This window comes from Bos grunniens, chromosome 6 (genome assembly GCF_055505025.1).
Source record: "Bos grunniens cultivar Pamir isolate PY7600 chromosome 6, Bosgru_T2T1.0, whole genome shotgun sequence".
Lineage (NCBI taxonomy): Eukaryota > Metazoa > Chordata > Mammalia > Artiodactyla > Bovidae > Bos > Bos grunniens.
The window spans coordinates 45,712,126-45,784,214 of NC_141170.1; the positions used below are offsets into that span (position 1 = coordinate 45,712,126).

The 72,089-nt window shown below is 40.2% G+C and overlaps 1 protein-coding gene across 4 annotated transcripts; it reads right to left on the bottom strand.

Annotated features, from left to right (window-relative positions):
• Positions 1-930: 930 nt before the first annotated feature.
• LOC147370630 (RE1-silencing transcription factor-like) lies at positions 931-26,979 on the bottom strand. Of its 4 annotated transcripts, none has more exons than XM_086405604.1 (4): positions 26,644-26,979; positions 18,360-19,263; positions 13,089-13,172; positions 931-6,567 (listed from the first exon to the last, which is right to left on the bottom strand). In XM_086405604.1, the coding sequence occupies exons 2-4, from the start codon at positions 19,252-19,254 to the stop codon at positions 4,532-4,534; spliced, it is 3,015 nt and encodes a 1,004-aa protein (XP_086261730.1). In that variant the 5' UTR covers positions 19,255-19,263; positions 26,644-26,979; the 3' UTR covers positions 931-4,531. The 4 variants fall into 4 exon arrangements, with proteins under 4 accessions (XP_086261730.1, XP_086261732.1, XP_086261729.1 ...); XM_086405606.1 differs by lacking the exon at positions 26,644-26,979 and adding an exon at positions 25,641-25,780; XM_086405603.1 differs by lacking the exon at positions 26,644-26,979 and having other exon boundaries at positions 18,360-19,269.
• Positions 26,980-72,089: the final 45,110 nt, after the last annotated feature.

Genomic DNA, 72,089 nt, shown 5'->3' on the forward strand with positions numbered 1-72,089 from the left:
AGTGAACCTCTGAGAAAGGAATAGCAAAGGACAGGAGAAACACACTTGTAACCAAATACACTGATAACTTAAAGGTAACAAACTAAGTCACATATCAGTAACATTTATATATTCATGATAAATTCCCCATATATCCTTGCATCATGCAGAAAACTTTGTATTCCTGTTATTAATTCAACCATGCCAATATAATAAATGCTTGAAAATTCATTTTTCTTTTTGCTGATAAAGTCTTACAGGAGAAAGGTGAACTGCTCATCAATTCAACAAGAAAAATCCATTCTTTTCTGATTCATGATCTTATAGGTCATCTGATGAATCAAGACAAAATGCAATCCAGTTGTTCTGATGTTTCTCCAACTTGTTCTCCCTCTTCTCTAAAGGCCACAGAAATATCTAAGCCTTCAACATACAGCACAACTGTATATTTCTACTAACAAAGGAAACAGAATCTTACTAGAATATGGCTTATCTGTTTTTCATGGGTTTCATATTCTCAGATTTCCACTGAATACAGTAAAATCCTTAGACTAGTGAACATTCAATGTAACTTCTAATTTTCTCTTCAGTACATCTTTTCCCAATCATGAGTCAAAATTAGTATCAGGCTTGCAACTGTGATGGGGCATGTACATTAAAACTATAAAAGGGACCTATAGTTGGAAAGAAATTACTATGGAAAATCTCCTATACATCGTCTGCAGGTTTTTTTCTCCCTGACCTTCAGCTCCACCTCCCAGAAAACAAATTATAGAAAGGCTTGAAAGTACTACCCACTGGGACTGTTAGCCCAAAGGACAATGTCTGCCACAATCTTTCTACTTACCATGAGTTATTGTTACCTTGGGTAAAAGATTTTGAAAATTATTAATACACTTATAATTTCAGCCAAATAAATTTGACTTGATATACCAATAATAAACAAAGCCATAAAATGTTTTAAAACTTTATTTCAATGTAACTATACTTACAGAAATACGCATATTGGTTAATAGAATGCAATTTAACTTATCCTACACAATTTGAACCAAAAAACTTGGTACATGGTTTGCTTTAAAAAAGAAAGAAAAAGGATTTGCAGTCTGGTTTATTTTTTATCTATTACAAATGTATATAAAAGATCTTCCATCAAATGCTGCTGAAGTAAACAGCATGAACCTTGAGAAATTAAACTTTGGTTTGTCTCTGAAAAATAACATGTATTGCACTGTAAAAATTAATAAAGTTGGTGCAACAAACATTGTTGTAACGTCTCAATGCCAGTTCATAAAGTTCAATAACTAATGGATGTTGATGAAAATGGGGAGAGTCTATGTATACATGTGAAAATATAAAAGCCATTCAATCTAGTCTGATTTAAAACTAGAAGTCCAGTTCACCTGCTGAGGTCAACAAGGAAACTCTGCACAGTAGCTATTTTTCTGATTTGTGCAAAAAAGAAAATGAAGTTTCTTCCCAAGCTTTTCAGTCTAGAACTGAAACTACAGGAAAGGTATTCTGTCCATTGTCAATATTCATGGGATGATATGCGATGACTCAAGCTTAAATCTGAATTAGCACTTACATGCAAAACAGTCCCCAAAGTTAAAGACCAATTGACTTCAGAAGTGACTTCACAAGTCACTTCGAAAGTCACAATAAAGTTACAATGGCCCTTCTTGGAAGACTAGAGTAAAATACCCAGCCATAGTTGTAAGAAATCTTTCAAAAAATGCAGCCCTTTGTGAATGACACCTCAATTAAAAAAAAAAAAAAAAGAGGGGGGTAGCCCCACAGAAGCAGCTCTGGAAAGAGAAAAAATATATAACTTAATATATCTTAAAAACCAATGTGAATATAGGTTCAGAAGATAGTTAAAAGAGATATTTTTATAAGGCTACCTAGGATTAGGCTTATAACATATTCTAGTCTTTCAACTTTTGCTCTAGGACTAAATATCAACTTACAAATAACATGTTCACCTTTCATTCCTTTATTAAAAGGGAAAATTCTAGCTTCAATCCTATCCAGTGGAGGGGAAACTGAGAAAACAAAAAGACTCAAAACAGTTCCACGTAAATATCACATTTTTTAAATGGAAGAACTTCCAACTAGACCAGAAGTTCTTATTACTAATACACTTTTCATTGAAACAATTTTTAATAAGTACAAATACATGGCATTAAGTTTCAGAACCTAATATAGGCCTGACAATCAAGTCCTTGTTTTCTGGAAGAAAGGCCTCAAGTCCACTCAATTTCCAGTAACAATGTTTTCACAGATCACTTTAATAAAGGGTTTTAATTTCCTTCATATGTTCACTTTTGGCATTCTAGCCTTAAAATCTAGATAAGAAAATTAACCAAATTCCCCAGAAGTCAAATTTTTTTTTGAAGTATCAAAGAATCCACAATACCTCTTTCCCAAACTGATTCCCAGTTGGCAATTTGTACTTAACATGAATTTTTTCACATATATTGTTAAAGGTAACATACAAAATGTACCCATGAACATTAAAAATAGTTGTCAGAAAGGTTTAACTAGCCTTATAATTTAAGTTTTAAAACATAAATATTTGCAGCTTGATCTTTCGTTGACAATGATTGTCGGAGCTTAGAATTCAACATCATTTACAAATCCCTATCATGCATACAAAACACACACCAGTAACACACAACTTACTCATGTCTTGAGAGAGTCTTCTGCTTCTTTATATCTTTGGCCTCCCAGTCAATTCCAAGTTCAAATGTCTTTTATCAAACTTTAATCTATGATTTTTTATCAAGTTTCCCACCAATACTTCAATATTTTCCTTATCTTTCACGTTGCATTGTCAAACTCTGAAACCTTTCTCAGACATCAGACAAAAGAAAACAAATGAAATATAAAATGGTAATTTTAGAAAAGAATATGGGAGGGTTGAAATTATTCAAGGCTCCCTATTGGGATCATACTTTACTGGACTACAATGAGTAACTGCTATCAATAAGAAAAATCCTTTGCTGGATTCTTTCATACTCTTCGGTGACTGGCCAAAGAATCTACCAACAAAGTTTGGGAGTATATACTCTTCCATACAAAGTACCCTCATAGGAACACCAGAATAGCTACAACTCATTTGAGGCCTCACCTATAGAAAAAGGCAGTCACAGGAACAGCCAGGACACCCACTAGTTGGTGGAGATCCCTGAGAAAGTGTGATTTTTAAAAATCTGGACTGAACTTCAGTTTCACCAGCCTTTTCTACTGTATTCACAGGAAGTAGCAGCTGGTCTACCATACTACTTTTCTCATCCTAGATTTTCTGTATAACTGCTATGGCTTTGGAATCTCACAAACTCATATTGTGTGTAACTTGAAGGAGTAATTATCCCTCCTAGTTCCAGATTTGCAGTTTCCAAATAAAAATTACAGCCCTTTATTCAGCGGAGTAGACATAAACAACAACCATCTACCAATGAGGTTTTCCTCTAAGATACGATTTAACACTGCACTTTTAGGAAGTAGATGTACTAAGACACGTCAAAGGTTTACTTATGGTTGATACTTGAGATAAATATCCATTCAATATAGACCTAGTGGTTTATTTATTGTAAAGTTCAAACTGAGAGCTATGATTTCACTACATCCACTTAAAATAAATAACATTTGAAATGCAGACTCTGGCATATATATGAATTGAACCTACATATTTCATTTGCTCAGAAATTTGTACACAATAATATTCTGCAAGACAATTGCAGCAAAGGGGAAAAAAAGCCTGCCCTTTGCAAACAAGAATAAAAGCATCCCTCCAAAGAGGAAAAAATAAAATGCCATATATGTATAAAGTGTTATTGTTCAACACAAATGCTAGTTCTAGGGAAAAAAATGTAACTGCATAGATTTAAAAAGTGCAATCTTAAGCCATTAAAGCACCAAAACAAAAAAAACACACCAAAATCAGTGTTTTTTTTTTTTTTAGGACAATTAACATATACACAAATAAGAAATACCTATTGATCAAAAATCAGGAAGTAAATACCTGAACCGATAGAACATCTACTGTTGGCAGAATTTCTCTTCAAATTCAATGTATTTTCTCATCTTTAACACAATTTTAAAGTGCTAACTTCAAATAAAGCAGGCAAATTCTTCAAGTAATTTGCCATTTAAGTAAGCCAATTTTTATAGGGCTAAACAAGGAATGAAGAATAAACTAAAGTGAACAGGAAGACAGACATGAGAAAAAACTGACAAGTTATTGCTGAACAAATTGATAGAATGCTCTAATACCACCTTGGCATCCTTGGTTCAGTTAAAGGCAAAAGATAAAAATATTTTTAAAAAGCTAACAGGTTTAGATGACCGCTGGTTTAGTATACTAATTCCCTTGGATTTGCTAAAATGTGTACATCAGTAGGTACACGGAGTCCAAGAAAAAGAGTGGGACTTAAAAATCAAGATTGGACAGTAATTAATTTTAAAAACAAAAGGCTGTCTACTACTCCAAATGAATATAAAATGTCAGAGACCTTATACACTAAGAACTGAAGCCTTGACCAGAGTTTCACTACTCCTGCCCTTGAGCTGCCTTTTCAAGGAAGTATACATTAACCAAATGGCGATTGAGGTGTTTGCTGTAATCCTTTTCCTTTCGAAAAGAACGATCACAGAAGATACAAACGAAATCTCCCTCGGCCACTTTGACAGCCAAGGCATCCTTTCCATCTTTCCCACTGGTCTCTTGTGGAACTGGCCGAGCACCGTTCAATCCAGAATCGTCACTGTCCTCTGATGTGTTGTCACTTAGGTCACTTCCATCATGACTGTGGATGCCTTCGTCTTCATCCATTTCCTGAGACTCATTTACTGCCACGGTGACAGGAGGTGAGGCCACAGCAGTTGTGGACACGGCTTCATGTTTTTCTAGCGGTAGAGCAGGAAGTGGTGGTGAAACTGGTTCTTCAACTGCCGAGTCTCTGCTGGGGAAATTCTCTGCTTTCTTCTCATCAGTGTCCATCTCCATTTCACAGAGCATAGCTTCAGCTTGATGTTTATCCTCTGAAGTTTCACCCTCTGGCATATTCAAGTTTTCTTCAGAGGATGAAGTGTTGGCAGATTCCTTGATAACAGCAGCAACACCAGCCAGACTCTTACCTGCCTCTTCTGCTTCCACTTTTTGAAGAGGGGCTTCTTCATTTCCTTCGCCTGCAGGGAACAAATTTTGGTCTTTCGATTCCTCCCCCTTTAAGCTTTCCTTTGGCAGGGGTGGTGATGGTGGGAAGAGATCCTGTGCACTGGCACTTTCTTTTAGAAGCTGCTTGTCTTTAACAGGCACTAAGCCAACCTCAATAAGGACTTGCTCCTTCCGTGCCATTTCACTCAGCATGGTGGACTTTTCCTTTCTATTATCTTTGCGAGGAGACCTTCTGGGGATCGGCTCCATGGGAGGAGGAGGCTCTGTCTCAACAGGCCCCTTCTGAACAACCTCGATCTCAGCATCCCCCACAGGGGGAGGCGGGGGAGGAGGCTCTACCTGAACAGATCCCACCTGAGCAGGCTCTGGGGGAGGAGGAGGAAGAGGAGGAGAAGGCTCCATCTCAACAGGGGTCACCTCAACAGGCTCCATGGGAGGAGATGGCTCCATGGGAGGAGATGGCTCCATGGGAACAGGCCCCTTCTGGACAACCTCGACCTCACCACACCCCACGGGAGGGGGAGGGGGAGGAGAAGGAGGCGGCAGCGGCTCCGTCTGAACACACCCCACCTGAGCAGACTCCATCTGAGTGGGCCGCCTCTGAGCAGGCTGGCTGCTTTTCTTACATGATTTACTTCTCACAGTTTTCTTCTTTGTACTGTTTTTCACGCAAATGTTTTGCTTTTTATTCTCCTCTACTTTGCTGTCACCCTTTGGCACTTCCTGGCTATTTTTGGATTTGCTTTCTGCCTTCCTTTTCTTTTTTGTCACAGGTTCCTCATCATTAACAGGCTCTTGTAAGGGATGGGCTTCAGCTTCCACCTTCCTTTTGCTTTTCTTGCTTTTGCAGCTTTTTTCTGAACAGTTTCCCGGGGACACATCCACTTCTTTACCTTCCATGGCTGATTTGCGCGTTCTGGTGGTCACTTGGCTTGAGGCATTACTACAAGGCTTTTTCTCTTTTGAAACATTATCTTTCTTCTCCGCTTTTACAGACCTCTCATTTTTCTTCCCAGTCACATCCCCTTTTCCTTTTGTCTGCTCTGTTTCTGGTTTCTCACTGGTGAGTTTGTTATCAGGCAAGTCAGCCTCTCGCTTCTTGGTTTTCTTTAGTTTCACCTTTGAGACATCCATGGTTTTATTAGGACAAGTAGGATGCTTAGATTTGAAATGATACTGCAGATTACACTTCTTGGAAGCTGCGTAGTCACATACAGGGCAGTTGAACTGCCGTGGATTAACATGTAGCTCCACGTGTTTTTTGAAGTTACTTCTGTCTGCTGTTTTGTAGTCACAGTGTGGGCAGTTAAGAGGTTTAGGCCCATTGTGAACCTGTCTTGCGTGGCGGGTTACTTCATGTTGATTAGAGGCCACATAACTGCACTGGTCACACTTAAATGGCTTCTCACCTGAAGGCAGACAAGAGATGTTACAGAAGGCACACATTAAGAAATGAATTCAAGATTTTTTCAAATATGTTCATCAAGAAGTGGAAATAGATATAGAGATATACATATATAAATAAACAAAACCACCAAAACTATTTCATGAAGACTTTATCATGCAATTTATATTTACCATATTTATTTGTATATCTTTGCTCTATCCTTTGATTCTCATACCAAATGGAAGAATAATTATCTCAATCATCTTTCAAAAATTCATTAACTAACGCTCTCAGTCACTAGTAAAGAACACAGATTCATCAAGAAGTACACAACAATTACTGGCAAACTAATCTGGGCTTTTTTTTTTTTTTTTTTGGCTACCCCTTGGGGCTTAGGTTCTTAATGTTAATTCTAGGACAAGGGCACTCAAAGAGATAAGGTAATTTTAAAGTTTTTATCTTTAGTTAAACATATAATGGAATAGTACACAAAATTCCCATACATTCATTTAAGATAAACCTTGGAATTTCAAGTATTTTACACTCTCTGCCACACTCCCAGACCTTCCACGTGAAACTTTTAAAACAATGCCTTGGCCTCAGGGAGCAAAACATGTTTTCTTTCGATTTAACCCTTTGTCCTTTATGGCAAGAGCTGAGTCAAACTTTTCCAGTGCCAGAGCTGCTATTCTACAGAAAAAGTTTAACAAGCAACATCTTTTCTTAATTCTCTCCCACCTTCTTCTAGACTGGGCAAAGGAACTAGGTAAATGAAAAGGGGCATACAAATAGATATGGCATATTAAATAAGAACAAGAAGTCATAACCACAGGCACATACAAGACCAGAAGCCTCCCACCCACCCCCAAATTAAAGGCGTAAGATTTAACTCATTCTACCTGAATACATACCCATCTAGATCACAGTCTAGCAAATATTACCAAACGGTATCCAAACCCCACTGGTCCAATGGAATGCATAGCAGAAAAATGGAAATTGACATTTATGAAAATTCATCTCTCGAACATTCTCAAATTCACACCAAATCTTTTTTCATAAAGCAAAACTATTCAGATATTAATAAAACCACATAGATGCTAAGCTTTACCTGATTAAAAAGATGTGTGACGACAGATCACAAAAACTTGTTCAGTTTACGACTACGTTCCCATTGTCAGTGACCACATATTAGTCTACCAACAGATTTCTAAAACACGATGCATTACTCTCTACTTGGTCCTATCTTGTCCTTTCCATTAAATGACTTAAATGGAGACAAACATCTACTTAACATATATAGACACAGAATGGGGAAAAGAAATGTGACATAACTGTTAAGAACTTGTTCTACAATAAGAATACCTGGGGGGATCAAATATGGGGCTCTGCAACTTATCATGAGGTCTTTAGCAAGGTACTGAAAACTCTCTAAGGCTCAATTTCCTCATTTGTAAAGTACTCTTTAAGTGTTGTAAGCTATAAATAATCCAATCCAGTTCGAGCACTTAGTATAGGACAGATGGCCAAATAGTCAAAACACATTGCCTGTAATTCATGACTTTTGGAATAAACTGGTCTAAGTTATAGAATGGCTAAACAAAAGGGAAGATTTCATGTGCTTATCTTGCCTTACTGTATAAATTCTGCCTTTGAGTATACAAAGAGTTGATGAATGGAGTTGATCCCTTTAGGAAAATATTTGAGCTCATAAAAGAATTATAATGAAAATGTCATTTTATGGATTTCCATGGTGGCTCAGTGGTAAAGAATCTGCCTGCCAATGCAGGAGACACAGGTTTGATCCCTGATCCAGGAAGATTCCACATGTTGAGAAGCAACTAAGCCTGTGTGCCACAAATACTGAGCCCGTGCCCTAGGGCCCAAGAGGCTCAACTACTGAGCCTATGTGCCACAACTACTGAAGCCTGTGCACTCGAGAACCTGTGCTCCCCAACAAGAGACACCACGACAGTGAGCCCCCCAAGAGAAGCCCCAGCTCACCGCAACTTGAGAAAAGCCTGCACAGCAATGAAGACCCAGCAGAGCCATAAATAAACAAATGTCATTTTATAAACCCTAATGAATGAGGGTATTTACACAGCCTGCATCAAGTAAGGTGTAAGCCTCCATGTGTGAAACAGTCAGGGAATGGGAGTTCCTAGGATTCTGTTTAAAACTATGATGACATCATTTAACCACTTCCTTCACTCCACCCCCATTTTTGCTTTATTGTCATTAAATCTTTATTGTATTGAAAAATCAATTCATCAAGTTCAGTTTATTAATACCTAGCTGAATGAACATTCTTTTGCCCTGTACCAACAGTTTTAACTTAATTCCCTTTCCCAGTTCTAGGAATATTTACTCATTTTTAATTTTACTTTTATGAATGTGTCATATGTCTATTTTATTCTTCCTAAAGTACAGATATAAGGCACATTCTTATGAAAAAGAGCCCAGGAAGAGTATAAAGGGAATTTCTAATTAAACAGTAATAGGGGCATACTGGAGAAGGCAATGGCACCTCACTCCAGTACTCTTGCCTGGAAAATCCCATGGACGGAGGAGCCTGGAAGGCTGCAGTCCAGGGGGTTGCTGCGGGTCAGACACGACTGAGCGACTTGACTTTCACTTTTCACTTTCATGCATTGGAGAGGGAAATGGCAACCCACTCCAGTGTTCTTGCCTGGAGAATCCCAGGGATGGGGGAGCCTGGTGGGCTGCCGTCTATGGGGTCACACAGAGTCGGACACGACTGAAGCGACTTAGCAGCAGCAGCAGCAGCAGGGGCATACTACTCAGCAATAAACAAAAAGTTCTGGTAATGCAGCATGGAATGAATCTCAAAAACATTTTACAGAAGTAAAAAAAAATTAACAGAAATCAGAGTTATCAGTTGAGGGGAAATAGGGGAGTACTGATTGGAAAGAATAAAGAGGGAACTTTTCTAAGGGTAGTAGAAACATTTGGTGTCTTCACCTAGATGGCAGTCAAATAAGAGAAAACATATATAAAGTCACTGACCTGTAAACCTAAGATGTGTGCATTTTCAAGTGTGTAAATTAGACTTAATAAAATACTGTTTAAAAATTTTCAAAATGAACTCCTATGCTAGGAGAATGGGGGAACTATCCAGGGTGATACATACAAAAATATAGTGGCAAACATAAGTTCAATGTATCAGGATCTCTAAACTATTTAAGTGAGGATGCTTCAAAACCATCACTTGTAAACACAAATAAAACACAGAATAACAGCTGATTAGGTTAGTGTGTCTATATATTTCACCACACCATTACTCTGATCCCTTCTGACTTTGGCCTCAGAAGACCTACCTGAATGGAAGTGCTCCAAGGAAATAATCAATGTGGTTTTGTTTCATTAACTAATTTGTCATTTTAGCTAAAATGTACCAACTCAACGGAGCCTAATCTCTTCCAGAAATTAATCTAAGCACACACTTCTGTTCCCTAAAAGATGAACAGGGAAGTGAATGCCCAAGCTGACCTGTAAAGATCAGACTCCAGACCACAAAGAAAGCACCCAAGATGTTTACTCCATGCAACCCAGTTAGGAAGGCTACCTTCCCAATTTGACCACATTTAGCCTCAATGATTTGCAATATAGGATCCACTGGAAATAATTCAGCACACTCATACACAAAACAAACTAGCCATGTTTGTTTCCTGTTAGTGACTCACAAATTATTGGCATCCAATAAAAGACAGTGGCTTTGCTATCTCCATACTTTGTGTTTCTAATTTCATTATTCTGTAGCTTCTTGAGCCATTTGCTGAGCCATAATATTCTGTAAACACTGCTGATGACTAAAACTGAGAGTGTGAAAATATGAAGCCAAACCCTGGCTCTTCTAAATTGGAGGAATGACAAATTAACCTTAGATAAAACATTTATCTTCTCAAAACCAGTGTCCTAATCTATAAACTGGGATTTAAGTATTCTAGAGGTACTAAGATTTGAGATAACAAGTTTCAATTTTTCAGCACCCAGCATGCATACAATAAATAGTTAACCGCTACTCATTATTAACACTTTAAAAATATTTGCTATATTACAATGGCAACTAGTAAAAATCAACTTTAAAATATAGCAAAAGATAACAGTAATCAATGCAAAATCATTCAGGCAATCATTATTGTTTGGTGTAAAACAGAGATACAGATTTATACAGTGACAACAGTATCACTGATTCAATGAAAAACATACAAGTGTGTTGTCATTCTGATCCAGTGACACTAATATAAGGTCAACCAGATATTTCAAGTGAGACACAATTCAAGCATTTAGACTTAATTACCAGTGTACATGTTATACAAGGCACAGGGGAAAAGGAAAAACTAAAGATACCATGAGAAAGCTAAGTTAAGACAAATCCAGAAGAGAGGACATTCCACAGAAAAAATGGTTGTATTGCTTCAAGGCTTTAATGGGGACAATAACAGAACTTATTATCACAAGTGGAGAAGGAAATGGCAACCCACTCCAGTTTTCTTGCCTGGAGAATTCCATGGATGGAGGGGCCTGGTGAGCTGTGGTCTATAGGGTTGCATAGACAAGACAGTTATGAAAATGGAAATGATCTAAGTCATGAAAAACTCTTTTTTTAAAGGCTACAGCACAAATATTAGTAGGATATGATGGCCTATCCTCAACAAAGCATCCATGTTATCCGAAGAAAGTGAAACCACGAAGCACCCAAAAGTAATACTAAAAACAGGTTTCTGGTTAAGTGACTCAACTCAATAGTTAAGAAGATTGAGAAGGAGCATTCAAAGTATAAAACTTGACAAGCATGTAAGGTCAAGAAGGGCCAGTAAACATGCTGTGATCCCTCACAGCTGCTCAAATTAGAATTCATACTGTAATCGAGTCTTAATCACTGACCTAAAACAGAAATACCCAACAGAAATAAAATGCAAGCAACAGAGGTAACTTTAAGTTGTCTAGCAGTCACATTACAAAGGCTAAAAACAAAACAAAACAAAAAAACAAGTAACAATAATTTTACTTACTTAACCCACTATATTCAGCATCATGCCAAAATGTAATCAATATTTTAAAAAGATTATTTTATATGATTTTCTTCATACTGTTTAAACTCAGGTATGCACCTCAATTCAAACCAGCCACATTTCACTAGCTCAGTAACCACATATGGACAGTGGCTATCCAATTAGACACCACAAACTATTATCCTAAGGTAAGGGGAGTTGGGTCTATATACACTTCGGTACACAGCAAAATTTTAGCAGAATTCCCCCATAGGGCTATATATTCTAAATTTAAGAGAATATGCTGATCAGATGTGCTTGTTCACCAAGGGTCAGTGTGACTAAAACGAATTATCCACTCAAGACCACTATGCTAATATTGACCTAACTTTGCTGTCTATCTACGTTTTAAATAATGGGGACCAATTCTGGTTGGTGTTCTTGATAATTTCAGTCACTGGAAGGGATATAAATCTTCAACTTGCTATAGACCTATATTTTATCTATTATAAGTTAATAAATTGGAATCATGGTTATCTACCATTCTTTAAAGTTTGGCTCTTTATAAACCAGCCCTCAGAAGCCCTGTCAACTCCCAGAGAACAAATCCAAATTTCAGAAACTGAGCAGCTATAAGAAGGAATCCCTGGAACCTGGTAACCACACAGTATGAAACTTGGTGTTATGCTCTGTTGGAGGCTAAGGGAGGCAAGGGCAGCTGGGTGGGAGTATGAGAAAGCAGAGGCAGTTCAAAAAGGATTAACCAGCCTTGGCCTATGTTCAACTTTTATTACATCATGGAACTTAAGTTTTGACCTCATGCGAAGAGTTGACTCATTGGAAAAGACTCTGATGCTGGGAGGGATTGGGGGCAGGAGAAGGGGATGACAGAGGATGAGATGGCTGGATGGCATCACTGACTTGATGGACTTGAGTCTGAGTGAACTCCGGGAGTTGGTGATGGACAGGGAGGCCTGGTGTGCTGCGATTCATGGGGTCGCAAAGAGTCGGACACGACTGAGCGACTGAACTGAACTGAACTGAACTGAACTGAACTGAAGGACCCTCCGCCTGGACAAAGTACACACATACATCTACATTCAGTTTTAGACATTCCACCTATGGACTCCCTGGTTAGAAATCTCCATTTAATACAGCTCTACCCTAGCAGACCACTAATTTTTAATTCTGATTTCAGAATTATGCTATAAATAAACATTTAGGATCCAGTTCCTAGTCTAGAAGAACTTTCTTATAATGGCAGTTTACTAAAAACAATAGATGGAAGATTGGGACTGACATATATATATGAATTACTATGAGAAAACAGATAACTAATGAGGACCTACTGTTTATAGCACAGGGAACTCTATTCAATGATCTGTGGTGACCTAGATGGGAAAGAAGTCTAAAAAAAATGGATATGTATACTGTATAACTGATTCACTTTGCCGTACAGTGGAAACTAACACAACATTGTAAAGCACTACAATAAAAAAAACTTTTTTTTAAGTTCCCATTTCTTACCAACCTGAATGAGTACGCATATGTCTGGTTAAATGAGTCTTCTGAGAACTTGAGTAAGGACAAAGTTCACATTTATACGGACGTTCACCTAGAAAAATATAATGATTAGTGTTCAAATATGATAAAATAATGCAAATACCGTTCTCAACCATATACATATCATGCAGTACTGAGGATTTTTTTCTCCTGTTCCTGGCAAAATGATCAATTTTTATCATGTATTAGAAAGATCATTTAAAATACACATAACTACATTATATCAGCTTTGCTAATAAAAAGTATCATTGGCTTTCTGAATTCTCACAGCCCTTTTAATTTTCACAGTAATGCTACATGTTATTACATTAAATATTAAGAACTGAAAAACTATCTTGGAGCAGGTTATCAGCAACATCTTAAAAATAGAATTATCCTTAAAAAAATTCACTACATTGTAAATCAACTATATTTCAATGATATTCTTTTAAAAATCTACCCAAATTTTCTGATGCTATGACTTGGGTAATTTTTTTGGTCTTTATAAATGATAAAACTACTATTTGAAATTGTTAGCTTTAAGCAATAACATTTTTGAGTGAGGAAGCTATTGTTTCAAGCTAAAATTTTCAAGTGGTAGCCAGAACTTTTATAAAATAAGTCAGTGTTAAAGCAAATTATAATCATTAAGCGACAGGGACTGAGAGTAACTGAAGATGACAGGCCAGTAATTTACTAAAGAATTAAAAGACTCAAAGGCAGGAAATATGTATTTTTTGTACACACATTATCAACCACAAAACATGTATCTTTTAAAAAGCTTGATAGGGACTTTCCTGTTTAGGACTCTACACCTCCAATGCAGAGGGCACGGTTTGGATTCCTGGATGGGGAACAAAGATCCTACATGCCATGGGGTGCAGCCGGAAAAATTAAAAAATAAATAAAAATAAAAGCAGCTGTCTCTCAGGACACAATGGAACATTACATTAAAAAAAAAAAAAAAAAAGGCTTGATAATTTGTTTTCACCTGTTCTTTGGCCACAAGATAATAATTATGACTCTGGAGAAGCTTCTTTTTCTGTAAAAGTATCTTTGAAAGTGAAAGTGAAGTCGCTCAGTCGTGTCAGACTCTTTGCGACCCTGTGGACTCTGGCCTACCAGGCTTCCTCCGTCCACGGGATTCTCCAGGCAAGAATACTGGAGTGGGTTGCCATTTCCTTCTCCAGGGGATCTTCCCAACCCAGGGATCGAACCCGGGTCTCCAGCATTGGAGGCCGACGCTTTAACCTCTGAGCCACAATTTAAATCAAGAAAATATATGCAGAGCATTTAATGCAGTGCCTAACACACAAAGCCCTCAATAAACGTCAGTTATTATTTTGTAAGTTATAGTAATAGATGTGTCTAAAAAAATGGGATAAGGAAAAGACAAGTACAAAAAAATAGAAAGCACTGATGAGTGTTAAATGTATTTTTAATAACTATTCAGTTGTTATTAGCCAGTAGCTATAGATTAGTTGTAAATACATCATAGCAACAAAATGCATACTTTGACACAGAAGAATTTTAAGACAGCTTATAAAATGTTGGATATATTTCTGTAAAGAAAACATATAAATGGCCAATAAAGACATGAAAAGATGCACAATATCATCAGCCATTAGAAAAATTCAGATCAAAACCACAGACATGAAGACATCACACCCAAAGGATGGCTACAATCAAAATGACAGATGTTAAAATATATTTGTTAGGAGAATTATTTGTGGAGAATTCAGAACTTCAGTACAGTATGGGTGGGACTGTAAAACAGTGCAGCCACTTTGGAAAACAATTTGTCAGTTACTCAAATGATTACACATAATTACCATATAGTCTAGTGATTTCATTCCTAGATGTATACTTAACCAAGAGGAATAAAAATATTACATCTACACAAAAACATATACATATTCATAACAGCATTATTCATAACAGCCCAAACTTGGAAATAACCCAAATATTCATTAACTGATGAATGGATGAATAAAATATTACTTATCCATACAACAGAGTATTATTTGGCAATAAAAGGAAAACAAGTACTGTACATATGACATGAATAAACCTTGAAAATATACTAAGTAAAAGAAGGTAGCTACCAAAGATCACACATGATTCCATTTATATTAAATACTCAGAATAGTTCAATCCACAGTGATTTGTATGGTTTATCAATTGTATATTAGTAAAGCTGTTATCAAAAAAAGTGAACGGAAGAAAAATTTAATACCCTTTCAGATTTACATGAAGGATCAACTAAGGATAATTCACTTTTAAAATTCTTCATAACAAATAGATTGCTTCAATCTGTGTAACTCATCAAACCAGACACAAATACTCTAGAAATGCTAGTAATTTTTCAGGCATACATAAGGCAAAAATATAATCTTTTAAAGTAGAATTTGTGTAATTCAATAAAAATTAATTTTTAAAAAAGTAGAAACTGTGAACTAGCTAAATATCAAACCCACAAAGTGAAAAATCTTTTGAGTTAAGATTCAAATAAAAACCCTCAGCCGCTTACCATGATAATTACCTATAAAAAAGAGATTCAGAACTTTGAATCTTAGCTGCATGTGACCCTGGGAACATCACTTCAGGCCTTTGGTAAATAAACACCCTGCTTCCTCAGCAAATTTTTCTGAAGATTAGCAGAGTAAAAGCACCTAACCCTTAGCACTCAGTAAAGGAACTTAAGAGACCCACTAAGTGAACCTGAAAAGGTTCCCTAAGTGAGAAGTAAGAAACAAGTGATTCCTGTGGATCATTTCTATATTTCTGCTCATTAGCACTAGATAAATTAATTTTTCCATAAATACAATTTTCATGCATGCATTTAAAACCAGAGGTACTCTCAGAATTTACATAATCAAAACAGTATCCTTCTATTTATACACCAACAAATTATTTTGAAATTTTTTTTTTAAACACCACAAATAAACATAATGGGGTGTGGTGGGGAAGGAAGCTTTTTAAAAGTATTAAGACACACTAAGTTTAACACTAAAAATGCAAAATGAGATATGTGTACCTATGGAAGTCATGATATTATTGTGGAAATATGAACCTTACCTTAAGATGAGGGAAAGTTATTCAATAGATGATGAAGTATATAAAATACAGCCATTAAAATTAGTCACCATTTCATGATATGCAACAATGTTAAATCACTATGTTGTATACCTCAAACTAATACGGTATGCTAATTATAACTCAATAAAAATAAAATTTCGAAACATTAAAAAAATTAGGCACCTAGACTATAATTAAATGACAAAAAACCACTGTAACAAAAAATGTTTGAACTCCTCTGGTGGTCCAGTGGTTAAGAAGCCACTTGTCAATGCAGGGGACACAGGTCTGATCCCTGGTCTGGAAGATCCCACATATCACGAGGCAATTAAGCCCCCGTACCACAACTACTGAAGCCCATGAGCCAAGAGCCCATGCTCTGCCAGCAGAGAAGCCACTACAATGAGAAATCTGCAACTAGAGAGTAGCCCCTAAAGTTCTAGCACAGCAAGGAGAACCCAATGCAGCCAGAAATAAATTAAATAATTTTTTTTTAAGTTTCAAAAAATTCACATAAAAAATTGGAAATTTATACTGAAAGTAAAATTTTTCCAGATCTCTGCATCTTTCTCGTTTTTTATGTTCTTAAATCAGCTAACTTAGATTTATCATTGGAAACATTTTTAGATTTGGGGGAAATTTTTAAAATTTTTAAGTGACTCAACAATTTTGAAAGTGTTAAAATATAACTGACACTAATAAAATCAAAATTCAGTACAACAAAGACACTGGTAATATTCTTTATGATGACTTGTATGGTGGTTAGGTTAAGTGCTAAATCACTTCAGTCGAGTCTGACTCTAGTCTACCAGGCTCCCTCTGTCCATAGGATTCTCCAGGCAAGAATGTTGGAGCTGGTTACCATGCCCTCCTCCAGGGGATCTTCCCAACCCAGGGATCGAACCTGGGTCTCTTATGTCTCCTGTGCTGGCAGGTGGGTTCTTTACCACTAGCACCACCTGGGAAGCCTGGTTATGAGTACAGATTTGTAAATATTCACCATTGCCAATAATACCTTTTTAAAAAAATTCATAAATGTGTACATGTAAAACTCATGCATTTTACCATGTCAGTTACTACCTGAAAGCTCTACAGATTAAGGCCAATCCTAAATTAGGCCCCAAGGTTTCACAAAATTATTAAAAGAACATGAAGTATTTATGGCAGAAGTATATTTGGTATTTGTTGGTGAGGTTAGTTTAGTCTAATAGTTTGTTTAATTTAAACAGTTAAGTGATTAATGGTGTAGGATTCCCAAGAAACTCTCCTTTCCTATGCCATGTAATTTTGAAATGTTTGTACTTTTTTTTTAATTTTTGAAACAAGATGGTTTTAAAGCCTGGAGACAATTAATTACAGGTTAAAACAAATTCCAAGGAGACTGCAAAGTATTTTACTTGACCAGATTTTAAATTACACAGAAGCCATCTGTTGGAGCTTAGAAATCTTGCTGCAAATGTGTTTCTTGTAATGGAATTTTATCTGCAAGCTGTCTTGTTTATGCCTACCACTTCAACATCAATTCCTCTCCTCACTAGGACTCACTTTTAGCACGGGGTTCAGTCCTACAGAGTGACAACTACTGCAAATGCGATCTGATGCGAACAGCATTCCACAGCCCTTTTCTCTGCTGATGGGAGGAGCAGAGTACTAGGTTACCTTATCTATGTTGTTCAGACCAGTAATCAGTCCTCAAAGGTACCAATTCACACCAAGAAAATGTAATGCAATTATCAATAGTTACAAACAATGCTTTTAAAAAATAAGACCCCTTAATTACACAGATTTGAAAGTCAATTTAAAAGTGATTAAGGGGAGTAGGGGAGAAATGCCAGCAACCACTGAGAAGGGCTTCCTTTTGAGATGAAGATGTGCTGAAATTGATTGTGGTGCTGGCTGCATAATTCTGTGAACATACTAAAGCCAATGCATTTTAACAGTAAATGGATGAACTGTGTTGAAGTGGAGTATATCTCAATAAAGCTGTTATTTGATGTACAAGTTGATATATGAGGTATGATTGCCAAATGTGATAAAATGATGATTTTAACTGTTGCGTATAGGTGATGGGTACCTGTGGGTGCAGTGAGGCATTCTCTTTACTTCTGAGATGTTTAAAATTTTTCACATTTTCCATTTTGGGGGGTACAGTACACTTAATAAATGAGAAAGGTACTCTTACCTGTATGAGTTCGAACATGCTGAACATAATTGTTTTTTCTGTCTGAAAAATAGTTGCATTTTCCACATGTGTAAACTTTCCTTGGAAAATGGTTTCTCAGGTGTTTCCTCCAGTGATATTCACTCACTGTGGTGTACGTGCATATGATACACTTGTAGACTCGCTCATTGTCCCCGGCTCGGGTGTGATGTTTCAGGTGAGCAGTATAGTGATCATAGCGATTGGTATTGTAGCCACAGCGGTCACAGCGGATGGGGCCCTTGGAGAAATCGCCCTCTTCCCCAGTAGAAGAGCCGGATTCCCTGGCTTTTGCTTGCTTCTCGGCACTTTCCTCCACAAAAAATTTCTTGGCGCTGTGAACTCGGATGTGATGCACAAACTGCTCTTCAGATTCTGCTTCATACTGGCATGGTTTACAGCGGAAGGGTTTGGTCTTCAAGTTCTTGCACTTGTCCTCTGCTACGGGTGTTTCCTGAGGAACGTCTTTATTTGAGCTGTACGTTTCTGAGGCAGCTGCTACCTCAAACACAGGCCGTGGCTGCACAACATTGAGTTCCAAACTTTCCAGTTCCATGTTCTCCAGCCCACTGGGTTCGCCTTTCACCTCAGGAGACTCCTCAAGTCCTTCTCCATCACTATCTGAGAAGTTGCTATCCCCAACAGGCATCAATTCTGCCATCTGCCTTTCTTCGCCAACCAGGTAATCACAGCAGCCGCCATTTACTTCCCCAGTTAAGGCCACGTTTGCCAACATGATGAGCTGAGGCGCAGCCAGTTCAGCTCGAGAGAGATCAGGCAAGTCATACATGTCGTTTGGCAAGGCCATGCCCATGGTGCCACTGCCGGTGAACAGCCCTCCTCCTCCGGAAGACTGCCCCATTACCTGGGTGGCCATATCTGTGCTCTGCATTCAAAACAAAACACACAAAAGCACCAGTTTAAGCACAACTTTTACTGGTCTAAAACAAAACATCACTGTAATTCTTTGTAACTTAAAAAAATACATTTCCCCATATAATTTTTAAACCCAATCAGCTTCATTAACTATTGAAAATAAGTCTTTAAAATAGCTTTGTAATTCCAAATTCTCTTTATTGCAGTCATCAAAAAAATTTCTATGACCCCTATAGGAAATTCTATCAAGTGTTTGACACATGGCATGTCTTCCCTCAAGCACTTTTACTTTCTGGTGGAAAAATTAAGTAACCTTCATTTTTAGAGCTACTTAAAATTATATTTTAAATTCTATACATGAATAGTAAACTGCTGTCCTCTTAACTCCTGCTTCAACAGTTTACTGGTCTAAATCAGAAAGGGGAAAAAGATCCAAAAGCCAACTGTGCACAGATTAAAGTATGGTCTGCAAAGTAGAAGCCTGTAATAATTGCTCCGAGAATTAAATCTCATATGAACTCAACTATCTTCAAAAGAATAAATTACCATTGGCCCTTGAACAACAAGGGGCTAGGAGCACTAACTCCCTGGTGTAATCTAAAATCGGAGTGAAACTTCTGACTTCACAAAAACTTAACTACCAATGGCCTAATGTTGACCAGAAGCCTACTGATGACAGTTAACACTTACTTGGTATGTTATATATATTACATACTGTATTATTACAATATAGTAAGCTAGAGAAAAGAAGACGTTAATAAAATCAGAAGGAGGGCCAGGCCAGGCGGGGCTGAGCAAGAACAGGAGACCCAACCCCGACACCCATGATCGTGATCTTCCAGGTGATACTTGAGACTCTCTGCACCTTCATTTATGGAGCACCTTCCAAGGCCAGGCCTTGGGATGCAGCCCCACAATGATCAGCTCAGTCTCTGCCTTTGTAGGCTAACAGTCTAGTGGCTATACATCATCCTGGTAAGCCCGAACTCACCAAAATTGTGACAAAGGAGCTGGCAAGAACAGGGAGCTAGTCTTGAGGTTCTGGGAGTACTGAATCCTGCTTATCTATGAAATGCAGTTAACACCTCAGCAGGACCTATTTCCCCAAATACAGGATGACCCTTCTGTTATTTACATATGTAAAAAATTGAGACTTGAGAAAAAAAAGCTCTCGAAGGTGCCACTGATGGCTAGTTAATAAACCCTACAGCGACTGCCAACCAGTCCATCCTAAAGGAGATCAGTCCTGGGTGTTCATTGGAAGGACTGATGCTGAAGCTGAAACTCCAATACTTTGGCCACCTCATGCGAAGAGTTGACTCATTTGCTGGGAGGGATTGGGGGGCAGGAGGAAAAGGGGACAACAGAGGATGAGATGGCTGGATGGCATCACCGACTCAATGGACATGAGTTTGGATAAACTCTGAGAGTTGGTGATGGACAGGGAGGCCTGGCGTGCTGTGATTCATGGGGTCGCAAAGAGTAGGACACAACTGAGCGACTAAACTGAACAGTGACTGTCAATCCATTTCAGATACTTGTGGCAGCAAACAAAGCCGTTCACCTCTCCAAAATGGGAAAAATGAAAACAAGAACTTTACCTACTGAAATTATTTTCAATCTTTCCCCAAATAACAGTATTTCACAGGCCTTGAAAAATTTTGGTATCACAGCAAATGACACTTCAATTCTAACTGCTTTTATTGAAGAGGGAGAAAAACATATAAACCAGGAAGATGTAATATCCCAGATAGAAAGTCATCAAGTTTCTCTAAAAAATCTCCTTGAAATAACAAATATTACAGAAATAAAAGATACTTTCTTGGGATATTATTGAATGTTATCACTTGCAGAATGTCAACAAAAGATGTTTTGTGAGATGACAAGAAACAGTAAAAATTTTCCAGCATCAAAAAAAGGGAAATTGTAAGAAAAAATATATTTATAGTAATGTATTCACTGATATCATAAGTTTATGCACACGTATGTAAGGTACCCATATTGTCTTATACAATTAAAAATGTTGTTGTTAAACATTACTAATGCTAGACATCAAAAATAAAAACAGTATGAAATTCATGTTTATTTATGGATATAACATTTATACACTGATAACAAAGAAGCAACAATATGACTGCTTTATGATAACTTAATGTGATCAATATGATTGCATCCTGATAGTCTAACACGTGCAAATGAATGAATCTTTATAAAAATGTTATAGCATACATTACTACAGTCATATTCGTTCCACAGTATTGGAAATGTCACATTAAAAAAAAACTACTTACCTGTAACAACAGGCTGATACAGTTTTGCCAACTAGGAGAAAGGCATACTATGTGGTAGTGTAATTTTTTGAAAGCACAGTTAAAAAAACAGCAGGAAAACAGATAGTTAATTTTATATTGAATATCAATCATGTTATATTAATGTAAGGGTAGGCTATCCACTTCAATACGAGTCTTGCACACTGTCCTACGGAATGAACACTTAGGTGATAAAGATGATGACATAGTAACATCTCAGGACTCTTGCCATAAAGTTACTAGATTTTTCATAAGACACACACAACTGATAAGTTTATTAACTGTACAACATGACGTTTATTTTCTGTTCATTAAGTGGAAGTGGAGCATCACAAAGGTTTTCAACCTATTAGTCTTCATTCACATTGAGCAGTCTGAGAGGAGGAAGGGTTGGTTTCGCTAAGGAGTGAAAGAGGTGAAGGAGGAAGTGGAGAAGGCAGGACAGTCAGACTCATGCAGCTTGATGGAAATGCATCCCAAATTTTGTTTGACTTTTTTCCTTTTTCATTTCTCCCAAAATGTTCCTATATGGTATCAATCTTTACATGGTATGCTTTAGTTTCACTGTATCATAGAATGCTTCATGTTGTAAAAATGCACTCATCTCCATCAAATTATCTTAATTCCTCTGATTTGAATTTCTCCAAGACCCCTGTCTTAAAACTCTTCATCCTACTTTTTTTTTTTGCTGTGAGATCCAGAATCTCATTCATATTTCCTTGATTGGCTCTGTTGTAAATCCTGTGAAGTCTTGCACAACATCTGGACAGTTTTCTCTAACAGGAATTTACTATCTGGTGCTTGATGGTTTCACAGCTTTTCCTATAAAAACAGCATCTTCAATGGTGTAATCCTTTCAGACTTTCATGATGTTCTATCAGGGTTCTCCACCCACAGGATTGACAACCTTTCCCATCTTTTTCATAGAGTATCATGTCTAATGAGCTTAAAGACTCCCTGATCCACAGGCAGAATTAGAGACAATTCTTTCTTAGGGAAAGTAGACCACTTTCCCTAAGGGTGTTAGCCAAAGTCCAATTCTTCTGCATGAATTCATCCTGTGTGGAATATTTTAGAAATTTAAATACAAGTTGAAGAAATGGGGAGATGCGATCAGAGACATATTTTCTGTATTTCACTGACTCAGTTCTTTGAGCAAAAGCAGCTAAACGTGCCCAAGCAAAATTTGAACCTGAAAACGGCAGTTCCTATGATGGGAAGTAGACTCGTAGGCAGCTTGAGGGTGGAGTAAAAAGAACAGACTCACTTTGCTGATTGTTCATTATGTATTTTCACTGGATGAGTAAAATCCTAGTTTTAACAGAGGTGGCTCTCTATTTTGTGTGGAGGGGATACAACTCTGATCTAGGTGTAAGTAAGGACCACAAAAGCCATTTCTTTGGAATTAAAACTTCAGAGAAGAAGAAACGTTGCCAGTGGACAATGAAAACAAAAGGTGGGTCATTATTTAAAAACCTAAAAGAAAGTTAAGAGGGAAGACATGAGAAATTTAAAGGTCACTGGGCTACAAGACAATGTTTCTGCTCCTTGTCTAAATGGATAGAATTCATAGACATCCAGCTTCCTGGAGTAGTTGGCACCATTATTGAATGTATCCAGAGAACCAAGAGGAGACGGAGAGATGGCAACAATTCCATGACTTAGATTCAGGACTTAGAGAATCCATAGTAGTGTTATTCAAAATAAGTTGATTTCCTGTGTTCCCTGATAAGTAAGTCACAAGTTTTCTAGGGCCTGCTAACACTGGTGGGAAATGTTGCATACATTCAAGTCTTGTGTCAGAAATCTACACTTTTCTGAATCAGTTCCCATAATCATTGGTGGCAGCTTAGCCCTGTTCAGTCAAGTGGGGTTGGGCGTAGTTGAACACGTCTCTTTAGGACTGGTCTCAAGCCATAGAAATTGATGGAAAACATTCAATTTCTTCTTTGTGGGTTGTTCTCTCATCTTTCTGACCTCTGCTTTCCCAGATATTAGAGTATTATAGTGGCTGCCACATAGCTAAATTGTTGTGTAATCATTGGAGGCAGCTCCTCATCCCATGTTCATTCCTTATGTGCTTTTTTTTTAAATCTCTAAGAAAGGGTATGGACATAAGCTCACTGTTTGCAAATAACCTATAAAATTATGTGTCTGTTGAGTTATATATACAATGAAAATGCAACTGAATAAGTTTAAAAGACGAGTATAAAATAAATGTGATCAATGCAATTATGAAAAAAAAAAAAGAAAGTAGACCACTTCAGAATAATTAATGTTGAATTTGTGCGGTTCTGGGTGGCCAGGAGCACTGTTCAAAGCAACACTACTTTAAAGAGCACTCCAGTATTCTTGCCTGGGAAATCTCATGTAGCTGGCAGGCTACAGTCCACAGGGTCACAAAAGAGTAGGACACAACTTAGTGACAACTACAGCCCCTGCTCTCTACAACTAGAGAAAAGCCTGCACAGCAAGAAAGACCCAGCACAGCCAAAAATATATAAGTAAACAATTTTTAAGTGAATTTTCAATTTGATATAAAAAGGTATTTCCCAAAACATGCAAGGTTTTCAGGCCTGCTGGTGTAGCTGCAGTAATGATGTCACAAATACCCTTTTTCTTTAATTTAAAAAAATTAGTATGGATTCATTTATTTTGAGATGGTGGGCAACCTCAAGTGCAGACATCAATCTACACCAGTACACATCAAGCAATTCAACTTTTTCTTGTAACAACTTTGCTTCTGGGGAGCACTTCCAGTATCACAAGTGGTACTATGTATGGGTCCATGATGTTATGGTATTGCACTAAACAGGATGAAAAATACGCTAGAACTGCAAGTGGTGACTTTTTACTGAAAACACAATTTACTGGACAGAGGGCTGATTAGCCTCACCTAGCATTTTCAGCAGACACTTGCAACACTCGAGCTCAACAAAATTAAAAAGAGGTGGCCACAAAATTATTACATTAGTACTGTATGTACTAGTTACTTTTACACAATTATGATTTAATAATGAATCTCAATTTACATTTCGATGAATGGCACTAGTGCAGTGGCTTATGCGGTTGAGTGCAAGTCTTGATAAATTTCAACCTTCTATTAGATTTATCAGTAGTAAATAATAGACTAGTATTTACATATATTTTACATATTCATAACATGTTTCCCCTAATTTTTTGATATTACTAGGCTGCATGGTTGGTGTGTTAATTTTTTCAAAATACTGCAAAGCTCAAAAACTTTACAATTTATTCCTTGGGAAAAAAAAATCCAAGTGGACCCCCACAATTCAAACATGTATTGTTCAAGGATCAACTATATTGTGAAAAAGTACTACTTTTTTGATTATTTGACCTGTTACAAAGTAAAAACAAACAAAAAAAAGTAAGTAATCACCTTTTCTCCTGTGAGAAGAGATGTTTGGTGTATTTAAGACTTCACAAATCAAAAAAGAAAAAAGACTTCACAAATCAAAGTAAAGAAACTTTCAAATTCCCATATAAAACAAGACAACTCATTTTCACTATCAGCAACTTTCTTGCACTGTGCTTGACTTGGCCCACTTGCACAGCGGAGCCATTACAAGATCACCTTGAAACCTTGGGGTTTTCATACACCATCTTCACACTTTAGTTTCCAATCTAAAAGGTGTTATTCACGAATCAGGTGTTCTCTTACAAATCAGAAAAAGCAAAACAGATGGCAAAGACTGAAAAAAAAAAAAAAAAAGAATGCTAAACCCAAAATACAAACAGTAATCCGTTTCACCCAAGTGCATAAACAAACTCGTTGAGTCATAGGTACCAAAGAAAGTCGGAATCAAATGCCATCACACAAAGCAAAGGCTGTCCAAAGCCTTAACGAAACGCCCAGGCGACTCATAATTCCTAATTCTCCCCAAACCCTAACTACCATCCCCACAGGCATTTCCACGTTGCTCAGGAAGGCCGTCCGCGCACAGCCCGAAAGCCCAACGTGCCACTCGGATCCTACGTGCTGCCTTCACCAGCGCCGGCCTCGGCCGCGGCATTCCTGACTGAAATAGGCATTCGGCCATTTTCTCAAAATACGTACCAAACACAAAGCAGCTCTTCGCAAATTCCGGCGCCCTCGCTTCCCCTCGCCTCGGCCCGCTCACTGCACCATCGACACACCAAGTCGTCCTGAAGCGTCTCCTGGGCTCCCCACCACTGAAGGCGGCGAAACAGGCAAACTCGGGGCGCCGTTGGGCCAGACCGAGTCTTCGCAGTCCAGGCTGCCCCCTCCCGGCCCGCGCGCCCCAGTCCGGGAAGAGTGAGGAAAGTTGCCGCGTCGTCGTCGTCTCCGCTCCTCGCCCGCCCAGGGCTCGCCCTCCGCAGGGGGCCGGGAGCCTCCGCGGGCGCCCTCCCGAGGCGCCGGGCCCCGAGGGCCAGAGGGGGCCCCCTGCGCCCCGGAAGTCTGAGGCTCACTCCCCCACGGCGCCCCGCGGGACTCGCGCCCCGGCCCCGCCGACTCCGGCGGCCAGACGACCCCGCACGCAGGGCCTCGGCGGCCTGGCGGCCCGAGCGCAGAAATCGCTGTCCAGCCCCATTGGCGGAACCGCCCGGGTCCCAGGCTGACTCAACTCGCCCGGCCGCACTCAACGGCGCCTTCCGGCGAAAGGGAGAGGCCGGGGAGGGAGGAAAACGCGAGGGCCGCCGGCAGGCGAGGGGCTGCGACGGGACTCGGAGCAGGAGGAGCACTAGAGGAAGTTAGTTTCAGGACTAGGGCCCCAAGCAGCTCCGCTCCTGGCCTCTAGACAAGACATCCCCGCTCCTGCGCCCGCGCGGACGCGGCGACCCAGCCTCGACTGGGGAGGGGGTCCTGGCGCCGCGCCGCACCTCACCGACGCCCCCGGCCCAGCCCCCCGGCGGCGACGATGTAACCCGATCCCGCCCGGCCGCCCGCCCCCGCCGCCGCCCGAGCCACAGTATCTGCAAATCAGCCCTGGACAGCGCCTCGCTCCGCGTCCTTCCGCGCCCTCCCCTTTCCGCGGCCACGGCCGCCCGGCCGGCCCGCCGCCCCCACCCAAACGTGTCTCAGATCGCGCCGCGCTTACCGGCCTTTCTGGGCGAGGAGGGGCGACGGCCCGCGTCGCCGCTCCTTCACGGACTACTTTTCTTTGTTGCAGGAGTTTCGGGGGAGGGGAGGGTGACGGTGGAAAAGTTGGACGCTGGGCTCGTCGAGGCCCGCGAAGACCCAGTGGGGCTGCACAGAGTGTTCAGGCCGCTGGCTCTCGCCCTGCGGTCCGGGCCGCCGCCGCCACCCACAGCAGGCTCTGGGGCCCCAGGCCTCGGCGGCGCTTACTCCGCTCCTGCGCCCTGAGCTCTCGGGAGCCGCACATTCCAACACAGGAGGCTGCGCCGCGCACCCGACCCGCGCCGCCGCCGCCACTCCCGGGACACGCCCCCTCACCGCCCGCGCGCGCCCGCCGGACACGCCCCCTCTGCTGCTCCGAAGCTTAGCCGCCTGGCGCGCCCCGCCCCTGGGCGAAGCAAGCTGTGAGCCCCGGCTGCGCTGAGGGCGCGCCCAGGGTTAACCGCGCCTGGTTCTCCCAGTCTCTCACTTGAGCTCCTAGGTAAATAAAAGACCCGAGCTCCTCTTCATTTGTTGATTTCCTTCATAAACTAACAACAGAAAGTTATCTCCCAGCTCTGGAGCGCTGTTAAAAACAAGTCTACAGACTTTGACCCTTCACTTTAGGAGCATTGTCAACCGCCCTTTCAAGTCTAAAACGCTCTAAATTACCTTTCAGAATTTCTTGAAGACTCCACCCATAGCCACCCTTAACCAAGTAAGCTCCGTATTAAGCTTCTTTGGGGGGGCGGGGGGGATTACATAAAAAACAAAATCCTCGATCTGTGAGTGAGTTGTAAGAAGAAAATGTTTCTGAAAGATCATGGACTTAAATTGTGAGAATGAGGACAGTGGGGACAAATCCCTAGACGTGGAAAGTAAGCACGTCATTGCTGAACCTTCAAAGTAGTATTTCAGTATAGCATTAGAGAGGGTAGAGAAGGTGCTAAGGATGGGGAGGCTGCTTAGTAAGCAAGTTTTGGAGAGTAACTTGCTTCCACTTTTTTAAACTAGGGTAGCCATGCATGGTGGGCTGCCGTCTATGGGGTCGCACAGAATCGGACACGACTGAAGCGACTTAGCAGCAGCAGCAGCAGCCATGCATGATACCTGACACAGCAATATGCTAGAGAGAGAGAATAGTTTCTACACCCGCTTCTTTTTTGTTTTCACCAGAAATACCTTATTAGTTTGCCTTGAAACCTAGTGGCCCTCTTTAAGCCCCTTAGTATGGAATTCAAGGCCCTGGTTAACCGATCTAAGTAAGTTGGACAATCACTAGTATTACAATAAAGAGAGCAGCAAGTGCTACGAAGCTTCAGAGTTGTTATTCTGTCGCTAAGTCCTATATGATTCTTTGCAACCCCATGGACTGTAGCACACCAGGCTCCTCTGTCCTCCACTATCTCCCAGAGTTTGCTCAAATTCCTGTTCACTGAGTAAGTAATGCCATCTAACCATCTTATCCTCTGCCAACCCTTCTCTTTTTGCCTTCAGTCTTTCCCAGGATCAGGTTTTTTTCCAATGAGTTGGCTCTTCACATCAGGTGGCCAAAGTATTGGAGCTTCAACTTCAGCAACAGTCCATTCTGAATATTCAGGGTTGAGCTCCTTTAGGCTTGACTGGTTTGATCCCCTTGCAGTCTAAGGGACTCTCAAGAGTCTTCTCTAGGACTGCAATTCAAAAGCATCAGTTCTTCAGTGCTCGGCCTTCTTCATGGTCCAACTCTCACATCCATACATGACTACTGGAAAAATCATAGTCTGGACTATATGGACTTTTGTTGGCAAAGTGATGTCTCTGCTTTTTAATATGCTGTCTGTGTATGTGCTTAGTCACTCAGTCGTGTCCAGTTCTTTGCAAACCCATGAACTGTAGCCCACCAGGCTCCTCTGTCTATCAGATTCTCCAGGCAAGAATACTGAAGTTGGGTTGTCATTCACGTCTCCAGAGAATCTTTCTGACCCAGGGATCGAACCTGGGTCTCCTGAATTGCAAAAGCAGATTCTTTACTGTATAAGCTACAGGGAAGTTCATGTCTAGGTTTGTCATAGCTTTCCTTCTAAGAAGCAAGCATCTTTTAATTTCATGGCTGCAAAATCACCATCCACAGTGATTTTGGAGCCCAAGAAAACAAAGTCGGTGACTACTTCCACTTTTCCCCCCTCTATTTACCATGAAGTGTGGGACCAGATGCCATGATCTTAGTTTTTTGAATGTTGAGTTTCGAGTCAGCTTTTTCACTCTCCTCTTTTATCCTCATGAAGAGATTTTTTTAGTTCCTCTCCACTTTCTGCCGTCAGAGTGGCATCGTCTGCATATCTGAAGTTATTGATATTTCTCCCGACAATCTTGATTCCAGCTTGCGAGTCATTCAGGCCAGCATTTCACATGATGTACTCTGTATATAAGTTAAATAAGCAAGGTGACAATATACAGCCTTGTTGTACTCCTTTCCCAATTTGGAACCAGTCAGTTGTTCTAGTCCAATTCTAACTGTTGGTTCTTGACTCACATTCAGGTTTCTCAGGAGATAGGTAAGGTGGTCTGGTACTCCCATGTCTTTAAGAGTTTTCCACAGTTTGTTGTTATCCACACAGTCAAGAATATCTAGAACTTCTCACGGTAGGTGATTATACACTTGGGTTTTGGAGAATTAAAATTTCAACAAGTGGAAGATAATGGAAGGAACATTATACATGGTGAAAACAGCACACCTCAAAACCTATGTATTGAGGCCTCCTAAGTCTTTCTAGAGCTCCCTCAATTCCTTCTCTTTCAAGTCCCTTCACTGGTCTAGTTTATGAGAAAGCCTCCAGACTCTTTTCTCTCCTGGTCTACTCCTCATAGACCTGGTTCCCTAAATCTGGATGGTATGTTATTATTTTTGCAGTGTCAGATGTAAGATGGCATGAAAGCTCTAATGTGATTATCAAAGGTTTTGATTTTTAATATTAAATGCAAGCCCTCTCTATAAATCAAATTTAAGAAGTATTCATTTTCATCAACTCAAACAGAAAAAAGAAAGAAATGTGGAAAGAATAGAAAAAGAGAAAGAAAAATTAAAGAGAAGAAGAAAAGAAGCAAGGAAGCAAAGAAGGAGGAAAAAGGGAAGAAAAAACTTTTGTAGGTGTGGTATGAAATTTTCAACATTTATTCTTTTTTTAAATTTAAACTAAAATCTAACTTGGATTGCATGGCTTTTTTTTGATGCTGTAGCCCAGGGAATAAATCTGGCCTCAATCAACACTTCAAAGACATAAACTTTGTTTCCTTTTTTCATGTCCAAAAGGGCAAAAATGAAACATCTCTTTTTAAACTTACTAGATAAATGTCCTTCATTTCCTCAATCTGACTGCTTACTGGAAATGTTTTTTAATTGCAAATTTATTCCCATATATTGTGATGCAAATAAATGAATGGCAATCGACAGCTGCATTCATTTAAAATTAGCAGAGGCCCTTGTTCCAGAGATGTCATAATCAGAGTGACCCAAATCATCATGACATGAAGGCCACAGGTCAAATTCAAGGCCAAGTTACAAATCAATAGGAACTCTCCTTAGGAGAAACTGTGCTGTGAACTGGAATTCTTTTTCAAGAGGCTGTATTTTACTTTGCTGCATCCAAAATTTAAGATCTTTCACAAAATAAAGACTTTGAAAGGTGAATGAGTTCTGGTTTTCTCATTTTGAGACCATGGATTCTTTACCATATATTTAATTCATCATTTAAAATTTTTAATTATCATTGTCTTTTAAAAATTAATTTTGATTAGAGTATAGTTGCTTTACAATGATTCTATGTTCTGAGTAATATTTTTCTCTAGAGATTTATTTCACAAGCTTGATTTAATATTGTTTTTGAGTTTCCATATGCTTTTTATTCCTAACCATGTTTCATTTTTTTCTTTAGAAAAGAGCTTAATTTGACTGAACTTACATTTAATGCTACACTGAATTACAATAATCTGTTTTAAATGTTGCATTTTACTTAAAGTTGTCATTGTTTAAAAATTTGGGTGTAACATCTCCATCCTGATATTACTGGGTTTCAAGTCTATTCTTGATGTCACCAGCCAAAGAGACAGCCAAAGAGATGGCTTTGGTCTGTCAGGGACTTATGTTTGGGGGTTTTTCTCCCATTTTCCCTACATTTCCAATAGTACCTGTCACTGCTTGCACCTCTAGGAATCTCCTCCTGATATAACTGATCCTGTAGGTATCAAAACTCTGACACTGACATTTTTGCTCTCTGAGTCAGCACAATTTCTATTTCTCATTTAGTTCACAGTGAACTTACAACATAACTTAAAATATTGCTCTAGGGCTTCCCTGCAGTTCAATGGTAAATAACATGCCAACCAATGCTGGAGACACGGGTTAGATCCCTGGTTCGGGAAGATTCCACGTGCTGGTTGTATGTGGAAGATTCCACAAATAATCCCATGAACCACAACTACTGAAGCCTGTGTGCCTAGAGCCTATGCTCTGCAACAAGACAAGCCAGTGCAATGAGAAGGCTGCACACCACAACTGCAGAGTAGCCCCTGCTCACCGCAATTAGAGAACAGCCTGCACAGCAACAAAGACCCAGCACAGCCAAAAATAAATAAAATTATTTTTAAAATATTGTGTTTTGCTCTCTACAACCTTATTCTGAAACTTTGGTAAAGGTTAAAAAAAAAGTTGTGATAAATTAATCACTGCACTGGCCAAATAGGCTAGAGAACCATTTGTCCTTCCCTCTGTTACTTTGAGAAATCACTTCTCTTAAGAGGGATAATCAGTAAAGTTCTACTGTATAGCACAGGCAGCTATATTCAATATCTGAGATAATATAATGTAAAAGAACATGAAAAAGAATACATGTATATGTATAAATGAGTCATTATTGTTCAGTAGAAATTGCAAATCAACTATACTTCAATAACATTTTTTTAAAAAGAAATCATTTCTCTTGAGTTTCATCTATGAAAGGAAGAAGTTGCATTGGTGATATCTAAAATTCTTGCAGTTTAGAAATCTAAGGTGCTTTTTATTTTTGTTAAATTTTGAATCTCCTGCAGGTATTTTCTAGAAAAACTATATGCTTTTTTTTTTTAGTTCAATATACCCTAGTTTCTTCTCTGTAGCTTCATTTGTCCTCTGTAAGGAGACCCACCATTAGGCCTTCAGAACTAAAGACAGAGATTTAAGTCCTGCTCAAGTATTGTTGACAGTATCTTCATGTACCCTTGCTGCCAGTTGGGCCCCGAAACGTCTTATTCTGGTTCTGGTAACCAGAACACAGGGTCTTATCCATGATAGTATCTGCAGCTTGAGTCACAGAGGTATTCCCTAAATGCTGAGAGAGGGAAGGAGGTGAGCCAGGGAGCTCCAGAAGAACCTGAGCTCCTCCTGCTCCTGAGGGAGCCCACACCACATTTTGCATTACTCTCCCCTGTTCCTCTTCCACTCAAATCCCTGGCTTCCTTGAATCCTGGCTACTTGAAATTGCTGTTCTTTTTCTGAAAGACTGTCCAGTACCTCTCTGTCCATGCAAGCTCATTCCTTCCACTCCTGAGTCAGATGACATCTTCTCAGCCGCACTCTTTAGAATTACAGCCCCTCCCCCTCTGCACCCAATCCTATTGTCCTTCTCTGCTATTAGCGTTTATCACTAACAAACACATCTTGTGTGTTATTTTTAAATTTTATTTACCATTTTAATTTTTATCTTTCCTTACTAGAACCAAAGTCCAGAAGAGCAGAGAAAAAAAATTTTTTTAACTCCCTCCCATCTACCTCCCCATCCCACCCCTCTAGGTTGATAACAGAGCCCCTGTTTGAGTTTCCTGAGCCATACAGCAAATTCCCGTTGGCTATATTTTACATATGTTAATGTAAGTTTCCATGTTACTCTTTCCATACATCTCACCCTCTCCTCCCCTCTCCCCATGTCCATAAGACTATCCTCCATGTCTGTTTCTCCATTGTTGCCCTGTAAATAAATTGTTCAGTACCATTTTTCTAGATTCCATATATATGTGTTAGAATACGGTATTTATCTTTCTCTTTCTGACTCACTTCACTCTGTATAATAGATTCTAGGTTCATCCCCCTCATTAGAACTGACTCAAATGCTTTCCTCTTTATAGCTGAGTAATATTCCATTGTGTATATGTACCACAACTTCTTTATCCATTCATCTGTCGATGGGTATCTAGGTTGCTTCTATGTTCTAGCTATTGTAAATAATGCTGCAATGAACAATGGGATACATGTGTCTCTTTCAGTTTTGGTTTCCTCAGGGTATATGTCTAGGAGTGGGATTGCTGGGTCTTATGGTGGTTTTATTCCTAGTTTTTTAAGGAATCTCCATACTGTCTTCCATAGTGGCTGTATCAGTTTACATTCCCACCAACAGTGAAAGAGCATTCCCTTTTCTCCACATCCTCTCCAGCATTTACTGTTTGTAGACTTTTTGATGAGGGCCATTCTGATCGGTGTGAGGGGATATCTCACTGTCGTTTTGATTTACATTTCCCTAATAATGAGCAATGTTGAGCATCTTTTCATGTGTTTGTTAGCCATCTGTATGTATCCTTTGGAGAAATGTCTGTTTAGGTATTTTTCCCACTTTTTGACTGGTTTATTTGTTTTTCTGGCATTGAGTTGTATAAGCTGCTTGTATATTTTGGAAATTAATCCTTTATCAGTTGTTTCATTTGCTATTATTTCTCCCATTCTGAGGGTTGTCTTTTCACCTTGCTTAACATTTCCTTTGCTGTGCAAAATTTTAAGATTAATCAAGTCCCACTTGTTTATTTTTGTTTTTATTTCCATTATTCTAGGAGGTGGGTCATAGAGGATCTTGCTTTGATTTATGTCATCTAGTGTTCTGCCTATTTTCCTCTAAGAGTTTTATAGTTTCTGGTCTTACATTTAGGTCTTTAATGCATTTTGAGTTTACCTTTGTGTATGGTGTTAGGAAGTGTTCTCATTCTTTTACATATACCTGTCCAGTTTTCCCAGCACCATTTATTGAAGAGGCTGTCTTTGCCCCATTGTATATTCTTGCTTCCTTTGTCAAAAAATAAGGTACTCATAGGTGCATGGGTTTAATTTTTGGGCTTTCTATGGTCTATATTTCTGTTTTTATGCCAGTACCATACTGTCTTGATGACTGTAGCTTTGTAGTATGATCTGAAGTCAGGAAGGTTGATTCTTCCAGCTCCATTCTTCTTTCTCAAAACTGCTTTGGCTATTCAGGGTCTTTTGTGTTTCCATATGAATTGTGAAATTTTTTGTTCCAGTTCTGTGAAAAATGCCTATTAGATGGTAATTTGATAGGGATCACATTAAATCTGTAGATTGCATTTGGTACTATAGTCATTTTCACAGTATTGATTCTTCCTACCCAGGAACATGGAATATCTCTGCATCTGTTTATGTCATCTTTGATTTCTTTCATTAGTGTCTTATAATTTTCTGTGTACAGTTCTTTTGTCTCCTTAAGTAGGTTTATTCCTAGGTATTTAATTGTTTTTGTTGCAATGGTGAATGGGATTGATTCCTTAATTTCTCTTTCTGATTTTTCATTGTTAGTATATAGAAATGCAAGTGATTTCTGTGTATTGATTTTGTATCCTGAAACTGCTAAATTCACTGATTAGCTCTAGTAATTTTCTGATACTGTCTTTAGGGTTTTCTATGTACAGTATCATGTCATCTGCAAACAATGAGAGCTTTACTTCTTCTTTTCTGATCTGGATTCCTTTTATTTCTTTTTCTTCTCTGATTGCCGTAGCTAGGACTTCCAGAACTATGTTGACTGATAGTGGTGAAAATGGACACCCTTTTCTTGTTCCTGATCTTAGGGGGAATGCTTTCAGTTTTTCACCATTGAGAATAATGTTTGCTGTTCAGTTCAGTTCAGTTCAGTACTGTAGGCTTATCATATATGGCCTTTACTATGTTGAGGTAGGTTCCTTCTATGCCCATTTTTTGAAGAGTTTTAATCATAAATGGGTGCTGAATTTTGTCAAAGGTTTTTTTCTGCATCTATTGAAATTATCATGTGATTTTTATCTTTCAGTTTGTTAATATTGGTGTATCACATTGATTGATTTGTGTATATTGAAGAGTCCTTGCATCCCTGGAATAAACCCAACTTGATCATAGTGTATGAGCTTTTTGATGTGTTGCTGAATTCTGTTAGTTAAAATTTTGTGTTTCTTTTATGCCGGGTTTGAGAGAGAGAAGCTTCATGAAGGGGAAAGGATCAAGACTGGGCCTCTTTAAAAGAGCCTTGCTGGCACTGAGGGCCTGAGGATGTTCTTTGACCTCTGTGAGGAGTCATGTGAAAAATTAATGCAAAACTTCATGATGGAGTATGTCAGTGTTGTAAAGAAGTTCTTGAATGGCGTGTAAAATACATCAAGTACAAACCATTATCAAAGCCTAAACAATGAGATCAAGCCCTGGGCCTTTGCAGTAGGAGCATTGACTCCAAGACCCTAGACTACCAGAGAACTAACCCTAAGGAGTATCAAATAATGAGAACTCACACAAAGGAAATCACTTGACTACAAGACCCTGCATCACCCAACCACCAGTAGCACCCTGTGCAGGACACCTCATCTAAACAACAAAGCAAAAATACAAATCCAATCATCAGCAGACAGGATCACCATCTCATTCAGCCTTGCCCATCAGAGGAAAAATAAACAAGCAAAAACTAAGCACAAATCTCACCCTAGAGGAAGCTCACACAAACCACTGTGCCAATCCTGAAGTGAAGTGAAGTCACTCAATAGTGTCCGACTCTTTGTGACCCCATGGACAGTAGCCTACCAGGCTCTGCTGTCCATGGGATTCTCCAGGCAAGAATACTGGAGTGGGTTGCCATTTCCTTCTCCAGGAGATCTTCCCAACCCAGGGATCGAACCCAGGTCTCCAGCATTGCAAAAAGACACTTTACCATCTGAGCCACGAGGGAAGCCCAAAGTGTTACCATGGAGGGCAGAAATCAAAAGGAAGAAAGAATTCAACCTTCTTCAAGGAAAGAATTCAACTTTCCTTGAAGCCTGGGAAAGGAGACCTCAAACACAATAACTTAAAAAAAAAAAAAAACAATGAAAAGGCAGAGAAATACTGCACAAATGAAGGAACAAAGTAGAAACACAGAATTCCAAATAAATGAAGAGGAAATAGGCAAACTACTTGAAAAAGAATTCAGAATAATGATAGTGAAGATGATCAAAAACCTTGAAAAAAAAATAAAATGGAGAAAATGCAAGAATCAATTAACAAAGACCTAGAAGAATTAAAGGACAAGCATACAGAGACAAACAACACAATTACTGAAATTAAAAATACTCTAGAAGGAATCAATAGCAGAATATCTGAAGCAGAAGAATGAATCAGTGAGCTGGAAGACAAAATGGTGGAAATAACTTCTGAAGAGCAGAATAAAGTAAAAAGAATGAAAAGAGCTGAGGACAGTCTCAGAGATCTCTGGGACCATATCAAATGCACCAACATTCAAATTATAGGGGTCTCAGAAGAAGAGAAAAGGAAAAGGTATGAGAAAATTTTTGAAGAGATTATAGTTGAAGATTTCCACAACGTGGAAAAGGAAATAGTCAACAAAGTCCAAGAGGCACAGAGTGTCCTATACAGGATAAACCCAAGGAGAAACACACCAAGACACATACTAATCAAGCTAACAAAGACTAAACACAAAGAAAGAATATTAAAAGCTGCAAGGGAGACACAACAAGTAACATACAAGGGAAACTCCATGTGCTTAACAGCTGATCTTTCATCAGAAACCCTGCAGGCCACAAGGGAATGGCAGGATATATTTAAAGTACTGAAAGGGAAAAATCTACAGCCAAGATTACTGTACCCAGCAAGGACCTCATTCACAATTGATGGAGGAATAAAAAGCTTTTCAGACAAACAAAAGTTAAGAGAATTTAGTACCACCAAACCCACTTTACAGCAAATGTTAAAAGGACTCATATAGCCAAGAAATACAACAGAAGAAAAAAGATCTACAAGATCAACCCCAAACAATTAAGAAATGGCAATAGTAATATATATATCAATAATTACTTTAAATGTAAATGGATTAAATGCTCCAACCAAAAGACACAGACTGGCTGAATGGATACAAAAACAAGACCCCTATATATGCTGTCTACGAGAAACCCACTTCAGACCTCAAGACACATATAGACTGAAAGTGAGAAGATGGAAAAATACATTCCATGCAAATGGGAAGCAAAAGAAAGTTGGAGTAACAATCTCATATCAGACAAAATAGACCTTAAAATTCTTACAAGAGATAAGGAAGGACACTACATAATGACCAAGGGATCAGTCTAAGAGGAAGACATAATAATTATAAATATCTATGCACCCAACATAGAAAGTGAAGTTGCTCAGTCATGTCCTGCTCTTTGTGACACCATGGACTGTAGCCCACCAGATTCCTCCGTCCATGGAATTTCCCAAGCAACAGTACTGGAGTAGATTGCCATTTCCTTCTCCAGGGGATCTTCCTAACCCAGAGATCGAACCTGGGTCTCCCACATTGCAGGCAGACTCTTTTCCATCTGAGCCACCAGGGAAGCATGCACCCAACATAGAAGCACCTCAGTACATAAGATAAACACTAACAGACATAAAGGAGAAAGTGACAGGAACACAATAATAGTAGGAGACTTTAACACCCCACTCACATTAATGGACAGATCATCAAACAGAAAATTATTAAGGAAACACAAGCCTTAAATGATACATTAGATGAAATGGATCTCATTGATATCTTCAAGGCATTCCATCCAAATGCAGAAGAATACACCTTCTTCTCAAGTGCACATGAAACATTCTCCAGGATAGACCACATCTTGGGCCACAAATCAAACCTCAGTAAATTTAAGAAAATTGAAATTGTATCAAGCATCTTCTCCAACCACAATGCTATGAAACCAGATATCAATTAGAAGAAAAAAAGTGTAAGAAACACAAACACATGGAGATTAAACAACACATTTCTAAATAACCAACAGGTTACTGAAGAAATCAAAAGGGTAATCAAAAAATTTCTAGAAACAAATGACAATGAAAACACAACAACTCAAAACCTATGGGATGCAGCAAAAGCAGTTCGTGCTCTTTTGCATCTTGTATTCCCAGCATACTCCTATTTCCACATGTTGCCTTGGTGGAATTTAAGAGTCTGTTTGAGCCTTAGGGGTGACTCCATTCACCTCTGTTTACATACAAGCCACACCTCTCTCCCTGCATAGCCCTGCCCCTCCCCTCATTTCATTTCTCTGCTCTGGCCCTCCCCATTGTCCTTTTTTTGAGAATTCTCCCTCCATGTGATATGCAAACCACAAAATGTCACAACTGAAAGGGATCTCAGGGATCTAAGATCTCAGAGATCTCTGTTTTACAGATGGAAAGATGGGCCTGCAAGCATTTGGCTTGTCTAGGTTTGCTCACCTAGTTGGAGCACAGCTGGAACTGAGATCCAAGTACACAGATTTCCAACTGGGCCACTGATCTTTCTATCTCAAACTCTCCAGTTTTCCTCTGTTTGTTCCTGGCCCCAGGAACATCCTTTTCTGAAAATTCCTCTGGGCCTAATGAGCTACTTTGTTCAATGGCCCCACAGACAGGGTATTTGAGGTAAGAAGTCTCTTCAAACTACCTTTTCTTAACTCTTCAGTATACTTTTATGCTAAAATTATTTGTCTTTTGGCTAGGAGAGGCCTTGTTGACTTCTATAGCTTTTAAAATACTGAAGATACAGGATTGACATTTTAAAGTACAAGGCTATTCATTAGTTTAGGGGAAAGGGGATTTAACTCAAATATACAACTTCTTGAAGCCTTTCTCTTCCTTTGAGAAAGAGGTAGAAAGCTTCTACTCTGTGCTCCTGACATGCCATAGAAAGTTTACTTGGGCGCCTACTTTTCTTTCGTATGTTCCCTTGACCTGACCATGAGGACTGTGAGATAAGGTACTGTGTCATATGTTCTTCACATGATCTTACTCCTGACAGTCAACGAAATCAAACATCCAACAAAATGTTGAACTCAGCTGAAGCTAAAACTAGGCACTGGTTTTATCAATATTTCTTTGATGAGTAATCTGTATGTTTTCCTTGTTTGTCTTCAAATTAACACTTAACCTTCCAGAATGGCTAAAACAGCGGGCAATATAAAGTGCTGATGAAAATGCTGAGCCACTGGAGATTCATATATTAATGATGGCAATGCAAATTGGCCATACAACCATTTTGGAAAACAGTCTTGAAGTTTTCTATAGAGACTTGAAATATATAATCTGGATATCCTGTTCCAGAACAGAACTGAAATTTTATGTTATGCAAAGAACTGGTAGGGAAGTGTCCAAAAACTGGGAACAGCCCAAATGTCCAATTGGTGAATAGATAAACAATTTTAATACACCCATACAATGAAATAAAGTGTCGGAATTAAAACTTTTCCTGTACTTACTTTAGTGATTGAAAGTGAAAGATGCTCAGTCATGTCAGACTCTTTGCAACCCCATAGACTATACAGTCCATGGAATTCTCCAGGCCAGAATATTGGATTGGGTAGCCTTTCCCTTCTCCAGGGGATCTTCCCAACCCAGGGATTGAACCCAGGGTTCCCACATTGCAGGCAGATTCTTTACCAGCTGACACACCAGGGAAGCCCCCTTCAGTGATTGAGATCTTTCAAATTCAACTGACAGAAGACAGATTAGCAGAAGATAACAATTAATCACCATATTTATGTTAAGGTATGGGTGCAGAGAAATGTGTGACTCAAGGGGCAATTAGAATTTGGGGCTTATATGCCATGTTAATGGGCTTCCCTGGTGGCTCAGGCAGTAAAGAATCTGCCTGCAATGTCAGAGACCTGGGTTCAGTGCCTGAGTAGGGAAGATCCTCAGGAGAAAGGAAAGGCTACCCACTCCAGTATTCTTGCTTGGAGAATTCCCTGGACAGAGGAGCCTGGTGGGCTACAGTCCATGGGGTCACAAAGAGTAAAACATGACTGAGCAACTAACGCTTTTTTTATATATCATCTTAATAAAGGAAGGGGAGGGAGAGAAAGATACTTAAAGGGAAACAAGTGAATTCTCAATGAGGGAGGGGGAGGAAGAAAGGGGAAACAAACTGACTTTTTGGAAAGATAGATGGACCTGAGGAGAACAGACAGGAGATATGATAGTTCTGGGACAATGTATGTTTACATGTAGTGTGGAGACTTCTCATTTCCCATGATAAGCCTCAGTCATCCTTGGTGGATCCCACAGATGGCCTCTAGGGGAAGGGATTTGTGATCATTGAATTTTTCTTACTTCTGCTTTTAGGAAGATGAGTAATTTCAGGAATTCAAATGTCTTCTGCTAAAAATAATTTTCAGTAACGATGAAAAGGAACTAGCTACTAATACAGGCAACTACATAGATGAATCTCAAAAGCATTATGCTAAGTGAAAGAAGCCAGATACAAAAGGCCACTTTCCTTATGATTCCATTTATACAGCATTTTGGGAAAGGCTAAAGAGCTAACACCCAAAGATGTCCTTTTCATTATAGGGGACTGGAATGCAAAAGTAGGAAGTTAAGAAACACCTGGAGTAACAGACAAATTTGGCATTGGAGTACAGAATGAAGTACGGCAAAGGCTAATAGAGTTTTGCCAAAAGAATGCACTGGTCCTAGCAAACACCCTCTTCCAACAACACAAGAGAAGACTCTACACATGGACATCACCAGATGGTCAACACTGAAATCAGATTGACTATAGGTTCTTTGCAGCCAAAGATGGAGAAGTTCAATACAGTCAGGAAAAAGAAGACTGGGAGCTGACTGTGGCACAGACCATGAACTCCTTATTGGCAAATTCAGACTTAAATCGAAGAAAGTAGGGAAAACCACTAGATCATTCAAGTATGACCTAAATCAAATCCCTTACAATTGTATACTGGAAGTGATAGATAGATTCAAGGAATTAGATCTGATAGACAGTGTGCCTGAAGAACTATGGACTGAGGTTCGGGACATTGTACAAGAGGCAGAGATCAAGACCATCCCCAAGGAAAAGAAATGCAAAAAGGCAAAATGGTTGTCTGAGGAAACCTTATATTTAGCTGTGAATAGAAGAGAAGCTAAAGGCAAAGGAGAAAAGGAAAGATATACCCATTTGAATGCAGAATTCCAAAGAATAGCAAGGAGAGAGAAGAAAGTCTTCCTCAGCGATCAATGCAAAGAAATAGAGCAAAACGCAAAGAAATAGAGCAGAACAATAGAATGGGAAAGACTAGGGATCTCTTCAAGAAAATTAGAGATACCAAGGGAACATTTCATGCAAAGATGGGCACAATAAAGGACAGAAATGGTATGGACCTAACAGAAGCAGAAGATATTAAGAAGAGGTGGCAAGAATACATAGAAGAACTGTACAAAAAAGATCTTCACAACCCAGATAATCACAATGGTTTGATCACCAACCTAGAGCCAGACATCCTGGAATGCAAAGTCAAGCGGGTCTTAGGAAGTGTCACTACGAACAAAGCTAGTGGAGGGGATGGAATTCCAGTTGAGCTGTTTCAAATCCTAAAAGATGATGCTGTGAAAGTGCTATGCTCAATATGCCAGCAAATTTGGAAAACTCAGCAATGGCCATGGGACTGGAAAAGGTCAGTTTTCATTCCAATCCCAAAGAAAGGCAATGCCAAAGAAGACTCAAACTACCATACAATTGCACTCATCTCACATGCTAGCAAAGTGATGCACAAAATTCTCTAAGCCAGGCTTCAATAGTACGTGAACTGTGAACTTCCAGATGTTCAAGCAGGATTTCGAAAAGGCAGAGGAACCAGAGATCAAATTGCCAACATCCGTTGAATCATTGAAAAAGCAGAAGAGTTCCAAAAAAACATCTACTTCTGCTTTATTGACTATGCCAAAGCCTTTGACTATGTGGATCACAATAAACTGGAAAATTCTTAAAGAGATGGGAATACCAGATCACCTCACCTGCCTCCTGAGAAATCTGTATACAGGTCAGAAAACAACAGTTAAAACTGGACATGGAACAACAGACTGGTTCCAAATAGGGAAAGGAATACATCAAGGCTGTATATTGTCACTCTGCTTATTTAACTTATATGCAGAGTACATCATGAGAAACGCTGGGCTGGAGGAAGCACAAGCTGGAATCAAGATTGCTGGGAGAACTATCAATAACCTCAGATATGCAGATGATACCACCCTTGTGGCAGAAATTGAAGAAGAACTAAAGAGCCTCTTGATGAAAGTGAAAAAGAGTGAAAAAATTGGCTTAAAACTCAACATTCAGAAAACTGAGATCATGGCATCTGATCCCATCACTTCAATAGATGGGGAAATAGATGGGCAAATAGATGGGGAAACAGTGGAAACAGTGGCAGATTTTATTTTTCTGGGCTCCAAAATCACTACAGATGGTGACTGCAGCCACGAAATTAAAAGACACTTGCTTCTTGGAAAAAAAGCTATGACCAACCTAGACAGCATATTAAAAGGCAGAGACATTACTTTGCCAACAAAGGTCTGTCTAATCAAAGCCATGGTTTTTCCAGTAGTCATGTATGAATGTGAGTTGGACTATAAAGAAGGCTAAGCACCAAAGAATTGATGATTTTAAACTATGGTGTTAGAAAAGACTCTTGAGAGTCCCTTGGACTGCAAGGAGATTCAACCAGTCCATCCTAAAGGAAATCAGTCCTGAATATTCTTTGGAAGGACTGATGTTGAAGCTGAAACTCCAGTACTTTGAGGACCTGATGGGAAGAACTGATTCATTTGAAAAGACCATGAAGCTGGGAAAGATTGAAGGCAGGAGGAGAAGGGGACAACAGAGGATGAGATGGTTGGATGGCATCATCGACTTAATGGACATGAGTCTGAGTAAACTCGGGGAGTTTGGGATGGACAGGGAGGCCTGGCATGCAGCAGTCCATGAGGTCACAAAGAGTTGGACACGACTGAGCGACTGACCTGAACTGATAAGAGATACAAAGGGGATTAGTGGTTGCCCGGAGCTGGTGGTGAGAGAAATGGGTTGATTATAAAAGGGTACAAGGGAATTTGGGGGATGATATAAGTGATCTTTGAGCCGCTTTTGGCGGGGGGTGGGGAGGGGCTGGGGGAGGGGGGCAAGAGTACTGGAGTGGGTCGCCATTCCCTTCTCCAGGAGATCTTCCTGACCCAGGTATTGAACCCAGGTCCCCTGCATTGTAGGCAGACGCTTTACCGTCTGAACCACCAGAGCATGAGTTTGGGTGAACTCCGGGAGTTGGTGATGGACAAGGAGGCCTGGCGTGCTGCAATTCATGGGGTTGCAAAGGGTCGGACACGACTGAGCGACTGAACTGAACTGATAAGTGATCTTTATCTTGGCTGTGGTAATAGATACATAATTGTGAAAATTACTCAAAATTCATTGACATGAACAATTTAAAAGGGCAAATTTTACTAAATGCAAAGTGTACCTCAATAAACCTGACCTGAAAAAATATAAACAATGGAAACTTTTTTTGTTGTTGAGGTGTTTTGATTATTTGCATTATTTTGGTAAGTGTTCCAAATTTTTTCACAAAATGTTGTATCTAAGGATGTTGATTTTCCTCCTGATAGTCTTTACCAATTTATACTATAAATTCACTTCCTATCCTTAAAGCTGTTTTATTCAACAGGTATTTATCAAGCATCGTCTCTGTTTAAGGTAAAACATAGTATGGGGTGGAGGGCAAGTAAAGAAATATAAACTACAGACTTCCCTGGTGGTCCTGTGATTAAGAATCCACCTGCTAATACAGGGAAAATGGGTTCAGTCTCTAGTCCTAGATGATCCCACATTCCGGGGAACAACTAAACCCACAGAACACAACTACTGAGCCTGCACTCTAGAGAATGTGCATCTCCATGCATCTCAATGAAGAGTAGCCCCTGCTAGCCTCGACTAGAAGAAGCCATCTCAGAGCAACAAAGATTCAGTGCATCCAAAAATAAATATATAAATAAATTTTTTTTAAAAGTATAAACAAGGTTTTGACTTTCACCAAACTTATGATCTAGATGGGGAAATAAAACATATTCTGCTTCAGTAAAAGTACAAACAATAAGAGTTTTTAGAATTTGGAGGAGAAATTGTTTTTAGCTAGACTAAGCTTCAAGGAAGAGGAGTATTTATTTGAGGGAAGTAAGCAACTCATGGGCACAGTTTATAGACAGAAATTCCAGTCTAGAGATCAGTTACCTTAAGGTTGTTCCTAATATGTTATCCAAGAGGAGGGAAGACTGGTCCTCTATTGAAAGATGAAGAGGCAGAAGAGGGATGCAGGAAAGTCAAGTAAACCAGAGTGGCAAGCCAGCTGGGATTGGAGCAAATCAAGACTGAAGATAAACTGCATGGCATTAGTCTAGAACAGACACCATTTTAAGCATGAATGTGGCTTGTTCCAAGGAAGTCTTAGAGCTTCCCTGGTGGCTCAGACGGTAAAGAATCTGCCCGAAATGCAAGACACCCAGGTTTGATCCCTGGGTCAGAAAGATCCCCTGGAGAGGGGAATGGCAACCCACTCCAGTATTCTTGCCTGGAGAATTCTATGAATAGAGGAATCTGGCGCGCTATGGTTCAAGGGGTCACAAAGAGCTGAACACGATTGAGCAACTGACACTTTCACTTTTCACAAGGAAGTCTTAAATAAGCAGTGATGAAGTCTCCCCAAAAAACAAAATCAGACCACTATAATCCAATCACAGTTGTGAGGGTCACACCATGAAACTTTAACCAAATTCAGTATACTGATATACTGGCAAAAATGATATCTAAATTCCTGTGTTGTGCTCAGAAAATAGAATGTTTCCCTAAGAAGCTAGTCTGCATGTAATCTAGAAAAGAGAAAAACAAAGGGGGAAATTTTAGCACTGTTTACCTTGCACTGTGCACAGAACATTGAGACACAGAATTGGACAGGTAGAGATGCATCACCTAAGTTTAGGACAAGGATAGTCACTTGGATTTTTTGACTCAGAGTAGGTGTAAAGAATCTCTCTCCTGACATTAAGTCCATGCTCACAAAGTGACTCAACAGCTCATTATATGTACTGTCTATACTTTGATTTCAAGTGACAGTGAAGCCATTTAACAACTAGTAATCTAAGTTTTCCATCACTTCCTCCTACTTTCCCCTAACATCTCCTACTGTATCTCTTCCTTTTCTTGACCTCTCTCACTGGGTTCCAGGCACACATGCCTGGAATAGTGTTATCTGAAGGCCTTTGCAGATGTACTTGAATTAAGGATCTTGAAATGAGGAGATCATTCTGGATTATCTGATTGTGTCCTAAATCCACAGACAGATGTCCTTATAAGAGACACACAAAGGAGAAAACAGAGATAGCAATATAAAGATGGAGAGAAATTGTAGTGATGTGGCCACAAGACAAGGAAGTGGGCAACCACCAGAAACTGGGAGAGACATGGAATGGATCCTCCCCTATAAGCCATTCAGAGGTATCATGGCTCTGCTGATACCTTGATTGTAGACTTCTAAACTCTAGAACTGTGAGAGAATAAACTTCTCTCCATTTCTAAGCCAGATCAGCCACCCCTACAAAAGCTTATGCTCCAAGCTTGAAAAATGAATTGCAAGACAAATGGACAATTATTGAATTAAAAGACTATAAATCAGTTCAGTTCAGTCAGTCAGACATGTTCGACTCTTTGCGACCCCATGGACTGCAGTACGCCAGGCTTCCCTGTCCATCACCAACTCTCGGAGCTTACTCAAACTCATGTCCATAGAGTCGGTGATGCCATCCAACCATCTCATCCTCTGTTGTCCCCTTCTCCTCCCGCCTTCAATCTTTCCCAGCCTCAGGATCTTTTCAAAGGAGTCAGTTCTTCCCATCAGGTGGCCAAAGTATTGGAGTTTCAGCTTTAGTATCAGTCCTTCCAATGGATATTCAGGACTGATTTCCTTTGGGATGGACTGGTTGGATCTCCTTGCAGTCCAAGGGACTCTCAAGAGTCTTCTCTAACACCACAGTTCAAAAGCATCAATCCTTTGGTGCTCAGCTTTCTTTATAGTCCAACTCTCACATCCATCCATGACTACTGGAAAAACCATGGCTTTGACTAGACAGATCTTTTTTGGCACAGTAATGTCTCTGCTTTTTAATATGCTGTCTAGGTTGGCCATAGCTTTTCTTCCAAGAAGCAAGTGTCTTTAATTTCATGGCGGCAGTCACCATCTGCAGTGATATTGGAGTCCCCCAAAAAAAAATCTGTCACTATTTCCATTGTTTACTTTTTACAGTATGAAAAGACAAAAAGTTACTTATAGTCAAGTATTTTTAAAAGAAAAAAATGCTAAATTATTACTTTTTTCTCATATGTATTTGATGTAGATGTATTTAAAGATGAATTGGTAGTAAGGTAGAGCCTTGCTTTTCAAAATACAATCATGTCTGAGGACTCAGAGGCCTAGGCAGCTCTTTCCCAGAATTTCTTAGGAGTGGCATATATTGTTTACATGTGCTAGAGGAAAAAGAAGAAAAAAATCTAAAATTGATTTTTGACCACAAAAATCAAATTGACCACATTGTCATCTTGTTGCAAAATAATTTCAGAAACTGGATAGGGGATAGGAAATACCTCAATTTTCTACTTTAAATGTTCCCAAATTGTTCTAACTCTTCTCAAAAGGATATGTACTTTTATAATTTAGAAAACAAGAATTTTTAAAGTAAAATAATCATGGACCATTGGACAATACTATGTTTAGGGGAGTCAAAATTATTACAACTTTTTGGAGAGTAAGTTGACACTACCAAAATACACACACACACAGAAACCTTTTGACCCAACATAGCCTCCTACAGCACATAGAGGTATTCAAGAATGCCCAGGCCAGTGTTTTTACTAAAACTAGTAGTCAAATATTAGCCAGGACTATTTTGTACAGTGCACATGTGAGAGGAAATTTTCACCTTCTAGTATGCATTTCTATATTATGCCGCTTGTAATGTTGTATTCAAATTACAGGGTTCCAATTTGCTTGTAAATTGCTTCATTCACTAACAGTTAGTTGGTACTTACAGTGCATCAGGTTTGCTCTTTTGAATATTCCCTTGCTAATGTAAAACTAGGGTGAAAAAATAATTTTAATAAGGAGATAACTAACTGAATGTTTTCTGGGTACCAAGGAAATCACATGGTGCAGAATGACTGGGGAGAAGGTAAACTAGAAGATGCTGTTTCAAGAGTTCTTTGATCCCAAGCCCAAGGAATGCCTGCCATAACAGTCACTTTAAAAGAAACTAATAGCTAAAGCTAATGCCTTTAACTGCCAACCACTACTCTCCAAGATCCAGAGATTTCAGGCTGAAAGTCAGTAGAATTACCTCACCACACATCCACTCTCCACAGTGCAAAGTACTAACCACTATATGATTATGCTAACCACTATATGATCACAGCTTACCTTCCATATAGTTGTTTTAATGAATATAAACACTTGTCTTTGCTTTCTGTATTCCAAAATTATTAAATGAGTAACAGTCCCTAGCTTAAATAAAACAAATCCAGAACTTCTTCAAAGTTATTCTGATATGTAATTTAAATCATAAATAGGCAACTGCATAGTCACTCTTGGGGGGTTTGTGCATACAGCTGTGATGACATTGATTACTTAATGTCTAGGAAGAGTTAGACAAAATAATGTTAAGTGATCAAGAAATGTGCTGTTGCAGAAAAGGGAACCACTTCCAGAGCCCAAGAGTGGGCTTTTTTCTGACACTCAAAAGAATTGTCTGAGGAGACATGAGCTAACAAAGCAAGAGACTTTACTCGGGAGGGGTGGAGAGCAGCAGAGTAAGGGAACCCAGGAGAACTGCTCTGTCACGTGGCTCACAGTCTCAGGTTTTATGGTGGTGGGGTTAGTTTCCTGGTTGTCTCTTGCCGATCGTTCTGACTCAGGGTCCTTCCTGGTGGCACATGCATCGCTCAGCCAAGATGGATTCCAGTGAGAAGGATTCTGAGAGGTTGGTAAGACACATGGACTGGTGTCTCCTCCCTCCTTTTGACCTTTCCTGACTTCTTCCAGTTGGTGGTAGCTTGTTGGTTCCATGTTCCTTACCAGGACCTCCTGTTATAAGATAACTCCTGCAAGTAGTTGCTATCAGTCCTGGCCAGGGTGGGTGGTTTCGGTCAGTGGTTGCCCTAACACCAGCAGCCCAACCCAGGTCACACATCTAAACCTAAGCCAGCCTGCACCTCCAGGAAATGCCCCACTGTCAACATACACCCATTACAATCCCCTAACTCAGCTTCAGCTAGCTCACCTTACTCTGGAAAATAGGACCTGGGTTGCTAAGAGTCGGACACCGCTGAGCGACTTCACTTTCACTTTTCACTTTCATGCATTGGAGAAGGAAATGGCAACCCACTCCAGTGTTCTTGCCTAGAGAATCCCAGGGACGGGGGAGCCTGGTGGGCTGCCGTCTATGGGGTCACACAGAGTCGGACACGACTGAAGCGACTTAGCAGCAAGCTTATACGGAAATGGCTGACCTCCTAGGCTATCTTGCCCTGTTTCCTGTTTACTCTTTGAAGCTCTATAAACTTGCTGTTGCTCAGACTCCCTCTGCAAGAGTGCTCTATTGTCTGTCTGTAAGGCAATGTACTCCTCGATCCATGGATGGTTTTGGCATGGACCAGTTTCCATAGCTAAACTGATTTCAAATGCCTTGAATTCATACCTATGCCCCAAAGGTTTTAAAGTATTGTTTCATAAAACCACTTATTATCAATATCTTCAAACATCTCAAAGTAGAGAGAATAGGGTAATGAAGTTCATATATCCATCATTTAGTAAGGCATTGCTTTTTTAAAATTAAAAAAACTTGCTGAGTCATGAAGTCCATGAATAAAGGTAGCAAGAGAAAAATGCACAATTGGCTTGTAGCCCTAGCTCTGCTATGAATAAGCTAGTACTGAATAATTCATGGTGCCTTGTTCACTGAGACATAAAACCTGGAACCTGAAAGGTATGTGTGGGGACTCTCCAGGCCTTGTGTCCTATGCTTAGATTCTAAAGTTCCGCTATCTACATTCATTAAGCCACCATTATCTCTTGCCTTAGCTAAAATCCCTTTGCCCATTCCTGCTCTTCTACATTCCATTCTTCATCTGGAGGCCTCAGAAATTCAGCTTTTAAAAATGCAAATCAGATCATCTGATCACGTCATTCCTGTGCTAAAATCCCCTCCCAGTTTTCTCATTTCTTTAAGGCAATGTTTGAGCTGCTTAACAAGTTCAATAAGGAGCTGCCTGACCTGGGCTGCTATCTCTCCTGCCACCAACTCCTCCACACTGGCCATTTCCAGTATCAGACTATTTCCACGTGCTGTTTCAACTACCTGGATGGTTCTTCTGGGCCTCAGTACCTACCCCGACTCCAACACAGACCCACTGTGCTTGGGCAACTTGTTCTCATTTTAGGAACCCCCCCTTCCTTCACGTCTTCCAGGAAGCCTTCAGTGAACTGCATCAAGTCCTACTAAGCCTCTGTGTGCTCTCTTACCACCTGTTACTTGGATGTTGTAGCTCTAAACACTATTTTAATTGATTAGTTACTTGTATATTAATTTAAAAAACTGATTTCCCTCACCAGACTCTAAATTCCATGTCAGTTTTACTATTTTGGTCACCTTCATAAATCCAGCACCTAGCACAGCACCTGGTACAGTATAGGCCCTCAAATAAATATCTGTGGCCAAATAATTAGTCCCTGCTAAGCTTTAGGTCCTGGTTTCATGGCTCAGATGATAAAGAATATACCTGTAATGCCGGAGACCCAGGTTCAATCCCTGGGTCGCTAAGCTTTAGGGATAAAAGAAGTTCATAACTTAGTGGCGAGGGAGAATTTCATGGAAAAATGACAATGCATTTCTAGAAGTGTTAAGATGGATGAAGAGGTGCATGGCAGCAAACCAGGCCTGTTTAAGGAGCATCTAACCCAGTCTGGGTCAAGATAGGCTTACTGAAGGGGACAGTGACTTTGTAGGGGAAATCCATTCCACAAGCCTCCTATAGAGTCCTATAAGTGGGGAGGGATGAGTAGGGGGAGGGAACTTTCTCAGTGACCTTTTAGAATATTCAGATGATGACCTTTCCAGTTGATTCCCTTAGACTAATTTAGCCTGTAGACAAGTGTCATCTCTCTTTTCCCACTCATAGAATGGATGATGAGCAAAGCAACTATGAAAGTGAAAGTGAAAGTGAAGTCGCTCAGCCGTGTCCGATTCTTTGCAACCCGTGGACTGTAGCCCACCAAGCTCCTCCGTCCGTGGGATTCTCCAGGCAAGAGTACTGGAGTGGGTTCCCATTTCCTTCTCCAGCGGATCTTCCCAACCCAGGGATCAAACCTAGGTCTCCCACATTGCAGGCAGATGCTTTAACCTCTGCACCACCAGGGAAGCCCTTAAATACAAGAATACAGTCTCTCAGAAAACCTCCTACAGAGACACAGAACTTCAGATCCAAGTACTAACATCAAAGATTTCAAGTGAGGAAAGGAAGCCAGGTTGAAAGAAGAAGGAGGAGGAGGTGGGAGCTGGGGGGTGGGGGTGGGGGGGTGGGAGGGGTGGCCTTACAGACGTCTCCTGCCACCTACAGATACCCAAGCAACTATGGTCTGTTCTAAACTGGGCTGGGTTGGGAATGGGTAGGAACTGGGTAAGCCATTTTTTAAAAATAGGGTAATAGCACCCCACTCCAGTACTCTTGCCTGGAAAATCCCATGGACGGAGGAGCCTGGTGGGCTGCAGTTCATGCAGTCGCGAAGAGTCAGACACGACTGAGCGACTTTGCTTTCACTTTTCACTTTCATGCATTGGAGAAGGAAATGGCAACCCACTCCAGTGTTCTTGCCTGGAGAATCCCAGGAATGGGGGAGCCTGGTGGGCTGCCATCTATGGGGGCACAGAGTCGGACACGACTGAAGCGACTTAGCAGCAGCAGCAGCAGTGGGAATTATAATTAAGATAAGCTTCTTAATTTAAGGTCCAGGATGAAGGCATAAGCTTTTTTCTTTTTGCGAATAATCACTGATAATTTGTCAACAAGTATATGCAGAGTACATCATGAGAAACGCTGGGCTGGAAGAAGCACAAGCTGGAATCAAGATTGCCAGGAGAAATATCAATAACCTCAGATATGCAGATGACACCACCCTTATGGCAGAAAGTGAAGAGAAACTAAAAAGCCTCTTGATGAAAGTGAAAGAGGAGAGTGGAAAAGTTGGCTTAAAACTCAACATTCAGAAAACTAAGATCATGGCATCTGGTCCCATCACTTCATGGGAAAGAGACGGGGAAACAGTGGAAACAGTGGCTCACTTTATTTTTCTGGGCTCCAAAATCACTGCAGATGGTGATTGCAGCCATGAAATTAAAAGACGCTTACTCCTTGGAAGCAAAGTTATGACCAACCTAGATAGCATATTCAAAAGCAGAGACATTACTTTGCCAACAAAGGTCCATTTAGTCAAGGCTATGGTTTTTACAGTGGTCATGTATGGATGTGAGAGTCGGACTGTGAAGAAGGCTGAGCGCTGAAGAATTGATGCTTTTGAACTGTGGTGTTGGAGAAGACTCTTGAGAGTCCCTTGGACTGCAAGGAGATCCAACCAGTCCATTCTGAAGGAGATCAGCCCTGGGATTTCTTTGGAAGGAATGATGCTAAAGCTGAAACTCCAGTACTTTGGCCACCTCATGCGAAGAGTTGACTCATTGGAAAAGACTCTGATGCTGGGAGGGATTGGGGGCAGGAGGAGAAGGGGACAACAGAGGATGAGATGGCTGGATGGCATCACCGACTTGATGGACATGAGTTTGAGTGAACTCCGGGAGTTGGTGATGGACAGAGAGGCCTGGCATGCTGCAGTTCATGGGGTAGGAAAGAGTCGGACATGACTGAGCGACTGAACTGAACTGATGGGTCATCTTCAAATAGAAGTCCAAATAAAATGTGTAATTCACACCAAGAGAGAAGTTTTAGTATAATCATTGGCTGTCATTTTATGATAGTGTCTAATTTAGTTCTATTTTATTAGTTCCTATAAATATGGATTTAATTACTAAAGTATTATATACTTTATAAATCATGTGTGTCTGCATGCATGCTCAGTCATATCTGACTCTTTGTGACTCTATGGACTGTCGCCCACCAGGCTCCTCTGTCCATGGTATTACCCTGGCAAGAATACTACTAGAGTGGGTTGCCATTTCCTCCTCCAGGGGATGTTCCTGACCCAGGGATTGAACCCACATCTCCTGCATCTCTTGCGTTGGCAGGCAGATTCTTTACTGCTGAGCCATTGGGAAGCCACTTTATAAATATTAGATTCTAATTATTTTGTATTATTTACAACTAACCAGAAACAAATTTGTAGAAAGTGTCAAATATTTCAGTAACATACAATCTGAAAACTGTTATGTATTACTCATACTCAAGAATAAGTAGTATCAATAGTCATACACTTGAGGCTTTCTCCCAACGTCAATATAATATAACCTTTTTATATTATATATAAAATAATACATATACAATATACATTTACAATATGTATATTAAAGGAAAATTTCAGGATAGAAGGAAATAATTTTAGTTATAATACACATATAAAATTTTCCTTTAATATCTTAAACTTATTATATTCAAATGTCTGGTTCTTTTTAATAACTTCTCAGTATTCCATCTATTAAAATTCTACAGCATTCTCCCCAAATTAAAATTTGCATGCTGAGCTGAAATTGTCTCTATCATGTTGTAGAAATGAAATGTACTTATTTATCATTTTTATTCAGTTGCATCTCATAGGAAGTTTCCAGCAGATTTGCTCAGATATACAACCCACCAAATAGCAGATCAGATCAGTCGCTCAGTCGTGTCCGATGCTTTGCGACCCCATCAATCGAAGCACGCCAGGCCTCCCTGTCCATCACCAACTCCCGGAGTTCACTGAGACTCACGTCCATCGAGTCAGTGATGCCATCTAGCCATCTCATCCTCTGTTGTCCCCTTCTCCTCCTGCCCCCAATCCCTCCCAGCATCAGAGTCTTTTCCAATGAGTCAGCTCTACGCATGAGGTGGCCAAAGTACTGGAGTTTCAGCTTTAGCATCATTCCTTCCAAAGAAATCCCAGGGCTGATCTCCTTCAGAATGGACTGGTTGGATCTCCTTGCAGTCCAAGGGACTCTCAAGAGTCTTCTCCAACACCACAGTTCAAAGGCATCAATTCTTCGGTGCTCAGCCTTCTTCACAGTCCAACTCTCACATCCATACATGACCACAGGAAAAACCATAGCCTTGACTAGACGAACCTTTGTTGGCAAAGTAATGTCTCTGCTTTTGAATATGCTATCTAGGTTGGTCATAACTTTGCTTCCAAGGAGTAAGCGTCTTTTAATTTCATGGCTGCAGTCACCATCTGTAGTGATGGTTATACATTAAAAAATGAAATTGAATTTCTTGGAGAAAATCTCCTCTAAGTAGACTTCTCATAGAAAATCTTCATTGCCGTGTGCAGGCTTTCTCTAGTTGCAGGGAGTGGGGGCCACTCTTCCTTGCAGTACACAGGCTTCTCATTGTGGTGGCTTCTCTTGTTGCAGAGCATAGTGGCTAGGTGTGCCGGCTTCAGTAATTGTGGTCCACAGGATCAGCAGTTGTGGCATGTGCTCTGCAGCATGTGAGAATCTTCCCTGACCAGGCATTGAACCCTTGTCCCCTGCATTTGTAGGTAGGACTATTATCCACTGAGCCACCAGGAAAATCCTGAGATGAGGGTTTGATAGAATAAACTAAAGAACATTTGTTTGTATGTGCAGTTGGTTTCAGAATGACCTTCAAGAATCCTCTGGGACCTGGTTTGATCTGGAGAGGAAAATTTTCCGCCTTTAACCACCATAAATAAAAACTTATTTTAAAAAAATCACATTTTCTTTTCAGATTGACATATTTTGAAGAAATGTCTTAAGTGTTTAGGAGTTTCTTTAAGCTTTTAGGAGTTTGGATTCTTATGTCTCTGCAAGGAGACAAAAATAGGGCTTTAAAGCAGGAGCAGGAGAATGACTAGGTCTGTTTGCAAAAGGTCATTGTGGCTGACACAGGGAGTTGATTTTGGGAAGAGTTGCGGTCTAAGTGAGGTTTCATAGATAATGCACAAGGAGGTCAAATCACTCTTTGATTCAAAAGCCCTCATCTCAGAGTAAAACCAAAGGGCCTTCAGTGCTCAGTCTGTTTCCCCATCTTCTTCCCTCCAGCATCTCCCACCCTGTCCTTAAGGTCTTTACTAGGGTAGGAGTTTTATTGTTTTGTTCATTGTCCCAGGGACGGGGAAGCCTGGTGGGCTGCCGTCTCTGGGGTCGCACAGAGTTGGACACGACTGAAGCGACTTAGCAGCAGCAGCAGCAGCAGCATGGGGCCAGTGGGCTTCCCAGGGGGCCAAGTGGTAAAGAATCCTCCTGCAATGCAGGAGACACAGGTCCAATACCTGGGTTGGGAAGATACCCTGGAGAAGGAAATGACAACTCACTCCAGTATTTTTGCCTGGGAAAACCCATGGACAGAGGAACCTAGCAAACTATAGTCCATAGGGTCACAAAGAGTTAGATAAGGCTTAGTGAGTAAACAACCATAATAGGGCCCAAAGCTTTGCAGAGCTGCACATAGCTATGCTGATCATACCGGTAATTGAGTAAATGGTTTTTTGGTTTTAATATAAATTGAAAAATTCTTTGCCTGGTCTCCAAGGCCTATCTGGGGCAGTCACAGTCTCATCTTATCATCTTTGCCCAGGGATCTTGCTATGACCTCACTGAACTTGCTTTGATTTTCTCAGTCTTAGAATTCCCTATAATCTCTGCCTAGAAGAATCTTAATGTCCTCTTTTCTCAGCCAACTCCTTTTCAAATTTCAAGTCTCAGCTCTTACATGATTTCCCAAGAAGCGTTTCTTGCCACCTTCATAGACACTAACAATAAACATCCAGTTTTTTGCCTTCTTATTGTTTATCATAAATAATTTTTGTTTTATTTACAATGCAAGCATTTAAATTGTTTGAGATTTTACTTTTTTGGAATAGTTTAAGATTTACAGAAAAATTAAATAGGTAGTACTGCTGCTACTGCTGCTGCTGCTAAGTCGCTTCAGTCGTGTCCGATTCTGTGCAACCCCATAGACGGCAGCCCACCAGGCTCCTGAGTTCCCATATACTTTCATCCCAACAATTTTCCCTGTTATCTTATATTAAAAGGGCACATTTATTATAGCTAATGAACCAAGACACATTTGTTACTTTCAGTACATTAATATTAACTAAATCACGTAGTTTATTCAGATGTCCTTAGTTTTTGCCTCATGTCCTTTTTCTGTTTCAGAATCCCATCCAGGATACCATACTACATTTATTCATTGTCATGTTTCCTAAGGTGATGACAGTTTCTCAGACTTTCTTTATTTTTGAGGTTTTCAGGTGTCCTGGTCCCAACATATTGCATTGTTTTTGTTTGCTTTACTTTTTGGCCACACTGCTCAGCATGTGGGATCTTAGTTCCCCAACCAGGCATTGAACCCACACACCCTGCACTGGAACCCCAGAGTCTTAACTGCTGGACCACCAGGGAAGTCCCTATTTTTAAGTATAACTTCTTAATAGTAATTTAATCCTCTTTGTGAAGTTAGTATTAGTCTTTCCCAGTACACTGTAATCAAGTTTATGCCCATGTCTGACTTACAGCTGTGTCCCAGTGGCTAATACATAGCAGGCACTCAGTATAAATTGCTGAATGAACCCATTTGTTTGTGAAACTGAAACCATTCAACTCAGATTGGGAATTGAACTCACGTGCTGGGACTTGAACCAGGACCAAACCCACAGTCTTCCAACTGAAACCAGACACTTGGTTCAGGACCTAATGAGGCTCAGGTTATTGATGTCTTATCTCAGAAAGAATTCAGTGAGAGACAAAGTGGAAGGTAAGAAGTGGATTTATTTAGAGAGGAACACATGCTACAGACAGAGTGTGGGCCATCGCAGAGGACAAGTGTGGCCTCAAAATGTGGTATGGTTAGCTTTTATGAGCTGGGTAATTTCACAGGGGACTTTCCTGGTGGCTCTGTGGTAAAGAATCCACCTGCCAATGCAGGAGACTCTGGTTCAGTTCCTGGGTTGGGGAGATCCCCTGGAGAAAGAAGTGGCAACCCACTCCAGTATTCTTGCCTGCGAAATTCCATGGACAGAGGAACCTGGTGGGCTATAGACCATGGGGTTGCAAAAGTTGAATACAATTTAGTGACTAAACAGCAAGAACAAATTTCATAGGCTAATGAGTGGGAGGATTATTCCAACTATTTTGGGAAAGAGTTGGACTTATAGAAATTGGGCCACCACCCATTTTTTGGTCTTTGGTGGTTGGCCTGGGAACTGTCATGGTGCCTCTGGGTGTCATTTAGCTTGCTTATGTGCTAAACTGAGTATATACTGAGGATCAAACCAGTCAATCCTAAAGGAAATCAGCCCTGAATATTCACTGGAAGGAATGATGCTAAAGCTCCAATCCTTTGGCCACCAGATGCAAAGAGCCGACACGTTGGAAAAGACCCTGATACTGGGAAAGATTGAAGGCAAAAGGAGAAGGGAGTGACAGAGAATAAGATGGTTAGGCGGCATCACCAACTTGTTTCAGTTCAGTTCAGTTCAGTCGCTCAATCACGTCCAGCTCTTTGCAACCCCATGGACTGCAGCACGCCAGGCTTCCATATCCATCACCAACTTCTGGAGCTTGCTCAAACTCATGTCCATCAAGCCGGTGATATCATCCAACCATCTCATCCTCTGTTGTCCCCTTCTCCTGTCTTCCACCTTTCCCACCATCAGGGTCTTTTCAAATGAGTCAGTTCTTCACATCAGGTGGCCAAAGTATTGGAGTTTCAGCTTTAGCATTAGTCCTTTGGATGAATGTTCAGGACTGATTTCCTTTAGGATGGACTGGTTTGATCTCCTTGCAATCCAAGTGTCTTTTAAGAGTCTTCTCCAACACCACAGTTCAAAAGCATCAATTCTTCAGTGCTCAGCTTTCTTTATGGTCCAACTCTCACATCCATACATGACTACTGGAAAAACCATAGCTTTGACTAGATGAACCTTTGTTGGCAAAGTAATGTCTTCTTAATATGCTGTCTAGGTTTGTCATAGCTTTTCTTCCAAGGGGCAAGTGTCTTTTAATTTCATGGCTGCAGTGAACATCTACAGTGATTTTGGAGCCCAAGAAAAGAAAGTCTGTCATTGTTTCCATTTTTCCCCATCTATTTGCCATGAAGTGATGGGACTCAGTGGACATGAATTTGAGTAAACTCCAGGAGAAAGTGAAGGACAAAGGAGACTGGCATGCTGCAATCCATGGGGTCACAAAGAGTCGGACAGGACTTAGAGGCTGAACAGCAACAAAATTATTTTACTTGACAATATGTCTTTTATTTATTTATTTATTGTCATGCAGCATGCAGTACTTTAGTTCTCTGACCAGGGATCAAATCCACACCCCCTGCAGTAGAAGCAAGGAGTCCTAACCACTGGATCACCAGGGATGTCCCTACAATATGTCTTTTATTTGTCTCAACTTGTTCAGCTTTCATTTTCACCTGTGTATGGCCTCAGTACTGCTAATCCTTACTGAACATTGTAGAGCATATACAAGGAGCTATAACTACAGTAAAGTATTAAGAAAGAAAACCTCCTTTTGAGAGAGTTACCATCTCCTCGAGAAGACTAGACATGTACTTAAAACTAAACATCAATAAATAAAACATTGCATAACCTGGAAAATGAATGATATAAATCTGAAGTTTTTACTAGGTCTCTGGGAGCAGAAAACTGAATGGGACTCAAGATAGCAGGCTTTGAAAAAAAATCCAGAGACAAGCTCAACCTTCAGAGTTCTAAGAGCATTTTGTTCTGGTAATGGATATTCAGTTGTCCACCCTACAGCCTGGAAATCTCTATAGCACCTCTCCTAAATAAAAGCCATGTGTCAGTGGTGTATGGTAGAAGAAATATGAGCTTTGGAATAAAAATCCCAATTCTGTTTATTTATTATAAACTGTGTGCTCAAGAAAAAAGTTGGTAAAGATTCTCACACTTAATAAAAATTATCCAAAACATGGAAATAAGGCAAAAAGAAGGCTGTGTATCTTTCCAATGTCACACTTCAGGTCTATCTTACAGGCCTGCCCAAGGATGATTTAATTCTCTAGAGAAATGATCACTTTTGGGAGACTCTGGGAAATTACATGTTAACTTGTAGGTTTTTGTCTGATAGTCAAATGATTCCTCTCCAGCAAAAATGGTATCTCAAAACGGCTAGTCTTACTGCCCTGTAGGACATTAACTAGTTGTGTCTTTCACCTTGCAAATTTATTTAGCATGTCTTTCCTGGTTGTTGTTATTCAGTAACCAAGTTGTGTCTGACTCTTTGCAACCTCAAGGACTGCAGCACACCAGGCTTCCTTATCCTTTATCATCTCCTGGAATTTGCCCAAGTTCATGTCCACCGAATCGATAATGCCATCCAACCATCTTATCCTCTGTCACTTACTTCTTCTCCTGCCCTCAATGTCTCCCAGCATCAGGGTTATTTTTTTCCAGTGAGTCAGCTCTTTGCATCAGGTGGTCAAAGTATTGCAGCTTCAGCATCAGTCATTCTGATGAGTATTCAGGGTTGATTTCCTTTAGGATGGACTGGTTGGATCTCCTTGCAGTCCAAGGGACTCTCAAGATTCTTCTCTAGCACCACAGTTCGAAAGCACCAGTTCTCCTGCACTCTGCCTTCTATATGGTCCAGCTCTCACATCTGTACATGACTACTTGAAAAGACCGTGCCTTGACTAGACGAACATTTGTTGGCAAAGTATGTCTTTGCTTTTTAACACACTGTCTAGGTTTGTCATAGCTTTCCTGTCAAGAAGTAATTGTCTTTCCTGGGTGACCTTATAAATCTCTATTATTCAAATGGTCTTCGGAACAGCTTTACTGTCTGCCAGTTCCCTTTGTTGTTGTTCAGTCGCTCAGTCATGTCTGACTCTTTGTGACCCTGTGGACTATAGCCCTCCAGGCTCCTCTGTCCATGGGATTCTCCAGGCAAGAACACTGGAGTGGGTTGCCATTTCCTTCTCCAGGGATCTTCCTGACCCACCAGTTCCCTTACTGGTAAGTTAAACAAATCTCTCACACACACACATATCTGGGAGCCATATTTTAACTTTGGGCAAGTAGCTAATAAATATTTTCCTTACTTGTTGGTTTCCTCTTTGTAGTCAACGTCATGTGGGAAAAGACATTTTCTTTGACAAAAGATTTGCTCAGTTTCCACAGCTTATGGGGTTTATTTTTTCTGCTTATACCTTACAATAAACTGTAATATTGAACATATGAATTTTATTTTATTTACTTACTTTTTTGGCTACACCGGGTCTTAGCTGAGGCACACGATGTCTTTGATCTTTGACGTATGCAAGATCTTTAGTTGCAGCATGCGGGATCTAGTTCCCTGACCAGGGATCAGACCCAGGGCCCCTGCATTGGGAGTGTGAAATCTTAGCTACTAGGTCACCAGGGAAGTCCCAAACAAAGGAGTTTTAAATGCTCATGAAACATGCCAGTAGAGAAGTCAAGAAAGTTCTAAGTTTAGAGTTCAGCAAAGAGGCTGGGCTGACAATATAAGTTTGGGAGTCATGTGCATCATCAAGAAGATATTTAAAGTCATAACGATAAACAGGGATGAAGGAGTGGGGAAAAGAATGAGAGAAGAAATAAAGACCAACACAGAACAGTTGATGTGATACAGTATCGAATTGGAATTCCAGTATTTAGAGACCCACAGAGGATGAAGAGATAGCAAAGGAGACTGGAGAGGGAACAGAGATATCAGAGAACAAAACAGTACAGTGTCAGAGAAACCAGAGGGCTGGGTCAAATGCTGCTGAGAGGCTGTGTCAGATAAGGAGTCAGTTCAGTTGCTCAGTCGTGTCCGACTCTTTGCAACCCCATGGACTGCAGCATGTCAGGCTTCCCTGTCCATCACCAACTTCCAGAGTTTGCTCGAACTCATGTCCATCAAGCCAGTGATGCCATCCAACCATCTCATCCTCTGTTGTTCCCTTCTCCTCCTGTCTTCCATCTTTCCCAGCATCAGGGTCTTTTCCAATGAGTCAGTTCTTTGTATCAGGTGGCCAAAGGATTGGAATTTCAACTTCAGCATCAGTCCTTCCAATGAACATTCAGGACTAATTTTCTTTAGGATTGACTAATTGGATCTCCTTGCAGATAAGGAGTAGAATGCATATATTAGATATGGCAAAATGGGAGATAGCCATGACTTTAAAGATGTCACAGTGTGGAGAGATGAAGACAGAAGTCTGGCTGGATTTGAATGGGTTGAACAGAAGTTAAAGACACAACAGCAGGGATTTCCTGGCAGTCCAGTGGTTAAGGCTTTATGCTTCCTTTGCAGGGGACACAGGTTTGATCTCTGGATTGGGAACTAAGATCCTGTATGCTGTGTGGCACAGCCAAAAAAAAAAAGGGGGAAGTCTACTTGAGACTTCTGGAAATGATTTAGACTCTACAAACCTTAATTATATCCCTAGCAAAATCCTGATGATTTCACCAATGTGAAACCAACAAAAATGGATGCCTGCTACATACCCCACTGTGCTATGCTATAGAATTATTGAGAGCAATGCTTGAGGAAGCATCAACTCAAGTGGAATGTGGGTTCTAGGTCTTGACCACCTGGGCTCCAATCCCAGCCCTTTCACTAACTAGCTCAAGGACCTTGGGCAATCACCACAACTCTGAATCTCAGTTTCCTTGTCTATAAATGGGCATGGAATGTAGCATCTACCTCATTAGACTGTTGTAATGATAAAAAGTATTTAGAATAAGCCTGCACATGGTAAGTACTGAATAAATGTTTGTTGTTGTTTAGTTGCTAAGTTGTGTCTGACTCTTTTGCAACCTCATGGACTATAGCCCATCAGGCTCCTCTGTCTATGGGATTTCCCAGGCAAGAATACTGGAGGGGGTTGCCACCTTTATTATTACGTTTTCCAATAGTTAAAAAAGATTTATAAATACAAAGTATTAAATGTCATGATCAAAGCAGGCATTGGGGTTATGAGAGCTCAGAGGTTGCTTGGCCTAGTAAGGGTCCAAGAAAGAACCCCATTGCAGTGATTCTTGATCTCTGTCTAGACTATATATATATATATATATATTTTTTTTTTTCCTCATGATGATCCTATGAGGATATACTGCTAAGATATCAAGGCTTAAAAAGAATCAGAGAAAAGATACTACAGTTTATTATGGAATCCAGAAATCTTTCTTAAATAATTTTTCTTGTATTTTACAAAACTGTAAAGGCCTGGGAGTTTGTAGTTTTGAGATCATATTAATATATATCTTGAGCAAAGACTGTATCTTTTCTTCAATACTTGATGAAATTTCTTAACTGCCATGAGGGAGAGAGAAGAAATAAAGACTTTGCTATGGCCTTGTTGCGGTTTCCTGGCTACTTTCCCCAGTGGTTGTTTGTGTGTTATTACTATAGATTCCTACCTTAACAAGAAAGGAATGATAGTAAACCAGTCTAATCAAGTTCCTCCTTGCTTAAAACCTATCAGTGTTTCTCCACAGTAAAGCCCTCAACAAGTCCTGGCTTAAGATAATTTCTACTAATTTTTTTCACTCTTAAATGTTCCCTTATGAAAAGTCTTCCGTTTAGTCTCTTCTTTTGAAACATGGTCCCGCTGAGTTTTAAGAATTCTGTGATCTTAAGTCTCACACAGAACGTTGTTTATGGGCCAGCAATGCTGTTATCACCTGAGAGCTTATTAAAAATGCAGAATCTGAAGCCCAACCCAGACCTACTGAATCAGAAATTGCATTTTGACAGGCTGTCTCTGCACATTAAAATTTAAGAGGCGCTGGTACAAAAGAGGTAAAAGGAACTTAGGAGAACTTCAGAATTTTTCTGTGCAAAAACTCTGAGGTATTTTGCACAGAAGCAGAGCAAATTAAAACTAAATCTACCATGGAAATGTTTTCCAAAAGCAGATATTTTTCAAAATCAGATTTGTAAGTTCAAAATATAATTTGTGACATTTGGTATACTCATACTAGTGACTGGCTACAGAGTTTAAGCTCTTTTTTAAGTATTCAACTTTTTTCATAGAGCTGGCCTTTCATATTGATAAGTAGGATTTAATGACAATGGAAGGGAAACATTATTTTAGACTTTGACATGGGACAAAGTCATCTATAAGAACATGAGTCAAATAGAAGTCAAATGGCTTCTCTTGCCATATCTTCTTTCTTTCCTCCCAGAATCAATGGTAGCCACTTAAAAACATCTTTTCCTATTTCTAAAAAACTCACCTTTCTCTGCTTGTAGACAACTTAGCATTTTCTACGAGGATTTGTTCTTGCACTATTCTACACAATCAAGAGTTTGATAATTTACCTTTCTACATCTTCAGTTCAGTTCAGTTGCTCAGTCTTGTCCGACTCTTTGCGACTCCATGGACTGCAGCACGCCAGGCTTTCCTGTCCATCACCAACTCCCAGAGCTTACTCAAACTCATGTGCATCAAGTCGGTGATCTTGATGCACAACCATCTCATCCTCTGTTGTCCCCTTCTCCTCCTGCCTTCAATCTTTCCCAGCACCAGGGTCTTTGCTAATGAGTTAGTTCTTCACATCAGGTGGCCAAAGAATTGGAGTTTCAGCTTCAGCATCAGTCCTTCCAATGAATATTCAGGACTGATTTCCTTTAGGATGGACTGGTTGGATCTCCTTGCAGTCCAAGGGACTCTCAAGAGTCTTCTCCAACACCACAGTTCAAAAGCATCAATTTTTCAGTGCTCAGCATTTTTACAGTCCAAATCTCACTTCCATACATGACTACTGGAAAAACCGTAGCTTTGACTAGACGGACCTACAGACCTTTGTTGGCAAAGTAACGTCTCTGCTTTTTACAACATCTTGGTTTCGAAGAATTCTTTGTATCCATTGCTACCGGCAACTCTGTCAGGTTTGCAAGTACATTTCAATTTCATTTATAGGAAACAATATGTCAATTTTAAACAATTTTAGGGGTGGGCTCAGAAAGATGCTGAGAAGTTCACCATTGTGAGTATAACTTCTGCTGCTTGAGCATATTTGGAATGTGATGAACTGTGGAAAGTAGTGGGAGCTCAAAGTACAACTCTATCCATTATAGCTGGCATCTTCCTTTATCTTACTGGGAAATGGCCAACAGTGGAAACCTGGAGAGTTAGTATCTGAAAAAGGAGACCCCTGCCGCTGCTGCCAAGTCGCTTCAGTCATGTCCGACTCTGTGTGACCCCATGGACAGCAGCCCACCAGGCTCCCCCATCCCTGGGATTCTCCAGGCAAGAACACTGGAGTGGGTTGAGGTGTGATGGGTTAGGGATCAGGACACCTATTAAAGCTGTTAAAAATTTCATAGTGAGGCACTTTCAATTGTCTTAAAATTTCAGTTATTTTCCCCAAATCAGGATGCATTAAAAGTGAGTGTTTTGTTCTGGTATAACTAGGTTATATCATGTTTATCCTTGTGAAGTACCATTCTGGTGTCATTTACTGAGCATGTTATACCAAAGAAGCCAGTAATCTTGACTCCTATTCCCCCCTCTCCTTGTAGTATCAAGAACATGAATTTTAGAATCAAGAAATCTTAGTATAGATCTTAAGGAAGGCTCATTTTTCTCATTTGTGAGGTGGGCTGATGTGTGTGTATATGTGTGTGCTCAGTCATGTCTGACTCTTTGTGACCCCATGGACAGTAGCTCGCCAGGCTCCTCTGTCCGTAGGGATTCTCCAGGCAAGCATACTGGAGTGGGTTGCTATTTCCTACTCCAGGGGATCTTCCCGACTCAGGGATCAAACCCATGTCTCTTGTGTCTCCTGCATTGGCAGGCAGATTCTTTACCACCTGGAAAGCCCCAGACTGATAATACCTCATAAATAAAGGAAAATTAAGACTGATCCATATACAGCCAACAGCCCATAATCATTACTCAGTAAATGTTAGTTCCTTTCTCTGGCAGAGCATAAAATATCTTAATCCTTCAAGAAAGATTGCTGGGTGTGGAAGGCTGAAATGGTTTATGAAAAACAGCCCCTAGGGCACTATCTCTAAGGATGATCTCTTTTTTCTATCTGCCCTCTGAATACTCCAGATGCAGCCTTGCAATATTAAAAATCACTTTGCCCACAGCTTGGGGAGCCAAAGAAGAGTTGAGATGAAACTGCAACCCAAAATCATGTGACAACATGATTGTCATGAGCATACATTTTAGAAAGGAACATGAGCATACATTTTAGAAAGGAAAATCATATAGTTCAGTGTAAGGAAACCCTTGGAAGTTTCCTTTGCTCTCAGTACAGCCTTTGGCAGTGCCTGCAGCCTCTGGCACCATGAATACTGCCTCTACTGAGGCCATAGACTCCATTGTTATGGGCAGCCTCCATAGTAATATCCAGCAACAGGGTTGAGGAAAAGGAGAAAAGCCACAGAACAGACATCAAAGGCAATTATCGCAAAACTCAGCTTGCTGGGAGTGGAAGCAGTCACTCAGAATGTCATTTTGGAAATAAATTCCCTAGACAGATTAAAAATTTTGAGTGTCACCAAAGTAAAAATGTGACCCAGGGCTTTCTATGAAAAAGATGTTTTGAGCAAAAGCATATTAGCATCTGCTTCTTGAGGTTGAGTATTTCCTGATTTGCAAATATGCTTCTTCCTGGTACCTCAAAAGAGGTTTGATTACATTTCCAAAGTAGTGACATCTGTTTTTCATTCCACAGTGAGTTCATACATTCCTTCCTGCCAGCTTGTGGCAAATACTTATATATCACCTACTATCTGCAAAGCATTTCAGATAATGTGACAATTTGACCATAGAGGTGGAGCATATCAATGCAAACAGAGATCTTACATTAATTATCATGCTGACAATTATTTTTGTCAGTATGGCTTCAAGACATCAGGAAAAATTCCCTTCTAGCTGGCCATAAAATCTGATAGATATTTTGAAGTTCCCAGAGAGTTCAGCAACTTCTATTTTCTTTGTTCTTAATATTAGAATATCCCTAATTCAAAAGGTCTCTCTCTCTCTCTCTCTTTTTTTTTAGCATCTTACATACTTATATGTTTGTGTATATGCTTTCTTTTTCTGGTTAGGCAACTACAAGATCCCTATAAAGCTGAGATCCCTATATCTTATTTTGCAACTCCCATTTTTCATTTAACAATATGCAGTTGACCCTCGAACAATGTGCAGATGAGCGGTATTGACCTTCTGTGCCATCAAAATCTGATATAACTTAAAGATGGCTCTGTATCCAGGGTTCCATGTCCACAGATTCAACCAACCACAAAACATGTAGTACTGTACTACAAGTTCATTGAAAAATCCACATATACATGTTCTTTAAACCTGTGTTGTTCAAGGGTCAACTATACTCTAAAGATCTTTTCAAATCAATATCCAAATGTGTATGGATCGAACTTGGTTATTCTACATTGCAGGTGGATTCCTTACCATCTGAGCCTCCAGGGAAGCCCTACTATATATCACTAGCTAAAATGAAATGTTCTGTTATGTTACTTATCCAGCCTGTCTTTATTTCTGTTATGTTCTTCCACCATAATACATGCTGAGAACTTGTTGGCTGGTCCCCAGGACTGAAACACTGCCTGGTACATAGAAGGGACTTCACAGATATTTGTTAAATGAATGACTGAATGAATAACAAAAATTTCACTTTAAATGTTAAAACTACTTGAATTAAATTTTTACCATTTTACTTTTCTGAATGTGCGGTTTACTCCATTTTTAAAAAACATGGAGAATTCCCCGGTGATCCAGTGGTTAGGGACTCTGTGCTTCCACAGTAGGGGGCACGGGTTCAGTCCCTGCTTGGGGAACTAAGATCCCACATGCTGCACAGCATGACCAAAAAATAAAGAAATAAATAAAACATGGCATACATAGAAGATACACTCTCAAAAGCATAAAATATTTAAGTAATAAAAATTGGAGAAAAATTATTTTCACACTTGAGGAACATGTTTTAAAGAAATACCTTAATATAAATTTGAAAAAGTGGAGAATTTGAATTTATATAAGCTGCTCTAAAAAGTTAACCAGAACAACCTGAAATCTAACTTTTTTTTTTTTCAGGAAATTATGGTAAATCTTCCTAATGACTGAAATTCAAGGAACATCGAACACTTGAAATGACTAGAAGGATCATTAGCTGAAGTATAGACAGAAGAAAAAAATTAAACATCATAGATATAGGCTCCATTACTTATTCACTAACTCCTGCTCACTGCTTGCCTGGAAACATGAACTTCATTATGCCTGGATCACAATCCTTCTTTGAGTATAGGTCTTGTGGAAACATGGAGCTCACAGGCTGTAAGGGGCTGAAGTTCTTGCTTCTTGAGAATGAGCTCATGGATCTCTCTAAATGAGAAACAGAGAACGGGATTCTTCTTTGTTCTTTGCCTGGAACAAATGAAGCTCAGAGCAGCATGCAAAAACCAGACAGAAAGTGGGACTCCACTGGGATAATAAGAACTCTGGTTTATTCTGTTTGTTGATAGTCATCAAATACATCTATGCATGGCTTCACAAAACAAAAACAAAAAAGTAAGAAAAAAGTCCTTCAGAGATAAGAAAATTTCCCTTCATATTAGCAAACATTTTCTGTGGGTATTCTCAAGATGCTGTGAGGAATTCAAAGAAGTCCATCACAAGATCGCTGCCCGGGGCTCCTGTAATCTCAGAGAAGATAAACACGAAAACCATGGACAGCATAAAAGGAAAATGTGAGGCTCCTTGTTAAAATATGTTTAAGAATTTTAAAGAATAGTTATGAGAATTTCAATATAGTGACAACAGAGCCTTAAATCAAGTTTGGGTTCTTCAAATTGCACAGGGCCTCATATAATTACACTGGTCCCACATTTGGGAAGCTGTCTCTGGAGAAAATGACAAATCATTACGACAAAATAGAGCAAAATAAACTCTTGGGTTTATTTTATTTTCCTCACAAGGTGCTGAGGAAATAAGAAAGGAAGAAGCCAGTAGGCACCCATGCTACAGAAAGGGGGCCAAAAGATGATATACAAATATGCCAACATCTCCTCTAAGGGCAGTGTTGGGGCAAAGAGGATAGTGTAGACTGGGAAAAAAAAAAAAGCACAACCTCATAAAAGTTGAGAAATATGGTTTACTCAGTGAACTTGCTTAGGACTTAAGCCCAGGAGACACTTGTCAGATAGCGCTGAGGGACAGCTCTGAAGAGGTAAGGGAGAAGCCAGGACATAAAAAATTTTTGCAAAAAACCAAAAGCCAAACAAAGAAACAAAAACCCCAGGTAGTTGGAACATCAAAAGATTATTGTTTTTTTGTTAGTTTTTTTGCTTTAATCTTAGTTTGGTCATGCCTCACAAGGCATGTGGGATCCTAGTTACCTGACCAGGGATATAACCCACACCCCATGCAGTGGAAGTGTGGAACCTTAACCACTGGAAGGCCAGAGAAGTCTTAAGAGATTACTGTTAATTAAAGAAAATGATAAGACGGTTAGATAGCATCACCAATGAGAAAGTTTGGGGCTGTCTTAGCACTGTAGATTCTATACACAAACGAGAGAGGGTTAACTGTTAAACTTGGAGATGAGTGTCTGTTCTTTGGAGCTGTGGTCCCTTTCCTCCTTCAAGAGTTGAATGTCAGCTCTGCTGTAACTTCTCTATGACCTTGGATGCATTACTCTATCTTGGATACTATAAAGAAATGAAAATCAAAACTACAATGAAGTATCACCTCAATACCAGTCAGAATGGTCATCATCAAACGATCTACAAATAATAAACACTGGAGAGGGTGTGGCGAAAAAGGAACCCTCCTGCATTGCTGCTTGTTGAATCCAAGCAAACTCCAGGAGATAGTGGAGGACAGAGGAGCCCGGCGTGCTGCAGTTCATGGGGTTGCAGAGTTGGGACATGACTTAGCCACTGAACAACAACAACAAAAGAAAAACCTGACATCTCAACTTAATAAGTTTAGCACTTTTCTATGCATGGGAAGATGCAAGAGTATGGTCTCATTGAAATCATCCCTTTGATATATACCAGGGCCAGCATCCTGCTTTACTTAATCCTGCACCCCCTAAGGGGGATGGCTACAGTGACTGATGGTTTGACAGCCCCAACATCCTTTGTTTACTGATATAACAGGTGAAATTCTCCATCCACAATTGGGAGTTGATACAGGAGGCTATTCTTATTTGATTTCTATACTTCTGTATTATCTGAATCTTTCCACCACCAGTTTGTATTTATGTATTTGTAATTCAAACAAACAAATTAACTAAAGAACCTAGGCTACAGCAAGCCTACTGTTTCTTTATTCTTTTTTTAATTGAAATGTAGTTGATTCATAATGTGCCAACAGCCACCGTTTCTGGTTTTTTTTTGTCACACCACATAGCATGTGGTATCTTAGTTCCCTGACCAGGGATTGAAACCTCACTCCTTGCACTGGAAGCTTGAAATCTTAACAACTGGACCACCAGGGAAGTCCTAGCTTACTGTTTCTTAATAGTTATCTCAGAGGTCAGTAGGAAAACAAACCTTTGGCATTAGTTCTCTATTTCTGCACTAAGTCAAAACTTAAACAACAATAAATGCTAACTAGCTTAGACAATTTCAGGAATTTGGGAGAACTTTACCTGGTGCTTCTGGCTAGAGATCACTCATGAAGTTATGGTCAAAATGTCCACTGGGCTGCAATGTCATCCGAAGGTTTGATAAGGCAAAAGAATTCACTTAGAAGATGGCCTGCTCATATGACTGGCCCACTTGGTGCTGGCTGCTGGCAGAGGCATTGATTCCTTACCTACTCAAATGTCCTTATGACATGGCAACTGACTTCCCCCAGAGCAAGTGACCCAAAAGAACAAGTCAAAACTGCAATGTGTTTTATGACCTGGACCAGGAATTGGCAAACTATAAGTGACCGATAAAGCTACCCTGCTACCTTCTTTGTAAATAAAGTTCTTTTAGATCACAGCTACAGTCATCATTTACTTACTGGTTGCATTCTTACTATAGTGACAGCATTGAGTAGTTACAATAGAAACCATATAGCCTGTAAAGTTTAAAATATTTACGATATTTACTACCTTTTAGGAAAAATGTCGGTCAACCTTTGACCTAGCCTTAGAAGTCATCCACCATTATTTTCCTGGTTTTCTATTGGTTACAGAGACAAACCCCGATAAGATGCTGGGGGCAGCATCATTGAGGACCATCCTGAAGGCTAGCTGCTACACACTTCCCCCCCTACAGGCTCTCTAACATCTCTGTCATTGCACTTGCCACCTCATAGGGTAACTGTCTATTAGTTGGCTTCCCCCACTATGATACCAAAGCACCCGTAGGCCTGGGCTGTGCATTGTTCCATCTTTGGGCCTCAGTACTAGAACAACTGGAGAAGGTGATGGCACCCCACTCCAGTACTCTTGCCTGGAAAATCCCATGGACGGAGGAGCCTGGTAGGCTGCAGTCCATGGGGTCGGGAAGAGTCAGACACAACTGAGCGACTTCACTTTCACTTTTCACTTTCGTGCATTGGAGAAGGAAATGGCAACCCACTCCAGTGTTCTTGCTTGGAGAATCCCAGGGACAGGGGAGCCTGGTGGGCTGCTGTCTATGGGGTCGCAGAGAGTCGGACACGACTGAAGCAACTTAGCAACTAGCACAATAGCACTTAATTTTTTAATTGGATGATAATTGCTTTACAATGTTGTGTTGGTTTCTGCTGTACACCAACATGAATCAGTCATAAGTATACGTGTATTCCCTCCCTCTTGAGCCCCTCCTCTGCAACAGCAGCACTTTAAGTATAAGAGTTCAGTTCAGTTCAGTTCAGTCGCTCAGTCGTGTCCAACTCTTTGCGACCCCGTGAATCACAGCATGCCAGGCCAAAGAGTAGCAAGAGCTTAAAAATGTTTGTGGGCTGCATGCATGTAAACTAGGAGTGTCAGCAAAGTTTGATCAGGCAGGGGGCATTTGAACAAATCTTGGAGGGATTTAATTTGATTAAGTAGAGAAGACAAGATGAAGGAAAGGAAGACAGATAAATAGAAGACATCGAAAAAATTAGAAGCAGCAGGACAACCATTGATTATTTTCCTGATGATTTATCATAATGTGCTCTTCTCAAAAGCCTGTGCACTAATTAGAATCCTTCTCACTGAAAATGGCAGAAGCCCAAGGGGAGGAGAGCCAGGGGAAGGGAGAGGTTCACATGGGTCCCAGGCTGCCGTGGAACCAAAGTGTAATGTCACAGGAATCCCTTTCTCCACACTTTCCCTACTTGTCTGTCTGTATATGGGTTATATGGCCTCTGGTTCAATATTATAGTGGGGAGGCTGGCCCAGAAAGGACTCTTTTTCTCTAACACTGAATAGAAAAATTCTAGGAAGGGATTCTGATTGGCCTGGGTTGATGCCTGAGAGTTGGGAGGATGGGGGTACTTAAATTGGATATGCCCACAAAAACCTCTGACTTGAGTGAGAGGAGTACTATCTCCCCTGAAGAAGCAGGGTGCTGTCACTAAAGAAAGAGAGGAGCACTGGGTGGGCAAAACAGTAATAACTACTCTAATAGTGGCTTCCATATCTATTTAAGCCAGCAAGAAAAGGCATTTTATCATTGAAGAATCCCATGGACAGAGGGATTCTCCATTTTATCACTGGATAATCCCATGGACAGAGGGTAGGACAGAGTCAGACATGACTGAAACGACTTAGCACACACATGTATATAATACTTTGGGTTCCCTGGGAAGCAGATTCTGGATGGAGAGTTGATGCAGCTCATTTATTGGGGCGTTCTCTAGGATCAGTAATTTTGAAAGTACAAAGGACACAGAATTGGGCAGAGGAAAAAGTAGAACTTAGTGATGCTCCTGCAGTCTAAGTGAAGCTTCAGTTGATTATACAGAGTTCTGAAGTTGATTTATCAATAGCATCTCAAATTGTGGCAAGAGTGGGTTGACCAACCTTTCCAATTTACCCAGGATTGAGAGGTCTCCAAGGACAAAGGACATTCAGGTTTAAAGTTCCAGGCAAGACAGAATACTTCTAGGAGGATTGGATCTTTGCACTTACCTCCTAAGTTGACCAGTCACTGGATTCGGGCTTTCCTTGGGGAGGGGCCTTAAGCCTGCGTAACTCAGTTCCCTCAGTATCTGTGCTAGTGGTTCAGTCATGTCCAACTGTTTGAGACTGCATGGACTGCAGCTGGCTACGCTCCTCTGTCCGTGGAATTTTTCTAGGCAAGAATACTGAAGTGAGTTACCATTTCCTACTGAAGGGGATCTCCCCGATCCAGTGATTGAACCCATATCTGCTGCACTGGCAGGAGGATTCTTTACCACTGCCGCTGCTGCTAAGTCACTTCAGTCGTGTCCATCTCTGTGTGACCCCATAGACAGCAGCCCACCAGGCTCTGCCATCCTTGGGATTCTCCAGGCAAGAACACTGGAGTGGGTTGCCATTTCCTTCTCCAATGCATGAAAGTGAAAAGTGAAAGGGAAGTTGCTCAGTCGTGTCTGACTCTTTGAGACACCATGGGCTGCAGCCTACCAGACTTGTCCGTCCATGGGATTTTTCCAGGCAAGAGTACTGGAGTGGGGTGCCATTGCCTTCTCCATCTTTACCACTGAGTCACCTATAAACCTGCCAAGGGCAATTTCTGGGGCAGGGTTAGATTTTGAGCAGTTAGTCAGCAGCAGGCAACATTCTTAGGAACTGGGGAGTGTTGTGCTTAATCGTAAATGAAAGAATCTGAGGAATACACCACAGCAACTACTACAATATATAAAACTAAAACAATGTTTCTGGAAAAAATATCTACTCTTGCCATGAATGGTATATTCTGATATTTTCTAATCTAATCCATTAAAAAATGTACTGGCCCTCTAGTTCAGTTGCTCAGTCTTGTCTGACTCTTTGCAACCCCATGGAGTGCAGCACACCAGGCCTCCTTGTCCATCACCAACTCTCAGAGCTTACTCAAATTCATGTCCATTGAGTCAGTGATGCCATCCAATCAGCTCATCCTCTGTTGTTCCCTTCTCCTCCTACCTTCAATCTTTCCCAGCATCAGGGTCTTTTCAAATGAGTCAGTTCTTC

Bases quoted from the DNA above. Each gene is read 5' to 3' on its own strand.
- LOC147370630 (XM_086405603.1), bottom strand. From the start codon at position 19,269: ATGCAGAGCACAGATATGGCCACCCAGGTAATGGGGCAGTCTTCCGGA. The intron at 13,173-18,359 runs GTAAGAGTACCT...ATATTTTTCTAG, and splicing joins GCATGTTCGAACTCATACAG to GTGAACGTCCGTATAAATGT. The intron at 6,568-13,088 runs GTTGGTAAGAAA...GTCTGCCTTCAG, and splicing joins ACATATGCGTACTCATTCAG to GTGAGAAGCCATTTAAGTGT.